We start from the raw sequence: 69,690 nt of genomic DNA, 5'->3' as shown, positions 1-69,690 counted from the left end.
AGGACACGGGGCTAGATGGACCATCGGTCTCAGCCAGTCTGGCTGTTCTTTTGTGGAATGTTTGCTTGAGTTACCTCTGTTACCGCAACGGTCTAGGCCTCAGGCCACGGCATAGACACGTGCCGTGAAGTCACGTGACTGTAATACCTAAAGTCCAAATGGTTCTTGTCAACTGCTGGAAATGGCCCACCTTGATTATCATGACAAAAGGTTCCCCTCCCGCCCCCGGCTCTTCTGCTGGTAACAGCTCACCTTAAGTGATCACTCTGGTTACAGTGTGTATGGTAAAAAGAACAGGAGGCCTTGTGGCACCTTAGAGACTAACCAATTTATTTGAGCATAAGCTTTCGTGAGCTACAGCTCACTTCATCGGATGCATACTGTGGAAAATACAGAAGATGTTTTTATACACACAGACCATGAAAAAATGGGTGTTTATCACGACAATAGGTTTTCTCTCCCCCCACCCCACTCTCCCGCTGGTAATAGCTTATCTAAAGTGATCACTCTCCTTACAATGTGTATGATAATCAAGGTGGCCCATTTCCAGCACAAATTTAACAAGAACGTCTGAGGAACAGTGGGGGGCAGGAAGGAATAAACAAGGGGAAATAGGTTACTTTTTATAATGAATCAACCATTCCCAGTCTCTATTCAAGCCCAAGTTAATTGTATCCAATTTGCAAATTAATTCCAATTCAGCAGTCTCTCGTTGGAGTCTGTTTTCAAAGTTTTTTTGTTGAAGGATCGTCACTTTGAGATCAGAAATCGAGTGACCAGAGAGATTGAAGTGTTCTCCGACTGGTTTATGAATGTTATAATTCTTGACATCTGATTTGTGTCCATTTATTCCTTTATGTAGAGACTGTCCAGTTTGCCCAATGTACATGGCAGAGGGGCATTGCTGGCACATGATGGCATATATCACATTGGTGGATGTGCAGGTGAACGAGCCTCTGGTAGTGTGGCTGATGTTATTAGGCCCTGTGATGGTGTCCCCTGAATAGATAGGTGGGCACAGTTGGCAACGGGCTTTGTTGCAAGGATAGGTTCCTGGGTTAGTGGTTCTGTTGTGTGGTATGTGGTTGCTGGTGAGTATTTGCTTCAGGCTGGGGGGCTGTCTGTAGGCAAGGACTGGCCTGTCTCCCAAGATTTGTGAGAGTGTTGGGTCATCCTTCAGGATAGGTTGTAGATCCTTGATAATGCGTTGGAGGGGTTTTAGTTGGGGGCTGAAGGTGACGGCTAGTGGCATTCTGTTATTTTCTTTGTTGGGCCTGTCCTGTAGTAGGTGACTTCTGGGAACTCTTCTGGCTCTATCAATCTGTTTCTTCACTTCCGCAGGTGGGTATTGTAGTTGTCAGAACGCTTGATAGAGATCTTGTAGGTGTTTGTCTCTGTCTGAGGGGTTGGAGGAAATGCGGTTGTATCGCAGAGCTTGGCTGTAGACGATGGATCGTGTGGTGTGGTCAGGGTGAAAGCTGGAGGCATGTAGGTAGGAATAGCGGTCAGTAGGTTTCCGGTATAGGATGATGTTTATGTGACCATCGTTTATGAGCACTGCAGTGTCCAGGAAGTGGATCTCTTGTGTGGACTGGTCCAGGCTGAGGTTGATGGTGGGATGGAAATTGTTGAAATCATGGTGGAATTCCTCAAGGGCTTCTTTTCCATGGGTCCAGATGATGAAGATGTCATCAATATAGCGCAAGTAGAGTAGGGGCTTTAGGGGACGAGAGCTGAGGAAGCGTTGTTCTAAGTCAGACATAAAAATGTTGGCATACTGTGGGGCCATGCGGGTACCCATAGCAGTGCCGCTGATCTGAAGGTATACATTGTCCCCAAATGTAAAATAGTTATGGGTAAGGACAAAGTCACAAAGTTCAGCCACCAGGTTAGCCGTGACATTATCGGGGATACTGTTCCTGACGGCTTGTAGTCCATCTTTGTGTGGAATGTTGGTGTAGAGGGCTTCTGCATCCATAGTGGCCAGGATGGTGTTATCAGGAAGATCACCGATGGATTGTAGTTTCCTCAGGAAGTCAGTGGTGTCTCGAAGGTAGCTGGGACTGCTGGTAGCGTAGGGCCTGAGGAGGGAGTCTACATAGCCAGACAATCCTGCTGTCAGGGTGACAATGCCTGAGATGATGGGGCGCCCAGGATTTCCAGGTTTATGGATCTTGGGTAGTAGATAGAATATCCCAGGTCGGGGTTCCAGGGGTGTGTCTGTGCGGCTTTGATCTTGTGCTTTTTCAGGGAGTTTCTTGAGCAAATGCTGTAGTTGCTTTTGGTAACTCTCAGTGGGATCATAGGGTAATGGCTTGTAGAAACTCATGTTGGAGAGCTGCCGAGCAGCCTCTTGTTCATATTCCGACCTATTCATGATGACAACAGCACCTCCTTTGTCAGTCTTTTTGACTATGATGTCAGAGTTGTTTCTGAGGCTGTGGATGGCATTGTGTGTAAGATAACACCCATTGTTTCATGTTCTCTGTGTATATAAATCTCCCCACTGCATTTTCCACTGAATGCATCCGATGACGTGAGCTGCCGCTCACGAAAGCTGATGCTCAAATAAATTGGTTAGTCTCTAAGGTGCCACAAGTCCTCCTGTTCTTTCTGCGGATGCAGACTAACACGGCTGCTCCTCTAAAAACAGGAAGGTGTCAGATGGTGAACGTCAGGGGTGACTGCACCTGGTGATAGTCTAACAAAAATAGCCTCAACCATGCTGGTAGCAGCTTCCATTGCTTCACATTGGCTCAGAGGATCTAGGCTTCAGAGTGACCCGTGCACAGAGCAACAGTCTTGGAATTGTGTAGCTAGATTAGGACTAAATACAGGAGGGGTTTTCCCAAGGCACCAAATGGAGTTGCCTTCAATGGAAGTTGGGTGTCTAACTCCCTCCTTTCTTACCGCCCCGGCTGAATTGTAGTTCAAGTTTGGGGCCCTGGATAATGATTTATTTGTTAATCTATTTGATTCTTTTAGATCTTCAGGGAGCTGGTGCGGGAGAGCTGCTCTGTTCTTTAGGGAGGGAGACGGAAGCTGTGAGAAGAGGAGGATGGAGGGGCCTTCCCCTGTCAGCAAATCTTGCTACCTGGAACCTCTGAGCGTAGAGAACCTGCTGCAAATGCGGAGCAAGCTGGAGTCCAAGGGGAAGATGACCAGGGAGCTGAGAGCCCACTTCAACGGTGTGCTGAAGATGGTCCAAGAACGCGAGTTTGTCCAGAACGACGCCAAGAAGGTGATCAAGTGCAATCAGGAAGACCTGAAATATCTCTACAGCGATGGAGAAGACAAGATCTTTGTCTTCTGCCACAATGGAGAACCCCCGTATATTGGAAAAGAAAGGGACAGTGATAGGTACCTGTGTCCGTCACCCCCCGAGACAGAACTGCTGAGTATCAGACACCTACTGAGTGCGATGAGCAGGCTGGAATCCCAGGAGCGCATGACCAGCGAGCTGAGAACCTGCTTTGAACATGCCCTGGAGAATTTTCGCCAAGAACCCAGCTTCATACAAGGGAACGCAAGGCTGGTGATCTGCTATGAGGAAAAGGAGTTTCATTTTGTATCAGGGAATGGGGAGAATGAATTCATGGTATACCTGGAGGATGGCAAACCCCGTTATGAGAGCCGAGTGCTGGGATGGGGGGCATACCTTTTTAAAATGCTTGCCAGTTTGTTTTAAAGCGGCAGGGTCAGCCAGATTTTAACTAGAAGAAGGCTGCAAAAAACAAACAAACAAACAAACAAAAACCTCCAGGGAATTAGAACTGGGAAAATAACTGATTGTTCAGGTCACTGGCAGTGACAAAAATTGATTTGAATCCAGTCCAATTGAAAATGTTGCTAAATTGCAAATAAATAAATAAATGTATTTTGGATTAAACGAACATTTGACCTGAAACAAGATGTTCCGAGCATTTTTAAAAGGCTAGATTCACAAGACACCTGGAAAAGGAGCTATCCTTCTTTTATCTTTTAGCACAGGGGTTAGGGCACTCCCCTGGGATGTGAGACCTGAGACCTCCCTAAGTTCAAATCCCTCCTCCACATTCAAGCAGAAGGGGGAAATTGAACCTGGGTCTGTCATATCCAAGGTGAATACTCTAACCACCAGCATCAAAGTGATAAGGAGACCGCCTCCATTCTGTGAATGGCATCCAAGTCCTGACAAAGAATTTTTTGGCAAAAACTGGTCAGCAAATTTGCGTCGACGTCGTGACTAGTTCAACTGAAGCTGCATTTTTCACTGAATAAACTTTTCATATAGTTCATCCTGCCTGTCACTCAGGCCCATAATTTGGGTGTCATATTGGACTTGGACTCTCTCTAGGTCTCCACATCCAGGATATGCCTAAATCTGGCTGATTCTTTCTGCAGAATATCTCTAAGATCCAGGCTTCCCTGTCCATCCACCATGGACAGAACTCTCATCCAGGCTCTCCTCATCTCGTGTGTGGACTGTACGAGGAGATTTTGGCAAACCAGTAAAGTGTCTGAAACCACTATGGCTTATTGCTAAAAGCAGCCAAGTCAGCAGGCTGTAAATTGGCCATTCAGCAGTCTCAGCTTGACCAAGGCAGGAGGGGAGGGGGTTTTGGGTGCCACAGAAAGGGCAGCTTGACCCTGCGTCCTTCCCGATAAGAATTGTGCTGAAGTTGCTGATACATGCATTTTAGAAGAGCAGGATGTATGTCTATTGGGGCCGTGTCATAAATATCAAGGGAAGGGTAAACACCTTTAAAATCCCTCCTGGCCAGAGGAAAAAACCCTTTCACCTGTAAAGGGTTAAGAAGCTAGGATAACCTCACTGGCACCTGACCAAAATGATCAATGAGGAGACAAGATACTTTCAAAGCTGGAGGGGGGAGAATCAAAGGGTCTGTCTGGGTGATGCTTTTTCCGGGGACAGAACAGGAATGGCGTCTTAGAATTTAGTAAGTAATCTAGCTAGAGATGCGTTAGATTCTGATTTCTTTAAATGGCTGAGGAATTAAGCTGTGCTGAAAGGAATGTCTTTGTGTCTTTTTGTAACTTAAGGTTTTGCCAAGAGGGATTCTCTAAGTTTTGAATCTAATTACCCATCCTGATTTTACTAACCTGTTGTGGATGTTTGTAAGTGCTTGAGACTAAATAAAGTTTAGCTTTAAGTGAAAGAAGTCTTGTGTTGTCCTGTTTGTGCCAGCCATCTATCGGTCGGACGGCCGTGTCTCCCCGATTGATTTCCTGACACCACCTCACACAGAGTAAAAGTTACCAAGAGCTTTGGGTTGAAAGAACCCCGGGTAACATGGACTGCAGCAACATCCTTCTCCCTGGCCTTGACAAATGCAACCTCGCCCTGCTCATATCCATTCAGAGAGCTGCTGCAAAGATCCTTCTCTTAGCCCGTCACGTGGACCAGGTCACCCCCCTCTTTGAATCCCTCCCCTTTCCCTATCGCGTCAAACACCAGCGGCTTGCCTTCACTTCCAAGGCCCGTCCCAGCTGATTCCCACCCAACTTATCATCGCTCATTCATGCCGCTGGTTGGCACGTGATAGCACGTGATTGCCCGCTTGTTACTTGTGCTGTGCTTCTGGGGGACACCCCAGACAGTTTGTCATCAGCACCACCTAGCCTGCCTGATGGTCCATTGAGGACCATCAGCGACACAACTGACCCACTGAGAGAAGGCAGACACGCCTGGGGACTCAGCAAGGCCTGCAGGGACATGGCCTATGGACAGAACTCTAAAATTTTGTCATGCCATGTGCTTTGGGATCGGGAGAACCTTTGTTCTTTTGCTGGGGTGTTGGTTTTCATAACCATTCATCCCCATAATGAGGGGCACTGGTGGTGAGACTGGGAAACTGGAGGGTCTGAGGGAATTGCTTGTATGACTTGTGGTCAGCCAGTGGGGTAAACCGAAGTCCTCTCTGACTGGCTGGTTTGGGTTTGCCTTAGAGGTGGAGAAACCCCAGCCTTGGGCTGTGACTGCCCTGCTCTAAGCAATTTGTCCTGAATTGATACTCTCAGAAGTGTCCCACCAAAGCCAGCATCGTTACACAAGCCCCTTCCAGCATCTCCCAGGCTACCTCTCATGCTCGGGAAGAACTCCCTGGAAACATCCAAAATGGTACTTCAGTAGCCACCTTCAAATCCCTCCTCCTCAGGACTCTATTTGTGCAACGCCTAGGCCAGGGTCTGACTCGGGCTCTGAGGCACCAGAATAAGACAGTAAAATAACGCTTCCCGGACCTGTGGCCATTCAAAAGGCAAGGCAGAGGCTGTTCATCTCTCTTGTAGCGCAGGGACGAGATGACTCAGGGAAAGAGTTAACAGACGTCGCTCAGTAAATAGCAACCCTGGAGGAATCCAAGTATCGCTCCGATGACTGGGAAGCAGAGCTCGGGTTGCCAGACATCACATAGCTAAGAATCAGCTATGCACCATGTTAACCCACTGATCCAGCCCCTCTCGCCCATTGCCAGCTTCTGGCAAACAGAGGCTAGAGACGCCATCCCTGCCCATCCTGGCCGTTCTTATGTTGGCTACCTCCCAGTACCAAAAGGAAGGGGAAGGGTTGACGGGAAACCAGGCCCTTAATCTAGTCCCCAGGAGCAATGGGGAGAGGCCAATGCTCCAGGTCAGCCTGATGGACAGGGCAGGCAGGCTAATGGGGGAATCAGGAGGCCGGGGGGTCCCCCGTGTGAGCCGGAATCACCTGGGCCAGAGTGGGGCCGAGCTGAGGAGCGAGGGGGCCCAAGCTAAGCTGGGGCACAGAGCTGTGCAAGCCAGAGAGAACCAGAGAAGCAGCCCCGAGATCAGACCTGCTTCTGAGGAAGGAGGCCTGGGACATGTGAGGGACAGACTGTGAACTGCCCTTACCCTCCAGAGACGCTGGCTGTGACGTCCCCGGGCCACAGAGCGGGGCGACGGGTTTTCCTTTCACCTTTCCCGGCTTTTCTTTATTTTTTATAAAACTGTTTGCTGTTTAACAAATCGTATGTGCTTTGAACTGTGTGTGATGATCAGTGGGTCAGGGAAGCGTCCAGTGCGGAGCGGGCACCTGGAGCGGGGACACCCTAGCCCCTGCCCTAGGTGACCACGACGAGGATGGGGGGTCAAGCCCCCCAGGAATCCTGGGCCCAGGCTTGTTGGGGTTAGGAGGACTCTCCTGTGGGGCAGAGTCCTCCTAACCCGACAAGGGGAAGCCCTCGTGGTCAGGCAGGGCTCTGGGTAACGGGAGTGGGAGCGAGGACTTGGATCCTTTCGCCAGCCCGCTTCACCGGCGTCATGTACAAGCCGGGAAAGTTCCCCCGCCCCGCTTACACTTACTTTAGCAGAAGCAGGGGAGACCTTTGTGCCCCTCCTGGGCAGCGTTCCTGAGCACACGTGTTGGTTCGTGCATCGGGGGGGGGGGGCGAGACAAAAATCACCACCTCGCAGGATAGGGAGCGGGCCTGGGCGTGCATGAGAGACCGTCCCTCTCGCTTGCCATCGCGGTGCACCTGGCGAGGAGCGGCAGGGCCCTGGGGTGTTTTGGGGACGGATGCGGGGCAGGCCCAGCCCTTGGGCTGTGGCAAGGTCGCCGGGTGCAGCCGTGTCCCGGGGGGGAGCTGCAGGTCCCTCACCTCTGTGTAGCCAGTGGCCCGTGCTCCTCCTTGCCGTGCTGGGCAATAGCATGGAGGCTCCTTCTAATCGAGGACTCTGGGACTCAGCTGGGCAGCTGCCTTCAACCACTTGGGGTCTCAAGTATTATTCATGGGCTTTTGAATTTAGTCACTTCATTTATTAGAGGAAAGAAGAAGGAAGCGTGAACCGACTACGCTGAGGGGAAAGGGTCCGGGTTTGCTATGCTGACGTTCAGTCTTAAATAGATCTGCTGGTAACCTTGGGTTGTAGGTAGAGGGAAAATGGCTTGCAACGATGATTGAATCATAGAATACCAGGGTTGGAAGGGACCTCAGGAGATCATCTACTCTAACCCCCTGCTCAAAGCAGGGCCAATCCCCAATTTTTGCCCCAGATCCCAAATGGCCCCCTCAAGGATTGAACTCACAACCCTGGGTTTAGCAGACCAATGCTCAAACGACTGAGCTATCCCTCCCCTTTCAGGGCCTTACCAGTACCTTTGTAAAATGGTCATGAAAATTAGCCTGCCTCGATAGCCCAGCTAGTTGCCTTTTACCAGGCCCGTTCATAATGAAAAATATTTTACTTACCTCTTAAAAAAGACTTTGAGGGCAAATAACATGTTAGTTATTGGTTCTAACTTTGATCTTTTCCCACTGTACTTTGCTTGAGAACGAGTGGCAAACAATGTCTGATTTGCCCGTGTGAAAGTGCCGAATAATTTAAAATGACAGTCGAGGTATTTTGCTGTTTGGTCTTCTTGGAATGGAATTTAAATGAAAATCCAGACTCGTAACTGAAATGCAGGGTGGTGGGTACCAAGCTCGACTCCGTGGGTGCTCCGGGACTGGGGCGGGGCCTCGTGCAAGGGGTGGAGTGGGGGCAGGGCCAGGGGCAGAAGCGGGGGTCAAGCACCCACAGGGGAAAGGGGAAGTTGGTAAGGGGAGTCCTGGGGGGCAGTCAAGGGACAGGGAGCGGGGGGTTGGATGGGTCAGGAGTTCTGGGGGTCCTGTCAGGGGGTGGGGAGCGGTTGGATGGGGCATGGGAGTCCTGGGGGTCTGTCTGGGGGCAGGGGTGTGGATAAGGGTTGGGGCAGTCAGGAGACAGGTAGGGGGTAGGGTCCTAGGGGGGCAGTTAGGGTGGGGGGGTCCCGGGAGGGGGCAGTCAGGGGACAAGGAACGGGGAGGCATAGGTAGGGGGTGGGGTCCTGGGGGGCAGTTAGGGTGTGGGGGTCCCAGGAGGGGGCAGTCAGGGGACAAGGAGCTGGGGGGGGTTGTGGGTTCTGAGGCGGGCAGTCAGGGGGCGGGAAGTGGGAGGGAGTGGATGGGGACCGGGTGGGGGCAGGGCTAGGGTGGGTTTAGGGCGGGGCTCCCCCCCCCCATGTCCTCTGTTTTGATTGTTGAAATATGGTAACCCGAAATAAATGTTCTCTTTAATGGGCCATCAACTTGAACTGTCCATTCAAAGTGGCTGGTAGCCTGGGTGTAAACTGGGTCATAACTGGGTGTAAACTGGGTGTAACTGCCCTGCGGGTGTTGCTCAGGAATACAGCACGCGGGTAGGATGCCAGTAGAGAGTCAATATTTATCACTTCGGGGACAAGGATGATACAGGTCTATGAACAGGAGAATCACACTTGATAGTAAATTTCCCTTGATTCCTTACATGATGCACTTCTTACAGGCTTTGGTGCAATGGTTCAACAGTGTTAGCAGCAAAGACATACGGTCCGATTTCAATCATGCGGCGTCTCAGGGGGTTCGTGCTCTGGCTCTGGTAGGGTGTGTAACCGAGCCAGGTTTATGTGCCCTGGGAGCTCCCCAACCTCGTACTGGGCTCTCCCGTGCCTATATCGCAGAGAGATCTCACACTGCCCCTCTCCTGACAGGAACTCCAGTCTATTCCTGTCCCAGCAGATCCCCATCCTGGCGTTCCCTTGCACCCACGGGGGCTCCCGGCTGAACCGGGAAATGGCCTCCCCAAAGCAGACACTCAGCTCCTTGCCCAGCCGCCCCCAGCGCCCCAGTCTGTCCCGCACCCTCGCTAGGTCTGCGACGCTCAGCGGCTCTGGGCTGGCGTGTGACCAAGTCACTGGCCTGTCCCCTCCCAGCTCTGTGATGCGATACTGGGGTTCCCCATCGGCGAGGAGCACGGAGATCTCACACTGCCCCTGGCCAGACACTAACTCCAGTTCCTCCCCACCCCACCGGATCAGCAGCCTGGCGTTCTCCTGCACGCACCAGGGCTCCTGAACGAATTGGTCCAAGGCGTGGGAAATACAGGCTCTTAGGATACCGGTGTCTTCCTGACAGGACCCCAATTTTCTCAACACTCTCTGCAGGCCGTCAGCACTCAGTGGTTCTGGGCGGGCAAATAACCGAGCCAGGTACATGTGCACGGAGAGCTCCCCAACCTTGTACTGGGGTCTCCCGTCCCTACAGCACACGGAGATCTCACACTGCCCCTCCCCTGACAGGAGCTCCAGGGTCCCTCCATCAGACCTGATCCTCATCCTGGCGTTCCCCTGCACACAGCGGGGCTCCTGGCTGAACTGGGAAATGGCCTCCCCAAAGCAGCTGCTCAGCTCCTCACCCAGCGCCCCCCAGCGCCCCAGTCTGTCCCGCACCCTCACTAGGTCTGCAACGCTCAGCGGCTCAGGGCTGGCGTGTGACCAAGTCACTGGCCTGTCCCTTCCCAGCTCTGTGATGTGATACTGGGGTTCCCCATCGGCGAGGAGCACCGAGATCTCACACTGCCCCTGGCCGGAGACAAACTCCAGCTTCTCCCTGCCCCACCGGATCAGCAGCCTGGCGTTCTCCTGCACGCACCGGGGCTCCCGTCTGAACTGCACAATGGCCTCCCCAAAGCAGCTGCTCAGCTCCTTGCCCAGCGCCCCCCAGCGCCCCAGTCTGTCCCGCACCCTCGCCAGGTTTGCGACGCTCAGCGGCTCTGGGCTGGCGTGTGACCAAGTCACTGGCTTGTTCCCTCCCAGCTCTGTGACGTGATACTGGGGTTCCCCATCGGCGAGGAGCACGGAGATCTCACACTGCCCCTGGCCGGAGATGAACACGAGCTCCTCCCTTCCCCACCGGATCAGCAGCCTGGCGTTGTCCTGCACGCACCGGGGCTCCCGTCTGAAGCCCTCCCAGGCTCTGTGAAAGCAGACCCTCAGCGCAGCAGTGTCCCCCTGAGAGAAACGCAGCCCTGTGAACAACGCCAGCAGACTGTTAGAACTGAGCCGTTCCTTGCGGGAACGTAACCAGGCCACATACAAGTGCCCGGGGAGATCCTTAATATGGAGATAATAATAGGGATTTCCTTTATGATAGAAAACAGAGATTGTGTAACCTCCATCCCCCGACAGGAACTCCAGGCTCCCCCCGGCCCAACTCAACGTCATCCTGGCGTTCCCCTGCACGCACGGGGGCTCCCGGCAGAACCTCTCCAGGGCGAGGTCCAGGCAGCTGCCCAGCTCCTTGCCCAGCTCCCCGCTTCGCTCCAGTCCGTCCCGCGCTCCCTGCAGGGTCTCCATGCTCAGCGCCTGGGGGCGGGCGCATAACCTGGCCAGATACACGTCCCCCATGGGCTCAGCGACGTTGCCCCGGGGCTCCCCATCGGTGTCACACACACGCATCTCACACTCCTCCTCCCCTGAGGTGAGCGTCAGCTCTGCCCCCTCGCTGCGGTCGGCCATCCTGGGGCTGCCCCCACACACGAGGGCTCCCTGCTGGACTCAGTGGAAGCAGCTTCTCCGGGATTTGGATGCTTCCTGCTGGAGAGTCACTCTGCGCTGTGATGTGCAACTTATCCCACTCACAGACTTTGGGTTGGACCCGGCTGAAGGCCGATCCACGGCCCCATTGGTGAGTTGCCCGTTCCTCCCGTCTTCTCCCCTCTCTGTCCATGGAGACGCACCCGCACCACGGGCCCGAGCTCCGGGTCACAGTTTGGTTTTGTGTTGCCCTGAGTGGGGCTCTAGGTCGGACTCCTGCAGAGCGGGGCTGAAACGGGTTCTCAGCTCATCCGTTGCATCCCCCTGGGATTGCAGCTTCCACCAAGTTCCCAGGGCGGAGCAGAGGCAGGTCGCATGGATTCAGTTCGGTCCTTCTGGGGCGTCCTCCTCCCAAGGGCTCCGCTCAGCTTCTCTCCTGCCCTGCTCCAGCAGGTCCTGAGAAGAAAACAGGAGAACATTAGGGCTGGTTAGGGGGGTGAGTCTGGAGTCTCCCCGAGCTGTAGATTTCAGGTCACAGCCCCAGGCAATGGCTCATGGAGCAGACACAGGAGAGAAGTATTTCTGTCCTTAATGGCACCAGGCAGGGTGTCCAACATGCAGCCCGGGGCTGATCCAGCCTTCGCTCTGCGTGTAGGTGGCTGCAGGACATATTCAGCTTGTGCAGGGTTTGGGAGCGGAGGCACCAAAGGAACGAGGCGCCGTGACGCTGAGTGTCATCACGCCTGACTTTCCGGTGTCTGGCAGATCCCTGCCATTCACCGCACCTGAGTTCGGCGCCTGGGCTCCTATACAATGAACGGGGAGAGCCAGATCCCCGAGACTTTGATTCACAACAGGGCCATCCCTAGGCATACGCAGCACACGCGGCTGCATGGGGCACCTGAAAATTTGGGGCACCTTTTCCCCTCGCTGGCTGTGGCTGATGTGACAGGGTCGGGCCAGATGGCTACAGGAGGGTAATCCTATTGGGATCCGGGAAGTGGGCGGGCGAAGCCTGTCCACTACTAAAGGATCCCCCCCCCAGCCTAAGAGGGGGATCCACAGGACCTGGATACCAAATAAATCCGGGGGACAACTAATGAAATAACAGGGACATGAGTGTGGTCAAAGGGTCAAGCGACAGGAGAGTAATAGAAGGCAGATATATTAGCCCCAGACTAAGTAGGTCCCTTTTCCCTTGGCAAGGTAACAGGGAAGGTTCCAGAACAACCAGGAACCTTCTGGAGACAATTAAGACAGACAGGCTGATTAGAACACCTGCAGCCAATCAAGAAGCTGCTAGAATCGATTAAGGCAGGCTAATCGGGGCACCTGGGTTTAAAAAGGAGCTCACTTCAGTTTGTGGTGCGCGTGTGAGGAGCTGGGAGCAAGAGGCACAAGAGGAGCTGAGAGTGAAAACGCAGACTGTTGGAGGACTGAGGAGTACAAGCATTATCAGACACCAGGAGGAAGGTCCTGTGGTGAGGATAAAGAAGGGGTTGGGAGGAGGCCATGGGGAAGTAGCCCAGGGAGCTGTAGCTGTCACACAGCTGTTCCAGGAGGCACTCTAGACAGCTGCATCCCACAGGGCCCTGGGCTGGGACCCGGAGTAGAGGGCGGGCCCGGGTTCCCTCCAAATCCTCCCAACTCCTGGTCAGACACAGGAGGAGTCGACCTGGACTGTGGGTTCAGAAGAACGGCCAAGCTGAGGGCGGCCGTGAAGCTCCAAGGCCAGCAAATCCGCCAATAAGCGCAAGACCCACCAAGGTAGCGCAGGAACTTTGTCACAACTGGTCTCCTCTCTTCTCTGGCCCCTCCCCTGCGCTGGGCAGGGGGGCTTCTCCCCAACCCCATCCCAGCCCCCTCCCTCCCTCGCTCCTCAGCCGGCCGGCTCTGCGGCCCCAGCCCCGGGGAGCCCAGAACGGCGCGGCCGGCCACTGGCAGCGCGGCGGCCCGGAGCAGAATCCCTCCCTGGACCCTGCCTGGAGGAGCGAAACTTCCACGCGAGTCAGTGGGGGGGGACTTAAAGTGCTCACTGTCTCTCACACTTCCCTAACACACACACACACACACACTGTCTCTCTCACACGCAGACCGGCACCAGTTTAATAATACTGCGTAGGGCCCCGTAAATCCTAAGGATGATCCTGATTCACAGAAGCCAGCAGGTTGGGTAGGGGACCACCAGCCCGTCAAAATCTATTACCTAAAGGCCACGTCCTGCCATTGAGTGGGAGTGGGAGCCCCGCTGTGCGTTGTGGGGGGGGTGTGGTCCAGAATTTACACCCCAGCCCATGGATCACAGCCCGAGAGGGAACCCGGCCCTGTGCTCTGAAGGAGTCTGACACCCCTGCCACAAGCGTGGTCACTTGTTTGAGAACATCACATCCCACTGTGTCTCCTTCTGTTCTTCGCCTTCTGTCCTCCTCCCATGTGGTCTGAAACTTTCTATATCCCCGTACGTGCGTCTCTGCTGCCTGAACCCCTCTCCGCCCCACCACCTACACGCGTTTCCCTGCTAGCTATGTCACCTGCATTCCCTCCTCAGCTTCCTCAACACCTGCCGTTTAGCAAAGGGGCCTAAATACACACATCCCCCGTGGATGGGTCTCTGAAAGGCTGGGCCACTAGTGGTGGTGGAGGGCTGCAGCTTTAAAGCCAGCAGCAGTGGGTTTAAGGGGGTGAGGGGTCTCTAAAGCAGGTGGGTTTGGGGAAGGGAGTCGCTGTCCTGTCCTCCTTGAGCAGAGCAGGTGGAAGAAAGGTTGCGAAATGCGGAGTTCTCTTGTGATCAGTGGGCCTGAAATTAACCCTCACTGTGAGCTCAACTGTAATTCGTATGCGAAAGTCCATAAGATGTTACTATAATAAGAAATGCTGAAAGGAAAAGGTACGAAGGAGAGACAGAAAGACAGGCGTTAGTCCAAACAAAAAGGAACCCTGATATAATTCAAGGATGCTGTTAAAATACTGCTTGGTAAATGAGAAAACATGGGTCCGGAAATTAATGAACCAAAATTGGTGGGTCGGATATTAGGCCTAATGGGTGGACAAAATAATGAGGGGATGGGCTACTCCTCCCATCACTCCCTTTTTGGGTCCTCGAAGAGAGAGACTTCAGGGGAAAATACAGAAGAACAGATGAAGGCTGTCATCATCATGGCTACCGATCCCCACCCTTTCCTTGGACCCTGGGCCTTCATCATCCTGATCCTGAGAAATGTTCTTACTAGATAGGGCCAGAGAGTCTGATCCACATGATACTACCGGCTCCACCTCAATCCCAAACACGTAACAGCAACCCCTATCAGGCTTGACAAACTCACCCGAACAACCTTAACTCTGCCCTTTGTGTCACCCTGCTTAGAACAACTGAAAACAGCAAATAATCCTACCCTTACAGAAACAAACATTGGAAAGTTTGCAAACACACAATGCAAGACACCAACACAACCTTAACTCTGCCCTCTAGTCGTTATTGTTGATCGGTTAATTGTGCCTGAAATAACTAACCTCCCGCCCCAAACGAGAGTCCTCCTCCTTCACATCATCTTCTATCTCAGAGATTCTCAAACTTTTTTTCCAGGGACCCGCTTTGAAAATATTCCAGGCTGTGACAACACCCCCCTCAAAAAGTGACGACCCCCCCCCCATACCATGTTACCCTTACTTCTGCGCTGCTGCTGGCCGCGGCGCTGCCTTCAGAGCTGGGCACCCAATTTTCAGCCACTGCTCTTGCGACCCCCCTACAATCGTCATGCAACTGCCTTTTGGGCTGGGACCCCCAGTGTGAGAAACGCGGCTCTGTCTGTTCTTCCTTGAGGCTCACGATTTGGGAAGTGGAGACAGCTCATTCCATACCTGGTGTCGGACGCAGCAGAGGGGCCTCCCACAAGCTCCCACAGGGAACAAGAAACAACTCAGCCGTGGGGGCAGTTGGTGGGGTTGGGGGATCATGGGTGGCTGATAAAGGGTCACCACTGGCTCAGAGACTCACCCCAAACCCCGAGGGGGCCCATTTAATATGGAAAATAAGCAACATTTCCCTGAACAACCCCCCTGCCCAATTCCCATCTCCTAAAGCCAGCGCCTCGGCCCGCTCTGTGAAGACCTTGGGTGAAATCCTGGGCATTTTTCCACTGACTTCACTGGGCCCTGGACTTCATCCTTTTCCATGTAGGAGAGGGAACGAGAGGCAGGAACAGAGAGAGAGACCCTGAGACAAGGTCACCTGCTTACCGGGTTTGGGGGATCCACAGAAGGACCCTAAAATCTCCCCGATTCCTTCCTCTCTTCTAGGGCTCGGCCGACGGGCTCTGCTCTGGCCCCAAATCTGCCATTATCCTCATGACACGTCTTGGTTTCTAAATGGTGCCGGAGCCTTTTCCTGCTCAGCACAGACTTTGAGCTGAGCCTATGCCCGCAGCTGGGCTGGGCGTGGTGAGACACACAGTGGAGGACTAAGGGCCTTTTGCCTGCCCTGATACACTTACCCGGTGGACTTTGATTCCAGGTGGAGGGGAAAGAGATAAACAAGTGACTGGAAGAAGAGACACACCCCATAGGAGCCCGGCCCAGCAGTCCTGGATTTCCCATGCTGATGTGTCCCATTTCAGACGCCGGCTCCAGCCCCTGCCACTCAGCTGGGATTAGCTGTTGTTAATTATCGGCCTGTCATGTATCCCTTGCACCAACCATCATGCTGCCCGCACAGCTCGTTAACTTAGAATTAAAGCTGATAAATGCCATTCACAGCCACGCTAAACCCTCCCACCCCTCCCCAACACCCAGACATCTCTGCTGCTGTGGAGAGCCCCCAGGGGCCGCTCCCTGCCCAGCTCACCCTCCAGACGGAGATCCCCGTGCAGAACGGGGTTTTATAGTAATGCTGCTCTTCCAGCTTGTGGCCAGCCTGGGCGGCTGTGCTCCCGCAGCTGGCCCCATCACCTGCTTCTTGCAATGCACAGCGGCCTGCCCACCCCACCCTGAGCGTCCCTGAAGAGCTGGGAGGAGGGGAAACTGGGATCCATGGCCGGGATTCTCTAAGGAACGGGGGAGAAACAGACTCAGATGGGCCCGGGGTGCTGGGAGAGGGGTGCAGAAGAACTAGGCCGGGGTAGTCAGTTATTGTTGTCAAGGTCCAAATTTTCAGGTACAGTCAAGGTCCAGACTCCACAGAAACGTTTTCCATGCCGCCATAACAAGAATGATACTCATAAGTAAATAAACAGATTTCATGGTCCGTTCAAAAGTGTCTGGTGGTCCGGATTTGGCCCATGGTCTGCCTATTGGCAGCCCCGAACGAGGCGGTGTGAGGAAGAGTTGTGGGATGACAGAGAAGGGGCCACGTAATCTACTGGCTCAGTGTATTCCAGGCGCCACGGAAACCAAACTAGGTCACAGGTTAACCCATCTAGGAAGGACCCTTGATGAGGGTCTGCAGCCTCCTGACTGAGGATACTTGTCCCCATCCCTTTTCCTTTCACAGGGCTCTGACATTCGAGCCCCTGGCTTAACGATGTTCTTTCAACTGCGGGTGGCCTCTCATTTGGGACAGGTTAAGCACAGTCCTGCTTTCCTGTATTCCTACAATAATTACAACCTTGGTAACCATATTTCACTACCCTGCATTCAGTACTAAGGTGATTTGTACCCAACACCAGCCAAAGTTGATCACTTTAACACCGCTGTATCTGCTGAATATGTAATCAGAGCAGGAGCAAACTGTATTTACATAAACACACACTCTTCTCTTCTCCTCCCAGCTAGCTGTCAGGGCAGCATTCAGTCAGACCCCGCTCACAGAAGTGTAAACCCATTTGTAGACACTAACGGCAGGTCAACACTAGAGCCCAGATCCACGCTCTGAGATCGACCAGCTGGCGGTCAATTTAGCGAGTCTAGTAAAGACCCGCCAAATCTAGTAAAGACCCGCCAAATCGACTGTAGATCGCTCTGCAGTCGACCCCTGTTCTCTACCCTGGATAAGAAGAGTAAGGTAAGTCGATGGGAGATTTTCTCCCATCGACCCCCCATGGTGTAGACCCCGCAGTAACTCGACCTAAAATACATTGACTCCAGCTAGGTTATTCATGTAGCTGGAATTGCATAGCGTAGGTCGACTTACAGCGATAGTGTAGACATTACATTGGTTTACACATGGCTTACATCGATTTTGGGACTTGGTCCAAGTGTTTTATATCATTATAACTTAATTTGGTAAGGGATCCATTTAATTTAAATCAAGATAAGCCTAAATTAGTCTTGCTTAAGGTGTGACTGGAGGATCAAAGTGATGTCGGGCTGGAAGGGATCTCGAGAGGTCCTCTAGTCTTTCCCCCTGCACTGAGAGAGGACCAAGTAAACCTCGAACATCCCTGAGAGGTGTTGGTCCAACCTGATCTTAAAAACCTCCAATAATTGGGATTCCACAACCTCCCTAGGTAACCAGTTTGATGCTTAACTAGCCTTAGAGTTAGAAAGTTTCTCCTAAGGTCTAACCCCAATCTCGCTTGCTGCACACTGAGCCCATCACTTCTTGTCCTACCCTGGCTGGACGTGGGTAACAATTGATCACTGTCCTCTCTGCAGCAGCCTTAAGCATATTTGCAGACCATCATGTCCCCACTCAGCCTTTTCTTCTCTAGACTAAACATGCCCAGTTTTTCAACCTTTCCTCACAGGTCTTGTGTGCTCAGCCTCCCACCATTTGTGCTGCTCTTGTCTGGACTCTCTCCAATTTGTTCACATCTTTCTTAAAGTGTGGTGCCCAGAATTGGATACAGTACTCCAGACGAGGCCTCCCTAGTGCCATATAGGGTGGAAAAATCATCTCCTGCATCCTACACCCAACACTCCCGTTAGTACATCCAAGAATGGAATTTGCCTTTTTCGCAACAGCATCACAGTGTTGACTCATATGTCATTTGTGATCCTCCATAAGCCCCGGATCCTTTTCTGCAGTTCTGCTGCCTAGCTAGTGATTCCTCATTTTGTGTTTGTGCATTTGATTTTTCCCTCCTAAATATAACGTTTTGCACTTGTCTTCATTGAATTTCATCTTGTTGATTTCAGACCAATTCTCCAATTTGTAAACGTTGTTTTGAATTCTAATCTTGTCCTCCCAAGTGCTTGCCACCTATCCCATCTTGGTGTCATCTTCTCATTTTATAATCATCTTCTCCTCTCCAAGGTCCCTCTCCATTATCCAAGTCATTAATGAAAATATGGAATAGTACCAGACCTAGGACAGAGCCCTATGGGACCCCACTCAATATGTCCTCCCATTTGACAGCAAACCATTGATAACTTCTCTTTGAGAACAGTTTTTCACACAGTTGTTCACCCACCTTATGGTAATGTCACGTCAACCATATTTCCTTTGCTTATGAGACTGTCATGTGGAACTGTGTCAAAAGCTTTAATAAAGTCTAGATATAACACACCTGGTGCTTTCTGCCATCCACTGGGCTGGTTATGCTGTCAAAGAAGTAAATCAGATTGTTTGGCATGATCTGTTCATGACAAACCCACGCTGTCTGTTTCTTATAACCCTATTATCTTCTAGGTTTGAACAAACTGAGCATGTAATAATTTGTTCCAGTATCTTTCTGCGAATTGAAATTAGGCTGGCTGCTCTCTAATTCCCTTGATCTTCCTTTTTTCAGATAGGTAAACATAGTGCCTTTCTCCAGTCCTCTGGGACCTAACCAATCCTCCATACATTCTTGAGGATACTTCTTAAGGGTTCCAAGATGGCTTCAGCTGGTTCCTAGGGTGAAAATTCTTCAGGACCCACAAACGTAGATGTATTTGACTTATCTAAATATTCTATAATCTGTTCATTCGCTGTTTTTGTTTGAGATCCTTTCCCCGTGTTAATATTAAGCATCTGGTCACAATTAACCGTTCTGGTAAAGACCTGAAGCAGAATACGTATCCCACACTTCAGCCTTCAGGGGCAGTAGTACTGGTTAGAATTCTTTCATGGGAAACTGGCTTCTCCAGGGAAACGAAGATTGTGGAGGGAAATTTTTCATCCCTTTGATTTTTCAGTTTTTTTATTAAACTAAAGGACAAATGGTTTAAGTTTTTGAATCAAAACATGCTTTTGTGAGTCTTGGCTTCTGAAAAAGTGAAACAACCTTGGCATTGTGCGGAAGTCTGCTCACTTTTCCTTCTCTCCTCTCCCCCCTACCCATTTCCCAGTGGAAGGGAGAGAAAAGGCAGAGCGAAAAGTGTGGGTGGGGGGGAGGAATATAACAACCATTGAACTGAAACGTTTTGTTAAGTTTGGTTTAATTTTTTTCAACTAAGGAAAAATTCCACACAAATTGTCCAACAAAACAGCACTTTTAAAATTTCCTTCCATTTAAATATTTTTAAAATTAATTCGGCAGAGACAATATTTTTCTCAAAAAGAAAAGGAGTACTTGTGGCACCTTAGAGACTAACCAATTTATTTGAGCATGAGCTTTCTGTAGCTCACGAAAGCTCATGCTCAAATAAATTGGTTAGTCTCTAAGGTGCCACAAGTCCTCCTTTTCTTTTTGCGAATACAGACTAACACGGCTGTTACTCTGAAACCTAATATTTTTCTCCTAGCTCTAAGAAGCAGCACCTGCCCTGCGGCCCTCAGGAAACGCTGACTCGTACAACAGTCGTTTAATCATAAAGAAAGTGAAATTTGTACCGTAACTGACAACGGTTAGCCCAACAGTGAAACTTTATAACACAATCTGCCAGTATTAGCTTTGCCATAAACACTGGCTATGGGAACAGTCACTTCAACCTCTCAATTCTTTCACGCGTGCTGGCAAAGGGACGATTCCTCGGTCGAGCTTCGGGATTCCACAGGGTATTGAGCTGTTTGTTCTGAGGAGAGAGCTCACGGCACCAGATATTGAAAGGCTCAATCCCTCTGAAACATCTGGCCCACAGACCAGTGTCCGATCCCTCCCTTGCCTCTGTGTCAGGAACCGCAGATCTCACACGCTGGCCCACAGGGCGCTTAGGAGCTCGTCAGTCCGAATCCGCCACCCCATGTCCTGCTCACGCCTGCTAGAACAGCAGCCGAAGGGTAGCAGAGGACTCCAGTCCTGGGCTCTGATTGGTGGACCCCTGGGGGGCCCGACTGGTCCCCAGCCTCTCTGTCCCCCAAGCCAAGGGGCAGAACCTCGTCTGGGCAGCTGGGTCCTCCCTGCTCAGCTCTGCTTCCCCGGCAACACCTGCTCCTGATCTCCTGGGAACCTCTCCCCGCCTGACGCCCGGTTTGCCCTCTGGTCTGTCCTCCCCCCGCCCGCCCCCACCCAGCCTCTTCAGCCGGCCTCCCCCCTGCTCTCCCCACGCCCCAGTTGAGGGGTCTCTCCCTGGCCTTCGACTGCGCCCCTCTCCCACGGGGGGGTCCCTCCTTCCTTGGTGGGACCCCCCCCACTCCACACAGAGTCGGCCTCCAAGGAGCACAGAGACCCAGCCTAGAGCGCCGCCTCACACAGACCTCCACAGCCATAGAGCTACGGGGAGAGCGTCCCCCCCTTCAGCCCCATCTGTGCGGGGGGGAGGACTGGCAGAGTCCTCCAGGCCATAGAGATCAGGGGGGTGGGGGCTAGAGGAGCCGCACGCTAACACCAACCCAGAAGAGCGGGCGGATTCTCTCCCCGGCGAAAGCGGCCGGCGGGAAAGTGACGATCGGGTCCCCGCGACCAGCATCGAAAAACGCCACCCGCCCCCCATCTTAGTCCAGATAAACCTGGATCCTGCGGGGTGCCTGGCTCGGGGACAAGGGGGTGCTCTGCCCAGGGGACGTGAGAGCCCGGGACTGATCCTCACTGCACAGCACAGCCCAGATCCCCTCCTCAGGGTTAGGGCGGATCCGTCCCTTCCACCCCCCCAGCACAGACTCCCATCGCCTCCACCCCCACCTCCACCTCCCAGTAATGTCGGCCCGAGGTGAATCCCTCACAGCCCAGCACGCAGGGCACAGTGTCACATCTCTCAGGGTTGTCAGGCAGATCCTGCCGTGTGTCTCCCCATCTCACACGTCTCCGATCCGCAGACACGGTGAGGTCGGGATGGGCCGTGTCTGGATCCAGAGTCATGCTGGCTGCAGAGAGAGAATCAGAGCATGAGGGGCAGAGCTCAGCCCTGGGGCAGAGTCTGTAGAGGCCCTCTGCCAACTTCACACGGACGGGGTGGGGGACCTCCCTTGCACCGGAGCTATATTCTGGGGACTGTTTCCATGCACATTAAGGCCCCTTTGCTCTGACAGAGCAGCATAAAAGGGCCTGACAATCAGGCCCATGGAATCTTTCCCCACCTGCACCCACCTCTCCCCACAGATGTGATTAGGGACCCTGGCATCATAGGAGGCTCCCAGCAGATTACAGGGAATCCAAAGTCCCCCTGTCCAAAGATGCGACTCTTCACACCCCGTCTCCTTGCAGAGCCCCCCCCTCCTAAAGATCAGCCAGCTGAGCAACAGAAAAACTGCTTTTATAGAGACCCCACTGGCCCCCCATGACTCTGTAGCTGCGGTGTGGGGAGGACACCGCACGCTTCCTGAATGGCCGCTCGTCTTGTGCTGGTCTATCGGGGACTTTCCAAACTCCACACCGCTGGCCCCAAAGCTATGCAATGGCTAATACAGAATTGCCAACTTCAAGAGATCAAATCTCATGAGACTGGCCCAAAAATCATGACACGTTTGAAAAGGATTCTGTTGTGGTTTCCAGGTCAGTCTCTTGATGTTTGAACTCCCCTGGCCCCTCCCCAGGGTGTGAGCAAGTGACAATTAGTGTTGCCCACTCTCCCCCATGGACGGGGGATGATTTAACTGGGAATTGGTCCTGCTTCGAGCAGGGGGTTGGACTAGATGACCTTCTGGGGTCCCTTCCAACCCTTATATTCTATGATTCTATGATTCTATGACGGGAGAAGGTGATTCTGGGTCCTGCTGCAGGAGTTCTCACCCCCGCATCTGTCCATCTCCTGCCCAGCAATTAATCCTGTACCCCAGCCCCCCATCCGTTCTGTCCCCATCCAACCCCCCCAATTCAGTCCCTCAGCCCCCATCATCACTGCCCCATCAGTTCAGCACCCCTACCCCACTGCCCTCCCAGCACTCACCCTATCTGCTCAGAACCCACCATCAATACAGCCTCCCCCAGCCCATCAGCCCCCCACTCACTTCAGGTCCCCTGCAGCCCCCAGGCCATAATAAAGCCCTCCCAGCCTCACCTCTGCTCCTCCTAGGGTTTGTCACCCTCCCTAGGCCTGGGGGCTACCATGGGGTCCCCTCTCCCACTTCCCAGGCTGGCTGGGGAGCAGCCGCACTGGGTGGCTGACCACAGGGAGGGAGCGGCAAACGACTTAATGAACTTGCACTGCCCAGGGAGCCTTGAGCAGCGTGAGTTGGTGCAGTTCTGGGGGGCAGGGCTGGAGCTGGGGGGAACTGGCTGGCGCCTTCTATTGCTGGTTCATCAATGGCCGGGAGCGGAGTCGTGTAACACAGCTGGGCGTGTCCCTGCCCGTGGGCGTCTGTCTCAGCGCAGGGCCGGCCAGGCTTGTAGCTGGACATCAGCATCACAGGGCGAGAGGCAGCCCAGGCTGGGGATTAGGAGGGCTCAGCAGTCCCACCGTCCAGGCTGCACCCCGGGAACCCCGTCCCACTCATGTAAATCTCCCTTGTTGCAAATTAAAGCGATAACTTCTTGTTCTACCCGCACTGGACTTGAAGAACAGCTGATCACCGCTCTTTGTAGAACAGCCTCAGACATATCTGAAGACTGTTATCAGGCCCTCCCTGAGTCTTCTCTTCTCGAGACTAAACACACCCATTTATTGCAACCTTTCCTCACAGCTCATCCACTCTAAACCTCTGATCATTTCTGTTGCTCTCCTCTGAACTCTCTCCAATTTTTCCACATCCTTCTGAAAGTGCGGTGCCCAAAACTGGACATGATATTCCAGCTGAGGCCTCACCGTGGCAAGAAGGGTGGAACAACGTCCTCTTGTGTCTTACATACGACACTCCTGTTAATACTGTGGCAGATACTTAAGAATAACATTTTAGTAATGAGACCAGACTAATAAAACATTGGTATTAACCTGAGCTTGCCCAGAACCTCTTTTTTAACTCCAAAAAGGACCCACAACACACAATTCTGAAGTGGCTCATGGGACCAAAATGATACGCATAATACAACTAACTGAGAATAATGCTATCCCACAGAAAACCTTTTCTGAACCCACCTTCAAGGGCCAGTTACAGGCAAAAAATAGCTTTATTTTCTGTGGTGGCACAAGGGACCAAAATGATTCACATACAGGGGATGCCATCTGTAAATGCAAGTCTGCATTGCGTGCCCGACCGCCTGTGCATTGTCTAACTGGTGGCCTGCAGGCTGGATCCAACACACGGGACGATTCTGTCTGGCCCCGATATAGGACAAAATGGTGTCCTTCACACAGCAGGACCTCACACACAGTGCATGCGAGATCATGTGTACACCGCATGGAGGACGCCATTTTGGACTGCCTACGGCGTGCAAATGAGTTGTTGCATGCCTTACTAAAACAGTCACGGCCTGCGTAATACAACTAATTGGTACACGTAATACAACTAACTGGGAACAACACGACAGAAAACCTTTGCGGAAGACACCCTTAGGTGCCCGTTCCAAGCTCCAACTAGCCTTATCAATAAAACTGCCCAGAACACTGGGTTCCAAAGAGACACAGGGAACAAAAATATGCCAGAAACACATCTCGATAAATAAAACTGTTGAAAAACCAGTGGATACTGCTACAGACACTTCAGAACAATGTTTTATTAATGAGCACTGACTCATTACACACGGTTATTAACCCTTTCTAACTCAGAACCTTTTATCTGAACACAAAAAAGGACCTGAAACACATGGTTCCAAAAGTGCTCGGGGGACCAAAGTGATACACATAATACAACTCACTGAGAATAATGCAGTAATACAGACAACTTCCTCCAAACCCACCTGCAAGTGATTGTTCCAGGCAGTAAATGGCTGTATCAGTAAATCCGCCCAGAACACTCAGTTCCGAGGCAGCCCAGGGGACAAAAACGACACGCATGATACAACTGAGAATAATGCCATATGACAGAAAACCGCTGACAAACCCACCTCTTCAACCAACAGCTTTATTATACAGACAGTACATTCAGGTGAGACTATAATGCTAATGAGAAACTTGTCCAAACCGACCTTTAACCCAGGTTGTCGGGTGATAATTAGCTTTATTACTAAAACCATCCAGAACACCTGGTTCCAAAGTGGCACGGGGACAAAAATGATGCATATAATACAAGGGAGAGCAGCATGGTACTACGGAAAACACCGGCCAAACCAGCCTTTAACTGCCTGCTCTGTGCAATGAAGGGATTAATTATTAATAGAACACTCTGTTCCAAAGTGGCCCAGAGGATGGAAGTGAGTTGTTTGCCTCCTGCTGCCTGGCTCTGGTTAAAAAGTCTGCAAAAAGAAAAGGAGAACTTGTGGCACCTTAGGCCTTGTCTATACTGGGGGGGGGGGGATATCGATCTAAGATACACAACTTCAGCAACGAGAATAGCGTATCTTAGATCGACTTAGAATCACTTACTTTGCATCCTCGCGGCGTGGGATCGACGGCCGCCACCCCCCCCCCCCCGTCAACTCCGCTTCCGCCTCTCACCGTGGTGGAGTTCTGGAGTCGACGGCAGAGCGAGCGGGGATTGATTTATCGCGTCTACACTAGACGTGTAGATGTGGCCTTAACAGACTAACAAATTTATTTGAGCATAAGCTTTCGTGAGCTACAGCTCACTTCATCGGCATGCAACCATTGCAGCTTTTACACCGTCCCGTGATTTCTTACCTTTTAATCCTCAGCAGCTTCTCTATGGGAACTGCAGTGTGTTCTCTGTGATCTCTGGACAGATGGCAAGCCAAACAAATGGGCATTTGATCCTCTTGACAGAAGACATCTAAAGCCCTCTGGTGTTTTTCGCGCACTGTCTCAACTTCTGGTTCTTTTGCTGACTCCAGCGTAAGCATTCTGGACGCTTCTACAATATTCCTCAGCTGTCTGTTTGGTTTGAAGTTTCTCTGGGAGAAGGTTTCTCTGCACTCAGGACAGTGGGAGTTCGTACTCAACGCCTCCCAGCACTGAGCGATGCAGGCCTGCCAGAAATGGTGCCCACAATCTAGAGACACTGGACCTTTAAAATAATCTAGGCACACCGAACAAGTCAGTTCAGCTAGGAGCAGTTGTGGGGGATTCGCGGCAGCCCTGGCTGCTTCTGCAGAGAAGAGAGGAATTTAGTTTCTTTTTATTGTTCTCAGAAATGGGCCGATTCTGAACCTTGCACACCAAACAGGCGTTTCCTACGTATATGTTGCCTCATGTTACTCTTGGGAGGCTGGAAACTCCCTTTGGTCGGAGTTAGCACCTGGAGGAAGCTCCATGACAGACTGTGGAGTGGCTGCACCTGACGCTGTGGATCCCTGCCATGGTGTAGCAGGGCCACTCCACAGAGCAGCTGATTGAAAACCAGCGCTTGCCACATCCACACCCAGCTCTCCATAGCATTTCTTCCCGCCATCGCTGGGTCGCTGCGTTGTGGGACTCCAGAGGTACCTACAGCTTGGCATTGTCTGCAAACTTTGTAAGTGCACTCTGTACCATTATCCAAATCTATTATGAAGATATTGAGCAGACCCAGGACTCAGGACAGATCCCTCCCTGCAGGACCCCACTCAATATGCCCTTCCAGCTTGACTGTGAACTATTGGTAATTATTCTCAGAGTTCGGTTTCCCAGGCAGTCGTAAACCCACCTTATAGTAAGTTTGTCTAAGTTATATTTACCTAGCTTGCTTATGAGAAGGTCATGTGAGACAGTATCAAAAACCTTACTAAAGTTGAGATATGCCTATCTGCTGCTTCCCTCCATCCACAAGACTTGTTACCCTGTCAAAAAAGGATATTTGGCTAATTTGACATTATTTGTTCTTGACAAATCCATGTTGACTGTTGCTTATCACCTTATTATCTTCTAGGTGTTTACCAACCGATTGTTTGATTATTTGCTCCGTTATCTTTCTGGGTACTGAAGTTAAACTGGCTGGCCTATAATTCCTTGGGTTGTCCTTATTCCCCTTTTTATAGATAAGGACTATATTTGCCCTTTTCCAGTCCTCTGGGAACTCCCCTGTCCTCCATGAGTTCTCAAAGATCATTGCTAATGGCTCAGAGAACTCTTCAGCCAGTTCCTTAAGTATTCGAGGATGTATTTCCTCAGGCCCTGCCAATCTGAAGACAGCTAACTTGTTTAAGGGCTTGTCTACACTTACAATGCTACAGCAGCAGACCGGTACTTCAGTGTAGACACTCCCCAGGGTGACGGGAGGAATTGTCCCGTTGGCATAGGAGGTAATCCACCTCCCTGTGAGGCGGCAGGTAGGTCAATGGAAGAATTCCTCTGTCGACCTAGCGCTGTCTACACTGGGGGTTAGGTCAGTATGGCTACATCTCTCCGGGGTGTCCAGAGCGACATAGCTCTATGACAGTAAAGTCTAGTGTAGACCAGGCCTAAGTGAACACACGGCAGTGCTTTCACTGTGCTCTCCGAGGGTGGGTTTAACCCAAAGCCCTCTGCATCTGCAAGTGTAGCCAGGCTCTATGTTAGTCGTCTGATCACAGCTAACCTCTTTTGTGAAAATGGAAACAAAAAAGGCATTGAACATGTCAGTCATTGCTGCATTGCCTGTTATTGTCTTTCCTGCATCCTTGTGTAATGGGCCTGCTCTGTCCTTGGTCTTCCTCTTGCTTTTAATGTATTTGTAAAATGTCTTCTTGTTCCCCTTCATGTCCCGAGCTAGTTTAATCTTGTTTTGGGCCTTGGCCTTCCTAATTTTATCCCTACATGCTTGTGTTGTTTTTTTATATTCATCCTTCATAATTTGACCTACTTTCCACTTTTTGTACGACTCTTTTTTGGGTTTCAGGTCAAAAAGGTTGAAATGTTCCTTTTGACCTTCCAGAATGGATTGCTTCACGTTTTGGTGTCAAAACATCTTTTCATTTTGAAATTTTATCTTCTTTTTTAAGTCAGAAGCAGAATGAAACATTTTCATTTCATCAAAATGAAATGTGTTGATTCATAGAATCATAGAATATCAGGGTTGGAAGGGACCTCAGGAAGTCATCTAGTCCCAACCCCTGCTCAAAGCAGGACCAAATAATTCCCAACTAAATCATCCCAGCCAGGGCTTTGTCAAGCCGGGCCTTAAAAACTTCAAAGGAAGGAAATTGACCCCAAATGATTTTTTTTTTCAACATTTTCATTTAATGGAAAATTTTAATGTTTTAAATTCTGATTCAGAATCCAAATAAATTTTGAAATGTCAGAACTTCCCATGGAACAGAAATTCTGTTTCAACCAGCTCTACTGAAAACACGACACAAATGTGATCTAACGGCTCAGCAACCAGAAGGCAAATAAAAAATATATATATATTTTTTTAAATCTTTCTTTTCTTTTCTTTTCTTTTCTTTTCTTTTCTTTTCTTTTCTTTTCTTTTCTTTTCTTTTTTTTAGGGCTTATTCATGATCTTTGAATGCATGGCGTTGGTAATACTGAATGTAGCTGAATGTTTCAAATACACTAAAAAGCTGATTTAACATGGCACTCTGTAGTTCTGGATTTTTAATTTAATTGTTTAGATAACTCGTAGGAAGTTTTTAAATGTTGCAACACACAGTAATAATCAAATTACATCTGTCATTTGGATCAGAAATGGATCCGATTAGCTCGAGAACACCAGAACTTTGGCAAAGTTCCAGTCCCAATCAAACGAAGACGGCAACTCGGATCTATTTCTAGTTCACATCAGATCCTTGTTTTGGAATTTCTAACTATGATGGTTGAAGGAAAATATAATGGCATATATTGGGCATAATTCTGCCAATACTATTGGCCCCTATAATGTTTTTGTGGGCCCAGCATGAGGGATTTTATGATCGGCTCTTTTATTTAGAAAATGCTTGGATCTCTTCAATAAAGAGTCCAGTGGCACCTTAAAGACTAACAGATTTATTTGGGCATAAGCTTTTGTGGGTAAAAAACCCCACATTTCTTTAGAAAGCTTATGCCCAAATAAATCTGTTAGACTTTAAGGTGCCACCAGACTCTTTGTTGTTTTTGTGGATATCGACTAACACGGCTACCCCCTGGTACTTGTATCTCTTCAGTGACTTGACTTACTTAACTCTGTTTGGTTTCAGAGTAGCAGCTGTGTTAGTCGGTATTCGCAAAAAGAAAAGGAGGACTTGTGGCACCTTAGAGACTAACCAATTTATCTGAGCATAAGCTTTTGTGAGCTACAGCTCACTTCATCGGATGCATTCAGTGGAAAATACAGTGGGGAGATTTATATACACAGAGAACATGAAACAATGGGTGTTACCATACGCACTGTAACCAGAGTGATCACTTAAGATGAGCTATTACCAGCAGGAGAGCGGGGGAAGAAAACCTTTTGTCGTGATAATCAAGGTGGGCCATTTCCAGCAGCTGCCAAGAACGTCTGAGGAACAGTGGGGGGGAATAAACATGGGGAAATAGTTTTACTTCGTGTAATGACCCATCCACTCCCAGTCTCTATTCAAGCCTAAGTTAATTGTATCCAGTTTGCAAATTAATTCCAATTCAGCAGTCTCTTGTTGGAGTCTGTTTCTGAAGTCTTTTTGTTATAATATTGCGACTAGGTCTTTTAACTCTGTTTACGACTGCATGGGAAAATATTTGTTTAAAGTCTAATCTGTACAGATGTAGGAGTTCAATATAATCATTATCTTATATACCTCTCTCCTATCTCCTTATATTTTCTCCTTTCCAGACCTGAAGGATCCCAGGCCCCAGCGAACACAGTCACAGCAGACCAGCAAGGAGGCAGAGGGCAGGCGGCTGCAGGAAGGGCGGAGGCCAGCTCCAGCCGGGGATAGACACATTGCTGGGCAAGTGAACGTTACAGTACGTTCCTCTCTCTTCCAGGTGCCATGGCCTCCACAAGCCGGGTCAAAGAGCTCCAAGAGGCTGTTCTCTGTTCCATTTGCCTGGCTTATTTTAACGATCCGGTGATTCTCAAGTGTGGACACAATTTCTTCCGAGCCTGCATCACTCAGTACTGCAAGGGGTCCAAAACCTCGCCCCACTATCCCTGCCCCCAGTGCAGGGACCCCTTCCAGGAAGGGGAACTCCAGCCTAACCGGCAGCTGAGGGCCATAGTTGAAATAGCCCAAACCATCCCGGACCTCTGAGGGAAGGAAGCGTGTGAAAAACACGAGGAGCTTTTGAAACTCTTCTGTGAAGTGGATCAAACCCTCATCTGTGTGGTGTGCAGAGAGTCCCGCCATCACAAAGACCACCCCGTGCTTCCTCTCGAGGAGGCTGCTCTGGATTACCAGGTAATTTTTGCCTTGGGAAGGCATCCCAGCCCAGGCAGCCTCGAGCAATCAGAACAGAGCCATCTGAGAAATATAAAACCAGCAAGGTAATAAAACTAGCTTCCTACAATCACAAGGTAGAAAAGCAGAAGGGATTTTATACAAGAAGAACGTTGTGGAGACGTGTTTTTCAGGCCTCCTCTGCATACAGGTTTTGTACTGGTCTGTGCTGGTGACGGGTGGGATTTTTTTTTTTTTAAACAAAATAGTTATATCAGCAAAAGCCCCCGGGTGTGAATACAAGTTGGACTGGTGTAAAGGTGCCTGATGCCAGGAATGCTTGTTTCCATTTCCATGCAGGAATAGGCTATACACTTTTATACAGGTGTAACGACACCCACGCTCGCAGGGCTATATGGCTTTAATAGCACCAGGATATGTAAAGCACGGTATGATTTGCGTGCCCGAGAGCAAGGGCATCCCCTGTGCAGGGAGAAATCCACGTGGGGGCAGGAAACTCTACAAGTTCCAGCTCACACAGGTTCCTTTTAACCCTTGCAGGGTGGGGGGAGCAGGGTTTGCTTCTCATAGGATCATAGAATATCAGGGTTGGAAGGGACCTCAGGAGGTCATCTAGTCCAACCCCCTGCTCAAAGCAGGTCCAATCCCTAATTTTTGCCCTGGATCCCTAAATGCCCCCCTCAAGGATTGAACTCACAACCGTGGGTTTAGCAGGCCAATGCTCAAACCACTGAGCTACCCCCACCCCAAACAGAATGGACAATGGTTGTGGGGCTGGCCCATTCCAGCAGATTTCTTGAAATCTGCAGAGGCCGGGGTAGGGTGACCATATTTTCAAAATGAAGATCCAAGGTCCTGTTATCCAGGGGGGAGGAGGGGGAGGATCAGGGAGGAGTACACGCACCCATTTTATTATGTATTTGATGTTCTTGAAAATATAAATAAAATGGGGGAAAACCCTCCAAAAGCAACCAAAACTAATCCAGTTTTTCTTTTGTTAGGAAAAAATTCAGAGCCGTTTGGAGAGTTTGAAAAAAGAGAGAGACGAGATTCTGTCAGATAAATCAAGTGGGGAAAATACAAGCCAGGAACTACTGGTAGGTGCCGTTCTTACTCAGAGACAAATGTGCACAGGGACATTGTTGATGCTCTGCTTAGTCTAACAGAAGAAGTATAGTGAGAAACATTTTCCCTTCCATGAAAGTTTATTACTTATTTATTCTCATTGTAAAGAAAAACTGTTCTGATTTAATTGAGTATAAACAGGAAAATGGATCATTAAGGAAAGAATTTTAATAATCCAAATATTTCCATTGATAATGTGAGTGTAATTTGTTTAGCTAACGGTAGTTTCTCCTTTATTCTTTCAACTAGAGCTGGTCGAAATTTACCAACTACAAAAATGTCCTTTAGCAAAATGGGATTTAGTAGGAAACAATTTTTTTCCATGGGAAACTGTCTTTTGCAAATAAATAAATAAATAAAAATCAGTTTTTTGACAGGAAATTTCAGAATGAACAAAATGTTTCTTTTCATTTCAAATGGAAGTTTTCATTTTGGTTTTAAAAAGCTGAATTTTTTTCAAAATTTCAAATGTTTTTTATCCCTTTGTTTCCCCTTTTGCTCCTTTTTGCCACTGAGTACAATAACATGAATAATTTCCAGGTTTTTTCTCCTAGTGTTTCCTTTTTCTTTTTGCCAATTTTTCTAAAATGGGAGAACTTTTGAAGAGGTGGTGGAAATGGACATTATTTTATTACATTCTAGAAAAAAGGGGAAACAGAAATGTGAATTTTTTTCAAGTTATTTCATATTTTTCACACAAATTAAAAGTTGTCCCATTTTGAACACTGAAAAATGGAAACAACTTTGAAACTTCAAAATGTTTTGCAAATTCCTCTCCCATTTTTTGGCTTTACTTTCAACAGCCATAATTGTTAGCATATAAACCTGTTTGTTAACCTGAGATAGAATTTTGGGTTTGACTTTTAATACTCTTACATCCTTACTAATGTGTGTGAAGAACAAAGGACAAAGACACTGTGTGTGGCTTCTGCCTGGCCAGATGGGTTTGTTAGTCTAATGGGAACAGATAAGAACAGATAAACTATTACAGGGTATGGTGGGTGTGTAATATACGAGTACACACCGGAAGGCTGCCTGGTTCCTCTCTCAAGCCAAGGTCAAGCGACCAGTTAGGAGGGGCAAAGGGGAATGGCAGGAGGCACAAGAAACACTAAAAACCAAAGAAAAGCCTGGCCTTGGCCAGTACACAACCTTAGGCCTTATCCCTCCCATGGGATACAGAAGAGGTGGGATGAAGACCCCAGACTCACAACCCTCCAAAAAATGACCATAAGTTGTAAGGGGTGTGACTAGGGGCGCGCACTGCAGGTTTATTTGGACCTGCTAAGAAGGAGGAATGGGGAATGGGGAAGGGGGACACAGGCAAGGCTCTGCGGTGTCAGAGCTGGGAAGGGGGACACGGGGTAAAGGCTCTGAGGTGTCAGAGCTGGGAAGGGGGACACGGGGTGAAGGCTCTGCGGCATTGGGGCTGGGAAGGGGAACGCGGGGTAAAGGCTCTGCTGGTGTGTACAGCTATGGATATGCTTGCTTGGAACTAACCCCAATAAACCTCGCATTGCCTGCACTTTAGACTTTTGGTCTTCTGCTTTCTGTCTGCGTGAAAAGAACCAGGGGCAGGGGTTAAGGGAAAGCCCTCTAACAATAACCACAACAGAAGAGTGTGGGCAGCCACTAGACAAATCTACTGCCCCAGAGAAGGATGGTCACTTAACTCCTAACCAAATCCTACTGAAGTCATTGGAAAGACCCCTATTGATTTTGGTGAGCTCTGGAACAGGCCTTAGTGATATCGCTGCTAGACATTGCCATGAAGAAGATTTGGGTTCTAAATATGATGTAAGTTTCTGGCTCCTAGGGTATCAGGAGCTAGAGTGCTCCAGAAAGAGCATGAATTGGTGGGCTTCTGTCCCGTTCACATGTGCACGTTTCTAAGTGCCCTGCAAACACAGATTTGAACATGCAAATAGGTGTCTTGCCAGCCACCCACTTTGTGCTCAGAATCCCTCTGTGGATTAAAATTGGAGATTTATGATGTGACAAAATGTTTGTATCCTAAACTGCGCATTCAAAACTCATCAGAGCAATTGTTGACGCTCTAATTTTAAAGCCTGTTTTAGAAACATGGCCTTATTCATCTAGGTGAATTTTGTGGAGACCATCTGTTCCCCAGTTCAAGTCTAGCGTTTCTGAGTTTGGGTTCTACTGTTTGCTCCCCAGAAGTAATCCTTGCCTGTCCAGTCCTGGATCCCGCACCTGCTGTACTTTCTGTTATCTGAAGGATCTAGTTTTCTAGACGGCACTGATAACAGAATATCCTAATAATGCAAGACACACTCATATTTTATAGGTTTCAGAGGAACAGCCGTGTTAGTCTGTATTCGCAAAAAGAAAAGGAGTACTTGTGGCACCTTAGAGACTAACCAATTTATTTGAGCATGAGCTTTCGTGAGCTACAGCTCACTTCATCAGATGCATGCATCTGATGAAGTGAGCTGTAGCTCACGAAAGCTCATGCTCAAATAAATTGGTTAGTCTCTAAGGTGCCACAAGTACTCCTTTTCTTTTTACTCATATTTTAAACACCAGTTAGGATTCTTCAAAATCCACTGGAAAACCACCTGTCTACTGAGCATAGAGCATGTTCTCCATAAAATGTCAGGAGTTAAATGCTACGGGGTTGCAATGACATGCTCCCATGTGCACACATAAGGCTTTATAAAATGTCCCATGACTCACTCCGTGTTCCTGTCCTTGACCTGCGCTTTCCCTGTTGGTATCTCTTCATTTCAGGAACAGCTGGAAACTGAGAGGCAGAAGATTGTGTCTGAATTTCAGCGACTGCGTCAGTTTCTGGACGAACAAGAGCGACTCCTGCTGGCCCAGTTGGAAGAGCTGAATAAGGAAATTGAAAAGAGGAGGGATGAGTATGTTGGCAAACTATCTGAGGAAATATCTTCTTTCAGTTCCCTGATCAGTGAGATGGAGCAGAAGTGCCAGCTGCCAGCGAGTGAATTCCTGCAGGTGAGACGGTGTTAGAAACAGCCCAGAACCTTTCACGGGGCAAGAAAGTCCCATAACCCTTCACTTTTGGAGTGTAGGAGTGTGTGACGTTCCCCTGGTGTTATCTGGACCAGTGATCTGCTAGGTCACTCCAATCCTCGACTCTGGGAGCCAGCCTTGCCCTGCTCAGCTGTGAGAACCCCCACTCCTGGGCTGTTCACGCACAGTCTCTATGGCACGTAAGCTGCTCTTTGGATTGTGCAACCGAATGACACTAGCCAACATCTCCGGTCCCAGACACAACCCTAGGAACCTCCGTCTTGCAGTGTCCAGTTATGCCCGCTGGACGCTGCAAGCTTATATGAGTTTGTCAATTTAACAAAGAAATTGATATGTACCAGGCTTGTTATCCCAAGGGGAGTCTCTGACACGCTTCAGACTAAATGCACTGCTTCAGGTAGAATAAACAAACAGATTTATTAACTACAAAAGATAGATTTTAAGTGATTATAAGTCAAAGCATAACAGGTCGGATTTGGTCAAATGAAACAAAAGCAAAATGCATTCTAAGCTGATCTTAACACTTTCAGTGCCCTCAAAAACTTAGATGCTTCTCACCACAGGCTGGCTGGTTGCCCCTCAGCCAGGCTCTCCCCTTTCATCATCACTTCAGTCTCTTGGTGGTGATGTCTGTAGATGTAGGTGGAAGAGAGACAGCATGGCAAACGTCTCTCCCTTTTACCATGTTCTTTATTCCCTCCTGGCTTTGCCCCCCGCCCCTTCAGAGTCAAGTGAACATTACATCATCGTAGTCCCAAATTGACCAAAGGAAGGGGGGTGACTCACTTGAGAGTCCAACGGATCCTTTGTTGCTGCCTAGGCCAGTGTCCTTTGTTCCTGTGAGGCTGGTCTGGGTTTGTCCCATACATGCCCTGAAGAGGTGTGAACTGCCCCTCTGCTCCTGGAGAGTTTTGCCTAGGCTTGTTTTAAGCCATGAGGACACATTTTCAGCCTCATAACTATATACATGAAATTACAACCTATAACATCACTATAACAACAATGCTCAGCACATCATGAGCCTTCTGAAGACACCCGACATGACAAACTTTGCACTGGATACCACACAATCATATTATAAGGATGAACATGGGCGTGGAGGGTGTTTCCCGACGTACAGAGCGTCACAGAGTGAAAGGTCAGAACATACAGTATTGCTAAAATATACATTATTTTTCTTTAAGGGCTTGAGAAAATGCCCATTAAAGTCAATTGAAATATACTTCTGGGGTACAATGGGCATAGGATCAAGTCCTAAATGAAAAAAATTCTTCATTTGAATTCTAGTTAGAGAAGGCTCCTCCAAAAATGGCAAACTCCGAATTCTGTTCTCCCTGTCTCATAATGCAAGAACAATGGAACATTCAATAAAATTAGAAGGTGACTAATTCAAAACGGATCCAATGATGTTTTTTCACACACCACATAATTAGACTGTGGAACTGATTGCCACCGGATGTTGTTGAGACCAAGCATTTAGCAAAGCTCAAAAAGTGACCAGATATTTATATGGATAACAAGAATACCCAGAGTGATGTTAAACCTCATGCTTCATTGCTTCAGCCAGCCGCTAACTGTTAGAGAGCAGGATGAGAATGTGGGAGACAGATTATCTTACACCTTCCTCTGAAGCATCTGGCACTTTCCACCTTTGAAGACAGAATACTGACCAGATGGACCTCAGGTCTGAGCCAGTCTGGCATTTCCTGTGTTCCAAACACTGACTCCAAAAGATTAAAGATGGAACCAGTCTTTAATTATGGAAATAGTTAAGATTGAAGCTGAGTTTCCGTTTAAAGCCTGATTTTGCCACTTTTCCTACATATCACAAAAAGGGAAAATATTGGCCTTAAAACTGATACATGAGGTCTGAGGCTGTGTTGATTTTTCTCTGCCAGAACTGAAGTTAGCGAGGGAAGCTGTTCATTACTTATGGCAGCCTGAAAGTGTAAGTAGTCGTTAGAATTCCAAAAGCCTTCTGATGATTTTAATTTTCAAAAAATGCCTCTAAGTAGCAAATAAGAAAAAAGGTGAGAAATCAAACGTAGCGTCTTGGACTTCTCCAGCTGATATGTAAGGTCAAATTCTCTGTTGCGACCAGTATCTGCTGTGGGCAGCTTTCTTCACTCCTCAGGTTTCCTGCATTGAACCTGGGGTGTAGGATAGTGAATGGCCCTGTGTTACTCTGTACCCCACACCCATTGTTCTCACCCAGCCCCACCTTTCTGTGGATGTCAAGAAGCCCACAGGACAGGACTTCAGAATGTTTGTGGGTGAATGGGGAGAGAGTTTATAGCAAGGGTTCAGCACAGCATGGGGGCATCCCTCCCTCTGGACCCACTGGAGTCTGCAGTTGGGGGATCTTCCCCAAACCCGTGAGTGTTCGGAAGATCCTTGTTCAGCAGGAGAGTGAGTTTGTGTGTGTGGTTTTTGGGAGGGGGGTGAGGGGGTGAGAGAACCTGGATTTGTGCAGGAAATGGCCCAACTTGATTATCATGCACATTGTGTAAAGAGTTGTCACTTTGGATGGGCTATCACCAGCAGGAGAGTGAATTTGTGTGGGGGGGTGGAGGGTGAGAAAACCTGGATTTGTGCTGGAAATGGCCCAACCTGATGATCACTTTAGATAAGCTATTACCAGCAGGACAGTGGGGTGGGAGGAGGTATTGTTTCATATTCTCTGTGTGTATATAAAGTCTGCTGCAGTTTCCACGGTATGCATCCGATGAAGTGAGCTGTAGCTCACGAAAGCTCATGCTCAAATAAATTGGTTAGTCTCTAAGGTGCCACAAGTACTCCTTTTCTTTTTGCGAATACAGACTAACACGGCTGTTACTCTGAAACCTGTCTATAAAAGCAGTTTTTCTGTTGCTCAGCTGGCTGATCTTTAGGAGGGAGGGGGCTCTGCAAGGAGACGGGGTGTGAAGAGTCGCATCTTTGGACAGGGGGACTTTGGATTCCCTGTAATCTGCTGGGAGCCTCCTCTGGTGCCAGGGTCTCTAATCACATCTGTGGGGAGAGGTGGGTGCAGGTGGGGAAAGATTCCATGGGCCTGATCGTCTGGCCCTTTTATGCTGCTCTATCAGAGCAAAGGGGCCTCAATTTGTATGGCAACTGTCCCCAGAAAATAGCTCCGGTGCAAGGGAGCGCCCGCCCCCGTCCCTGTCCCGCCCCGTCCCGTCCATGTGAAGTTGACAGAGGGGCTCTTCAGCACTCTGCCCCCAGCTCTTATTGTAGGAGTGGGTTTGGGGCATGCTGGGGGCCAGGGCCGGCTCTAGGGGGTCCAGGGCGGAAGTGACAGATTCGTCTCTTCTGGGACCGACCGCGCCAGCCAATCGCACAGGCTCCCCAAAGCGGTTGCCCGGATTCGCCCTCCCCAAGGGATGGCTCTGCTGGGGGCATAGACAGGAGGCATCACACTATGGCCGATCTCTGCTTTGCAGCCCTGAGGCCCCTGTAACTAGGGGCCAGGGAGACTAAAGGAAGGACAAAGGTGGCTTAAAACCACCTCCCTCTAACCCCCTTGTCTTTACCCCAAGCACAAGGATGGAATCACTGAGAATTGGACTCTGGGTCTGGGGGCCTGGCTGAGCTGAGCTGATCCCTTCACTCTGTCACTGAACTGGCTCTGTCAGGGGTGTGAATCCCCCCTGCACATGGCTGAGATCTCAGCGCTGCTCCCCATGCAGAGCTGGGTAAATCCTGGACGGGGGAGGTTGCCTGGTTCACTCCCCAGCTGGGGCAGGTTCTGTAGAAGGTTCACTTCCTTCTGCATAAGTAGTGTTTGGGCTTCACCTGCCACAGCTAACACGGCAGCCCTTAAAACTCCTCCCTATGGAGAAAACACTTCAGTCCACAGGGGACTCCCGTGGGTGCTGACCCCAGGTCATCCCCGAAGGGGTCCAGCCGTGGAGAGGAGAGGAGAACAGCAGCCTCCCCCGGGAAAGGCTGGTAAAAGAGCAGCTGGCCAGGCAGTGGGGCTCCCCAGAGCGGCCCCCTCGGTGGGAGACACCTGCAGCCCCAGCACCGACACGGGACCCCCTGCTGTGAGCTCTGCTCTGCGGCACCCTCCCCAGGGAGAGGCCAGGGGCGTCTGCAGCCCCCTAAGGAGAGGGGACAATGACCGTACCATCTCTAAAAGAGCAGCACAGAGAAAGCCTTTGGTACCAGGTGCAACAAAACTCCCATGGAGGACATGTTCTGCACCTTCCCGCGCGTCACAGACACTCCCCTGTGGGACCCCGCGAGCCCACCGCGGGGACACACGCGCTCTGGGACTCTGGAGACCTGTGGTCTCAGTACCCAGAGAGAGACAGTTACCGTCCCGTCTCTAAAATAGTGGCACCAAGAAACTTTCTGTGCTGGGCACAACACAACTCTCATTTAGGGAGTGCTCTGCCCAACTATCGGTACTGACAACGTGCCACGGACACTCCTCTGTGGTACCAAATGAAGCCATGGTACTGCATGAGCTCTGGTACCCTGGAGACCTGATGACTGGGGAAGAACCACAATCCCCATTACTCGGTACCAGGACCCCGGTAGCGAGAATCGCTCTTGGCACTGGGCTGTATACTGCCAATACCCCAGTCAGCGGCACCCTTACTCACTGACGAATCTGACAGTGGCCAGGAGGAGATCATTCCCTGGCCCCTCATCGTGGCCCACCGTCACACTACAAGGGTCCTCCCCAATTCCATCAAGCCAACCTACAATGGTGGTACGGGCCCACTGAGGTAAGCCCACCGCCCATGCCTGCCTTCCTCCCTCTCCACCCCAAGGCCATATTGTTCCTCTTGGGCAATGTACACACACATCGCAACCATCCCTGGTGTCTCTCAGGGAGAGTCCACCAGCTGGTTTGCTGCAGCCTGGCTGTCCAGAGCACCCAAGTCAGGGCAGGAGGAAGCTTTTTCAGAACAGGGAAAAAGGACCCAAAGAGGAAGCTCCCCCTCCTGCACACTTCTCCTCATCGCTCCCAGACGAGGCTGTGCTGCCCACCCCTCATCACACGGGGAAGATTTTAAGAACTTTCTGGATCTTACCAAGAGGGTGGCAGACGAGCTGCAGATTCCCCTACAGGAGGTGGCAGATACACGTCACAAGTTGGTGGGAATTCTGCACACCACCTTCTCATCTAGAACTGACCTCCCAATTAATGAGGCGATTCTAGATCCTCCCAAAGTCATCTGGCAGACACCAGCCCCCATCGCACCATCCAGCAACAGAGTTTAAACAAACAAACGAACCAAAACAAACAAACAAAAACACACCAAAACCCCTACGTCTCTACCCAAAGAGGCAGACTTTGTTTTCAACATCCGCAACCCAACTCCATCATAGTGGATGTGGTTAATGCATAAAGTAAGCAACATGATGCCAAGTCAACTCCATACAATCAGGCTTGGCAAGATGGCGTATTCATTGACAGCATTACTGTTTAGAGTCATAAATTACCAAACTGTCATGGCCAAATACAATTTTATTAATTATGGGAAACCCAGTGTGTTTCTGGAACATTACTGGAAACACAAAAAGAACAGATTCAGACCATTCTTAGAGGAGATGGTCAGTTAATAGCCAGACTGGTCCTAGAGACAGCACTGGATGTAGCTGTTACAGCTGCCCACCCAGTCTCCATGACAGTGGTAGTGAGGCGGGAATCGCTCTTGGCACTGGGCTGTTTGTTTTGTTGTTTTGTTGTTTTGTTTTGTTTTTGGCTACACCCCTCTAGATTGTCCAAAGAGCTACAGACTTCCAGTTTGAAGGGCCAAACTCTTTGCGGAGAAGACAGATTTTCTCTCCAGATCCTAAAGGATTCTCGGGCCACATTACACTCCTTAGGAATCTACACTGTGGGACAGAAGAGAAGATGAACCTCTCAACCACAGCACAGATCACAATCTTCTCAATACCCACCATCTCAGTGCTGCTGTGAGCCACAGTGTAAGAGGCCCAGGGCTCAAAAGTGGGAACAGTCTGCACCCCAGTCCGTGACCTCTCAAACTGCCTCTTATAAGCACTTTTGATGAGCTGGTCGAGGGCCTGAACAATGATACCTTACAGCATCAGCTGCCATCTATACACCTGTCACGCCACTCAGAAGTCACCTTGCCCTACTTCACAGCAGTTAGGACCAGCTCTAGAGCAAGGGGATTGATTTCTAGCCCTGAACTTATGGGGTGCCTACTTCCATATCTCAATACAAGCATCGTACAGGAGATTTCCTACTGCTTACCTTTGGGGCAGGATCAATTTCAGCACAGACTGCTCCACACAGGGTATTCTCCAAGGTTCTCTTCGTTGTAGTGGCATACTAACCCCGGTACAGTGACTAGACTTTATCAGGACCAACCTTGATGCAGTACATGCGAGAGCATTTCTCTCGCTATCCACATTCACCACCCTGGGACACACGTCTCCCTAATACGCTGGGGAGATTACCTACACAACCACAAGGTTCAAGACAAATGGCCTTCCACAGAAATGACCTTCCATATCACTCTTTTGGGGCTAAGGGCTGTCAGGAGTCCCTGTGCACACTTTCTGCCTTTCATCAAAAGCAACACACAAAGGTAATGACGGACTTAATGTGACCTGTATGTTTTGTGTAAACTGCCAAGGAGCTGCCAGATCTCCCTCCCTCTACAAGACAGCACTCAAACTTTGGAACTGATGCACACATCACAATGTGCTCCTCTCAGCTGTCTATCTACCAGGGATACAGAACGTCACAGCCAACAGTCTCAGTTGCAATTTTCTCACAACAGTGAGTGTGTACTGAATTCAGAGGTGCTCCAAGATATATCCGCCCTTTGGGGAACCCTGCCTATGGATCTCCTCATTACTTAACGGAAAAAGAAAGGTCCTTGTTACTGCTCCAGGACCGGCCTGGGGAAGCATTCACTGGCAGTTGCCCTCATCTTCCCATGGGACAGGGCCCACTTGTATGTCTTTTCCCAGTTTCCTACTCTATCCAAGATTCTGTTGAAAATTCAACGAGACAAAGCGAGAGTTATTCTGATTGCCCCTCTTGACCATGACAAGTCTGGCTCCCTTACCTGACACAGACTCCCTTACCTGACACAGATGGCGATATGCCCTCCTGTTTCTTTTCAGCTCATCCCTCACCCGATCTCTCAAAACAATGGGCTGACCCTCCATCCCAACCCACGGGTCCTCCGCCTCCAGGCTTGGCTCCTTCTTAGTTCCAAGGCTGAGGCAGAATGCTCTGACAAGCTGAAAGATGTGTTGCAACACAACCAAAAGTTGACCACTCGACATACTTATCTACAGAATGGAAACGACTCCAAGTTTGTGTCATTTCAAACACACAGGCCCAACCTCATCTTTCCTCCCTCTGATTTTGCACTACATTTTAAACTCTCACTCAGCTCCCTTAAGGTTCATCTCGTGGCGAAATCGGCTTCCCACTTGGTGTTTGCTCACCCACTAATGCGTAGATTCTTTAAGGGCAATGGGAATCTCTTCCCGCTTGTCATACCACCCGCTCCAGCCTGGGACTTTAACCTTGTTCTCAGGGCTTTGACTCAACCTCCCTCCAAGTCCAGGGCAACTTGTTCTCTCTTACACCTGTCCATGAAGACAGCATTTCTAATTGCCATCACCTTAGCTAGGCACATAGGAGAAATAGCAGCCCTGATGGCACATCCATCGTTCATGGCCTTTTTTTTTTTTTAAAGACAGAGTAACTCTAAGGCCATATCCCAAGTTTCTTCCTACTTTCTCTGCACTTTCCATATGAATCAACAGATCCATCTCCCTGTTTTTTCCCAAAGCCACATTGTGACAACTGGGAGATAATTGTGCATATGCTAGATATTAAAAGGATATGAGCATGCTCCTTGGACAGGACTAAGAACTTCAGGAAATCCCCTAAACTCTTCCTTTTGTCCACAGAAAGATCCAAAAGCTCCATGCAGTGCTAAATAGCCTCGAGGCAGACCACGAGGGAGGAAGGGCGCATGCGCTGGCTCAACGGGACCCTGCGACCAAAAATCTCCAATTAGAGGCACAAGGGCACACAGACACCTACAGTGGAGCACCCATAGGGACACATGTCTCGAAGAACCATCGTTACTGTACAAGGTGAGTAACTTCCTCTTCTTTTTAGTTACCTTCTTCTTTCTGTGCCTTTCGGATACACTTAGTACATGTTTTCAAGCTTTTCTGCGGAACTACAAGGGCTAGAAACGTTTAGTGAAAAAATAAGTTAGCGGAGATATTTTTTTAGAATCACAGGACTCCAGGAGCTGGGGATTCAAATCATCAAACATCATGAGACCCGCAATAACATAATGATAGATGGCAACACTAAGTCACTGCAGCTGTGTCCCTTAATATCCCTTTCTGGTGCCGGCATTTCAGAGACATCGTCCCAGCCAGGACCAGACTCTGCCTCAACAGCATTGGGGAGCGGGTCAGGTGTTTGCTGAAATCACAGTCAGATTTGCTCTGGTTTTTCCATAGACTCGGCCCGTCTAGGGAGCGAGTCACAGTGCCTTATCCCATATTTCAACCTGGGCGCAGGGGGTAGCCAAGTGCTGGCAGAGAGGCCCAGCATCTCCCTCCGGCACCTGAAATCCAGCATTGCGTCTCCAGCAGCTCACTTTGCAAAGTGCCACAGACTGGCAACGCAGGCAGGCGCACAGGGTCGCAAGACCACTCAAATTCGGCCCGGTGGCACCAAATTCGGCCCTCCAAAAGCTGCCCCCTTCCCACTGAAATCTGAAGTGAGGCCCCATTGCTTCCTGCAGCAGGGAAGGTCCTCAGTCCATAGTCAATCTGCTCCTTTTAGTGTAAGGTCAGAGATCAGAGCAGGAAAGAGGCAAACTGGAGATGATTCCAGGGTCTCTTAAACCTTCTCCCATGTGGAGGGGATGCTCTCCGCCTTAGTTTATGGAAAATTGGAGGCACAAGATGGAGTCCAGGGTCACATGAGCAAAGCTTTCTCCAGCTGCTACCTTCCTCCGGTCTGCACCCCTTCTTTCAGCCCCTACCCCCGGCCGTGCCCAGCTCTGCAGCGGGCAGAGACCAGCAACCTCAGCCCCTGGCTCGGCACCCACGCAGAACCTGAAAAGGAGCCCCAGCGGTTGCCCAGCCAGCGCCAGAGACCCTGGGGTGGCTGCAGCACCCAGAGCTGGAGAGAGAGACCCCTAGGAAGGATAGAGGAGAAGGGGGGAGTGGCCCCCCAAGGGCCTCAAGTCAAGACACGGGACAGCTGAGCTCTGTCCTGTATTTTTGGTAACCCTCTCCTGGTGTCTGCCCCCTGCAGCTGGCGTCTGCCCCAACCCCAGCACGCAGCCGGCTAGCCGCCCGCCCTGGGCATCGCTGCGGAGTTGGGCAGGGAGAAAGGGCCGGAAAAATGCACCCATCAACCCACTGCCCTGAGCAGCATCCTCTCGGTGCTGACTTTCCTGGTGGCCCAGGGTCCGTGAGGTTTGGTTTCCCTGTGGCCCGGTTCGCCTGGGGCCTGGTTTCTCTGAGGCCTGGTTTCCCTGGCACATAGTTTGTCTAAAGCCTGGTTTCCATGACACCTGGTTTCTCTGAGGCCTGGCTTCCTTGACACCTGGTTTCTCTGTGGCCTGGTTTCCATGGCTCTGGGTTTCTCTCAGGCCTCGTTTCCCTCACACCTAATTTGTCTAAGGCCTGGTTTCCATGACACCTGGTTTCTCTGAGGACTGGTTTCCATGGCGCTGGGTTTCTCTGAGGCCTGGTTTCCATGGCGCTGGGTTTCTCTGAGGCCTGGTTTCCATGGCGCTGGGTTTCTCTCAGGCCTTGTGTCCCTCGCACCTAATTTGTCTAAGGCTGCGTTTCCATGACACCTGGTTTCTCTGAGGCCTGGTTTCCATGGCACTGGGTTTCTCTGAGGCCTGGTTTCCATGGCACTGGGTTTCTCTGAGGCCTGGTTTCCATGGCACCTAATTTGTCTAAGGCTGCATTTCCATGACACTTGGTTTCTCTGAGTCCTGGTTTCCATGGCGCTGGGTTTCTCTCAGGCCTTGTGTCCTTCGCACCTAATTTGTCTAAGGCCTGGTTTCCATGACACCTGGTTTCTCTGAGTCCTGGTTTCCAGGGCACCTGTTTTCTCTGAGGCCTGGTTTCCAGGGCACCTAATTTGTCTAAGGCTGCGTTTCCATGACACCTGGTTTCTCTGAGGCCTGGTTTCCAGGGCACCTGTTTTCTCTGAGGCCTGGTTTCCAGGGCACTGGGTATCTCTGAGGCCTGGTTTCCATGGCACCTAGTTTGCCTGAGGCCACAGAGAGGAAGGCCTTGGGCAGGATGGAGTTTACAGTGGTGCCGGGGCCACACTCAGAACGGGCCCCACTGCCCCCCCTGAGGCCCCACTCCCTCCCACTCCTCTTCTGACTGGCGAACAAGAAGTCAGAACTGCAGCCTCCTTCGGCATTCCAGGCCTGGCTTCAACACCCAGACACTGGACTCTATGGTGAGTGGTTACCGAAAACCAACTTCATCACAGGTAGGGTCCGCTAATCCCGAGAGATCAGCCAGACAGCCGGGTCAGTATAGCACTCAGATCTTACCCAATAACCGGACTGCTGCCAATCGTTTAGTAGCTAATAGCTGAAGGTTTATTTACAAGCAAAAAGAAAGAGGAAAGAATTAAAATGGTCAAAGAAATCATGTACATATCATCATGGCAACGTTCTTGGATCAGGTTTGTAGCAGTGATGTTATGGACTGTTGGCTTGTACAGTCTCTGGTAACTTCCTACAGATTGGAAGGTCCTCAGTCCATAGTCAATCTGCTCCTTTTAGTGTAAGGTCAGAGATCAGAGCAGGAAAGAGGCAAAATGGAGATGCTTCCAGGGTCTTTTAAACCTTCTCCCATGTGGAGGGGATGCTCTCCGCCTTAGTTTATGCAAAATTGCAGGCACAAGATGGAGTTCAAGGTCACATGAGCAAGTCACAGGCCCTTCGATGAGTCACAGAAGCAGCCATTATCCATATTCTGGCTAAAGCGTCCACTGGAAGGCTCATGGGACCGGGACAAGCTTCTTCTGTGGCCCATGGAGAGAGTTAAGTGTTCTTTAACGGGCCATCAACTTGAACAGTCCATTCAAAGTGGCTGGTAACCTGGGTGTAACTGCCCTGTGGGTGTTGCTCAGGAATACAGCACGCGGGTAGGATGCCAGTAGAGAGTCAATATTTATCACTTCGGGGACAAGGATGATACAGGTCTATGAACAGGAGAATCACACTTGATAGTAAATTTCCCTTGATTCCTTACATGATGCACTTCTTACAGGCTTTGGTGCAATGGTTCAACAGTGTTAGCAGCAAAGACATACGGTCCGATTTCAATCATGCGGCGTCTCAGGGGGTTCGTGCTCTGGCTCTGGTGGAGTGTGTAACTGAGCCAGGTTTATGTGCCCTGGGAGCTCCCCAACCTCGTACTGGGCTCTCCCGTGCCTATATCGCAGAGAGATCTCACACTGCCCCTCTCCTGACAGGAACTCCAGTCTATTCCTGTCCCAGCAGATCCCCATCCTGGCGTTCCCTTGCACCCACGGGGGCTCCCGGCTGAACCGGGAAATGGCCTCCCGAAAGCAGACACTCAGCTCCTTGCCCAGCCCCCCCCAGCGCCCCAGTCTGTCCCACACCCTCGCTAGGTCTGCGACGCTCAGCGGCTCTGGGCTGGCGTGTGACCAAGTCACTGGCCTGTCCCCTCCCAGCTCTGTGATGTGATACTGGGGTTCCCCATCGGCGAGGAGCATGGAGATCTCACACTGCCCCTGGCCAGACACTAACTCCAGTTCCTCCCCACCCCACCGGATCAGCAGCCTGGCGTTCTCCTGCACGCACCGGGGCTCCTGAACGAATTGGTCCAAGGCGTGGGAAATACAGGCTCTTAGGATACCGGTGTCTTCCTGACAGGACCCCAATTTTCTCAACACTCTCTGTAGGATGTCGGCGCTTAGTGGTTCTGCGCGGGCGCATAACCGAGCCAGGTACATGTGCACGGAGAGCTCCCCAACCTCGTACTGGGGTCTCCCGTCCCTACAGCACACGGAGATCTCACACTGCCCCTCCCCTGACAGGAGCTCCAGGGTCCCTCCATCAGACCTGATCCTCATCCTGGCGTTCCCCTGCACACAGCGGGGCTCCTGGCTGAACTGGGAAATGGCCTCCCCAAAGCAGCTGCTCAGCTCCTTGCCCAGCGCCCACCAGCGCCCCAGTCTGTCCCGCACCCTCTCTAGGTCTGCAACGCTCAGCAGCTCTGGGCTGGCGTGTGACCAAGTCACTGGCCTGTCCCTTCCCAGCTCTGTGATGTGATACTGGGGTTCCCCATCGGCGAGGAGCACCGAGATCTCACACTGCCCCTGGCCGGAGACAAACTCCAGCTCTCCCGTGCCCCACTGGATCAGCAGCCTGGCATTGTCCTGCACGCACCGGGGCTCCTGGCTGAACTGGGAAATGGCCTCCCCAAAGCAGCTGCTCAGCTCCTCGCCCAGCCCCCGCCAGCACCCCAGTCTGTCCCGCACCCTCGCTAGGTCTGCGATGCTCAGCGGCTCTGGGATGGAGTGTAACCAAGTCACTGGCCTGTCGCCTCCCAGCTCTGTGATGTGATACTGGGGCCTCCCATCGGCGAGGAGCACGGAGATCTCACACTGCCCCTGGCCGGAGACGAACCCCAGCTCCTCCCTGCCCCACTGGATCAGCAGCCTGGCGTTCTCCTGCACGCACCGGGGCTCCTGGCGGAAACCCTCCCAGGCTCGGTAAAAACAGGCGGTCAGAGCACCAGTGTCTCCATGACAGGCCCCCAGTTCACTCAACACTCTCCTTAGGGTGTCTACGCTCAGTGACTGTCTGGGGGTGCGTAGCTGAGCCACGTACACATGCACTGGGATCTTCCTAACATGGTACTGGGGTTTCCCGTCCCCACTGCTCACGGAGATCTCACATTCCCCGTTCCCCGAGGTGAACGTGAGCTGCCTCCTGCCCCACTGGACCAGCAGCCTGGCGTTCTCCTGCATGCACCGGGGCTCCTGGCTGAACCCCTCCCAGGCTTTGTGCAATCGGGCCCTCAGCGCAGCAGTGTCCCCCCGACAGAGACCCAGCTCAGTGTAAAATTTGAACAGGCTGTCAGCACTGAGCGGGTCATTGCGGAAACGTAACCTGGCCACATACAAGTGCCCTGGGAGAGTCTCAACATGAAAATGATAACGGGGATTTCCTTCCTCATAGGATACAGAGAAAATGTACTGCCCCTCCCCTGACAGGAACTCCAGTCTCCCCCTGTCCCAACACAACCACGTCCTGGCATTCTCCTGCACACACCGGGGCTCCCGGCTGAACTGGGCAATGGCCTCCCCAAAGCAGCCACTCAGCTCCTTGCCCAGCGCCCCCCAGCACCGCAGTCTGTCCTGCACCCTCTCCAGGTTACTGATGCTCAGCGGCTCTGGGTGCGAGTGCGTCCAAGCCACAAACACGTCCCAGGTTTTCTCTGTGATGTGGTACTGGGGCTCCCCGGCGCTGCAGGACACACTGATCTCACACTGCCCCTGCCCAGAGACGAACTCCAGCTCCCCCTCATCCCAGCGGACCAGCAGCCTGGCGTTCTCCTGTACGCACCGGGGCTCCTGGCTGTAACCCACCCAAGCTCTGTGCAATCGGGCCCTCAGCGCAGCAGTGTCCCCCCGACAGAGACCCAGCTCAGTGTGAAATTTCAACAGGCTGTCAGCACTGAGCGGGTCCTTGCAGGAATGTAACCGGGCCACATACAAGTGCCCTGGGAGAGTCTCAACATGAAAATGATAACGGGGATTTCCTTCCTGATAGGAAACAGAGAAAATGTACTGCCCCTCCCCTGACAGGAACTCCAAGCTCCCCCTGTCCCAACACAACCTCATCCTGGCATTCTCCTGCACGCACGGGGGCTCCCGGCTGAACCGGGCAATGGCCTCCCCAAAGCAGTCGCTCAGCCCCTTGCCCAGCGCCCCCCAGCACCGCAGTCTGTTTCGAACTCTTTTCAGGTTACTGATGCTCAGCGGCTCTGGGTGCGAGTGTGTCCAAGCCACAAACACGTCCCAGGTTTTCTCTGTGATGTGGTACTGGGGCTCCCCGGCGCTGCAGGACACGCTGATCTCACACTGCCCCTGCCCAGAGACGAACTCCAGCTCCCCCCCGTCCCAGCGGATCAGCAGCCTGGCGTTCTCCTGTACGCACCGGGGCTCCTGGCTGTAACCCACCCAAGCTTTGTGCAATCGGGCCCTCAGCGCAGCAGTGTCCCCCCGACAGAGACCCAGCTCAGTGTGAAATTTCAACAGGCTGTCAGCACTGAGCGGGTCCTTGCGGGAATGTAACCGGGCCACATACAAGTGCACTGGGAGAATCTCAACAAGAAAATGATAACGGGGATTTCCTTCCTGATAGGAAACAGAGAAAACGTACTGCCCCTCCCCTGACAGGAACTCCAAGCTCCCCCTGTCCGAACACAACCTCATCCTGGTGTTCTCCTGCACACACGGGGGCTCCCGGCTGAACCAGGAAATGGCCTCCCCAAAGCAGCTGCTCAGCTCCTCATCCAGTGCCCCCCAGTCCTCCAGTCTGTCCCGCACCCTCGCTAGGTCTGCGACGCTCAGCGGCTCTGGGCTGGCGTGTGACCAAGTCACTGGCCTGTCCCCTTCCAGCTCTGTGATGCGATACTGGGGTTCCCCATCGGCGAGGAGCACGGAGATCTCACACTGCCCCTGGCCAGACACTAACTCCAGTTCCTCCCCACCCCACCGGATCAGCAGCCTGGCGTTCTCCTGCACGCACCGGGGCTCCTGAACGAATTGGTCCAAGGCGTGGGAAATACAGGCTCTTAGGATACCGGTGTCTTCCTGACAGGACCCCAATTTTCTCAACACTCTCTGCAGGCCGTCAGCACTCAGTGGTTCTGGGCGGGCACATAACCGAGCCAGGTACATGTGCACGGGGAGCTCCCCAACCTTGTACTGGGGTCTCCCATCCGTACAGCACACGGAGATCTCACACTGCCCCTCCCCTGACAGGAGCTCCAGGGTCCCTCCATCAGACCTGATCCTCATCCTGGCGTTCCCCTCCACACAGCGGGGCTCCTGGCTGAACTGGGAAATGGCCTCCCCAAAGCAGCTGCTCAGCTCCTTGCCCAGCGCCCGCCAGCGCCCCAGTCTGTCCCACACCCTCACTAGGTCTGCGACGCTCAGCGGCTCTGGGCTGGCGTGTGACCAAGTCACTGGCCTGTCCCTTCCCAGCTCTGTGATGCGATACTGGGGTTCCCCATCGGCGAGGAGCACGGAGATCTCACACTGCCCCTGGCCGGAGACAAACTCCAGCTCCCCCCCGTCCCACAGGATCAGCAGCCTGGCGTTCTCCTGCACACACCGGGGCTCCTGGCGGAAACCCTCCCAGGCTCGGTAAAAACAGGCGGTCAGAGCACCAGTGTCTCCGTGACAGGCCCCCAGTTCACTCAACACTCTCTGTAGGGTGTCTACGCTCAGTGACTGTCCGGGGACACGTAGCTGAGCCACGTACACATGCACTGGGATCTTCCTAACATGGTACTGGGGTTTCCCGTCCCCATTGCGCACGGAGATCTCACATTCCCCGTTCCCCGAGGTGAACGTGAGCTGCCTCCTGCCCCACTGGACCAGCAGCCTGGCGTTCTCCTGCACGCACCGGGGCTCCTGGCTGAACCCCTCCCAGGCTTTGTGCAATCGGGCCCTCAGCGCAGCAGTGTCCCCCCGACAGAGACCCAGCTCAGTGTGAAATTTCAACAGGCTGTCAGCACTGAGCGGGTCATTGCGGGAACGTAACCGGGCCACATACAAGTGCACTGGGAGAGTCTCAACATGAAAATGATAACGGGGATTTCCTTCCTGACAGGATACAGAGATCTCACACTGCCCCTTCCCCGACAGGAACTCCAGGCTCCTCCTGTCCCAATCCAATCTCATCCTGGCATTCCCCTGCACGCACGGGGGCTCCCGGCTGAACTGGGCAATGGCCTCCCCAAAGCAGCCACTCAGCTCCTTGCCCAGCGCCCCCCAGCACCGCAGTCTGTCCCGCACCCTCTCCAGGTTACTGATGCTCAGCGACTCTGGGTGCGAGTGTGTCCAAGCCACAAACACGTCCCGGGTTGTCTCTGTGATGTGGTAATGGGGCTCCCCGGCGCTGCAGGACACGCTGATCTCACACTGCCCCTGCCCGGAGACGAACTCCAACTCCCCCCCATCCCAGCAGATCAACAGCCTGGCGTTCTCCTGCACGCACAGGGGCTCCCAGCCAAATCCCCTCCAGGCTGTGTACAAGCAGGCCCTCAGCGCAGCAGTGTCTCCCCGACAGAGACCCAGGTCAGTGTAAAATTTGAACAGGCTGTCAGCACTGAGCGGGTCCTTGTGGGACCGTAACCGGGCCACATACAAGTCCCCTGGGAGAGTCTCAACATGAAAATGATAACGGGGATTTCCTTCCTGATAGGAAACAGAGAAAATGTACTGCCCCTCCCCTGACAGGAACTCCAGGCTCCCCCTGTTCCAAGACAACCTCATCCTGGCGTTCTCCTGCACGGACGGGGGCTCCCGGCTGAACCGGGCAATGGCCTCCCCAAAGCAGCTGCTCAGCTCCTCGCCCAACCCCCCCCAGCACCCCAATCTGTCCCGCATGCTCGCTAGGTCTGCGACACTCAGGGATTCAGGGCTGGCGTGTGACCATGTCACTGGCCTGTCCCCTCCCAGCTCTGTGATGTGATACTGGGGTTCCCCATCGGCGAGGAGCACGCTGATCTCACACTGCCCCTGCCCAGAGACGAACTCCAGCTCCCCCCCGTCCCAGCGGATCAGCAGCCTGGCGTTCTCCTGCACGCACCGGGGCTCCTGACTGTAACCCACCCAAGCTCTGTGCAATCGGGCCCTCAGCGCAGCAGTGTCTCCCCGACAGAGACCCAGCTCAGTGTGAAATTTCAACAGGCTGTCAGCACTGAGCGGGTCCTTGCGGGAACGTAACCGGGCCACATACAAGTGCACTGGGAGAGTCTCAACATGGAGACAATAACAGGGATTTCCTTCCTGATAGGAAACAGAGAAAATGTACTGCCCCTCCCCTGACAGGAACTCCAGGCTCTGTCCGCTCCAACACAACCTCACCCTGGCGTTCCCCTGCACGCACCGGGGCTCCCGGCTGAACTGGGAAATGGCCTCCCCAAAGCAGCTGCTCAGCTCCTTGCCCAGAGCCCTCCAGCGCCCCAGTCTGTCCCGCACCCTCGCTAGGTCTGCGACGCTCAGCGGCTCTGGGCTGGCGTGTGACCAAGTCACTGGCCTGTCCCTTCCCAGCTCTGTGATGCGATACTGGGGTTCCCCAGTGGTGAGGAGCACCGAGATCTCACACTGCCCCTGGCCGGAGACGAACTTCAGCTCTCCCCTGCCCCACTGGATCTGCAGCCTGGCGTTGTCCTGCACGCACCGGGGCTCCTGGCGGAAACCCTGCCAGACTTGGTCAAAACAGGCCCTCAGGGCACCAGTGTCTCCATGACAGGACCCCAGTTCACGCAACACTCTCCGCAGGGTGTCAGTGCTCAGTGACAGGCGGCGGCCACGTAGCTGAGCCACGTACACGTGCTCTGGGATCTTCACCACACGGTACTGGGGTTTCCCGTCCTCATAGCTCACTGTGATCTCACATTCCCCCTTCCCCGAGGTGAACCTGACCTGCCTCCTGCCCCACCGGATCAGCAGCCTGGCGTTGTCCTGCACACACCGGGGCTCCTGGCGGAAACCCTCCCAGGCTATGTCAAAACAGGCTCTAAGATCATCAGTGTCCCCCTTACAGGACCCCAGTTTGTCCCGCACACTCCACAGAGTGTCGGTGCTCAGTGGTTCTGGGTGGGCTTGTAACCGATCTAGGTACATGGGCACGGGGAGCTCCCCAATATCGTACTGGGGTCTCCCATCCCTGTAGCACACTGAGATCTCACACTCCCCCTCCCCTGACAGAAACTCCAGGCTCCCCCTTTCCCACCGGATCCCCATCCTGGCGTTCTCCTGCACGCACCGGGGCTCCCGGGAGAACCTCTCCAGGGCAAGGTCCAGGCAGCAGCCCAGCTCCTCGCCCAGCTCCCCGCGTCGCTCCAGTCCGTCCCGCGCTCCCTGCAGGGTCTCCATGCTCAGCGCCTGGGGGCGGGCGCGTAACCTGGCCATATACACGTCCCCCGTGGGCTCTGCGACGTGGCCCCGGGGCTCCCCATCGGTGTCACACACACGCATCTCACACTCCTCCCCTGAGGTGAGCGTCAGCTCTGCCCCCTCGCTGCGGTCTGCCATCCTGGGGCTGCCCCCACACACGAGGGCTCCCTGCTGGACTGAGTCGAAGCAGCTTCTCCGGGATTTGGGTGCTTCCTGCTGGTGAGTCACTCTCTGCACTGTGATCTGCAACTTATCCCACTCACAGATTTTGGGTTGGATCCTGATGAAGGCCGATCCACAGCCCTATTGGTCACTTGCCCGTTCCACTCGCCTTCTCTCCTCTGACGCACCCGTGCCACGGGCCAAGATCCGGTTTTGTGTTGCCCTGAGTGGGGCTCTAGGTCGGAGTCCTGCAGAGTGGGGCTGAAACAGGCTCTCAGCTCATCCGTCGCATTCGCAGGGCAGAGCAGACGCAGGTCACAGGGATTCAGTTCGGTCCTTCTGGGGCATCCTCCTCCCAAGGGCTCTGCTCAGCTTCTCTCCTGCCCTGCTCCAGCAGGTCCTGAGAAGGAAACGAGAGACGCCCATTTCAACTGGAGAACATTAGGGCTGGTCAGGGGCACAGGTGCCGACTCTGTGGGTGCTCTGGGTCTGGAGCAGCCAAGGGGGGGGAATGGTGGGTGCGCTGAGTACCCACTAGCAGCCCCCCTATCAGCTTCCCCCCCAACTCCCCCAATGCCTCCCGCCCGCTGGTGGGCCCCGCAGATCAGCGCCTCCCCCTCCCTCCCTGCACCTCCCGCCCGCCACCATCAGCTGTTTTGCAGTGTGCTGGGGGCTCTGGGGGGGAAGGAGGAGGAACGAGGACACGGTGCGCTTGGGGGAGAGGAGGGGCAGGAGTGGGAAGAAGCAGGTAGGGGTGGGGCTCTGGAGGAGGCGGTGGACTGAGAGCAGGATCTGCGTTTACGTGGCTGCAGGACATGTTCAGCTTGTGCAGGGTTTGGGAGCAGAGGCACCAAAGGAACGAAGGGCGGTGACACTGCGTGTCACCACGCCCGACTTTCTGGTATCTGGCAGATCCCTGCCATTTACCGCTCCTGAGTTTGGCACCTGGTCTCCTATACAACGCCTGGGGAGAGCCGGGCACAGAGACAGCGATTCACAAAAGCCAGCAGGTTGGGCAGGGGGCCACCTAAACCAGCCAATGGGAGGGGTGCACGGTGGATAAATAATTGAAGAGTCATTGGAGCAGGGGGACTGGATCCTGCTTTAAGGAGCTTTAGAGTTTGGCTTATACCATGAGCTGTCAGCAGTGATGGGCTGTTATCTGCTATATGGACCAGCTGCTAGAGGGGGACACACTTTGCCAGGGTACCAGCAGTACCCTGTGACCAGCCAGCTCTGTTGCTCACAAGCAGGTGCCCGGTGGGTCACTGGCTGGGACTGCTGATCTGGGCTGGGGAGGGAGCTGTCTGCAGTTTGTGCTTTGTGCAAAGGAAGGGAAAGACCAGAGAAAACCTGGACGTTGCAAGTTATGGTTACGCTCGAGGAGATAAACACCAGAAATGCCAGATAAGTTCACCCAAACAACTATGTGTCACCCTCCTTAGAACAACTGAAAACAGGAGAGAGCCCGGTCCTCAAGGAAAGAAACAAACCGTGGTATGTTTGGAAATACACAGCTGAGGCCACCCAAGCAACCTTATCTCTGCCCTTTGTGTCACTCCTAGGAACACCTGAACTCCATGGTCCATCGCTGAGATAAGTCCCCACTTCTGTCTAAACTATGAAGTAGCAGAGGGGTGACCCACAAGTCTCTGCAGGCAGCAAGAGCCTCTTTGATGGTGGAAATGGGCATGGCTGGAGGAAGAAGGGCCTCATGGGACGCCACAACTTCAGAGAATTGCCCCAAATCAGGGTTAAAAACAATCTACAGGATGAGCTCAGATGTCCCCACATGGTGGGTGCTGTACTCTCACCTGTCCAATTCTGGCTGCACCTCTCTCCGTGAGAAGAGAGGGGAACATGAGATGTAGGGTTGCCAGTTTTGGATGGACATATTCCTGGAGGTTTCATCACATGACATAATCTTTAACTAAAGATTAAGCTTTAATTTCTGGAGACCCCAGGACAATCCTGGAGACTTGGCAACCCCACTAGATGGTGACAAAGAGAGAGTAACCCCAAGACATGTGATCTGCTTACAGGTGGGCTCCAGGGAGCCCTGAAATCTCCCCAATTTCTGTCCTCTCCCCCAGCCTGGGAACGGCCAACGCCTTTATCCTCATTAAACTTTCAGTTTCCAAATGACACCAGACACCACCTGAGAGAGGCTGCTCAGAACTGGAGCTGGGCTTTTTCTGATCAACATGGACTTTGAAATCAAATGAGACCTGCAAAGCTGGATTATCCACTTTCAACTACTGCTGTGTCACTTATTGCAGACACAGAGTTAGGGAAAGGAGGGTCAGTTCTGGTCTGTGCCTGCCACTTGTGTTGGGAGGGGAAAGACACAGCTCTGGGTGTAAGGCCCTTCACCCGGCCCGAGTTGCCTGATATTCCCGTCCAAGGTCTTTGGTTCTGAAAGGAAGGGACAGTGACATACAGAGGACATGGAAATCCCCTCTGGGAGCCTGGGCCAGGCACTGTAACATCAGCTGTTTTGGATACAGGGAGCCTCCTCCCCACTCCCAGCTGCGCTCCCTCTGAGGGCAATTCCGGCCGCCTGACTGGGATTAGTTATTATTAGTTATTCTCCCACGCAAATAACTTCCGTCACTTAAAGTTAAGTTTGCTGAATGCCTTTCAGAACCAGCCAAAACAATCCCACCCTGGCTAAAAGCACCCAAACACTGCCCACTAAGGTAACTGCAAGATAAGGTGACGTAACAAACAATTTTGACATCAACCTAACCAGTCAGATCAGATCCTCAACTGGTGTCAATCACCACAGGTCAGCTGATGTCAATGATCCACACCCAAACATCCTCAATTCTGACCCTAAAACAAAAACATTCCCAATAACTAGAAGATTTAAACTCATCTTGTCCATTTGTCATAGATGTTAAATCCAGAAGGGACCACAGTGATAATCTAGCCTGACTTCCTGTATCACACAGGCCAGAGAATGTTATCCTGTGACTCCTGAATCAAGCTTAATAACTTACGGTGGAACTAGAGCATATCTCTTAGAAAGACCAATCCAATCTTAACTTAAAAGTTCCCATCATGGAGATCCCACCACACCACATGATAACCTGTTGCAATGGTTAATTACCCTTAATCGTCAAACATCTGTGCCTTATTTCCTGATTGAATTTTTCTAGTTTCAACTTCCAGTCCTCAGATTTTGTTCAGCCTTTGTCTGCTTGATTAAAGTGCCCTCTACTATCAGAGATTTACTCCTTGTGTAGGATCGTATATAAACAGATTGAGCTTCTTAAATCTCTCTAAGCCAGATGGAAACTAGGGATCTCACTACCTTTGTGGATTGATCTTTCTATATATTTTTACTTCTGTTTTTATTTTCATATGTCTTCTCTGTCCTTTTAAAAATGTGGACCTGAGAACAGGCCATAGTGTCCAGTATTGGCCTCACCAGTGCCATAGACGGAGAGGTAATATCCTCTGTCCACTCCTCTTTTGATACATCCATGGATCACATTAGCTCTCTTTAGTCAAGTCTTTTTCAGAGTCCCTGCTTTTCAGGACAGTCCCCCACCCTGTAAGCTTATGCTCAAATAAATTTGTTAGTCTCTAAGGTGCCACAAGTACTCCTTTTCTTTTTGCGAATACAGATTAACACGGCTGCACCCTGTAAGTGTAGCCTACATTCTTTGTTCCGAGATCTTTGACCTTGTATTTGCTGATGTTAAAATGCAGGGTTTTTGTTTGCACCCAGATTATTGAATGATCCACATTGGTCTGTATCAGTGACCTGTCTTCACCAGTATACACCTCCCCATCAGTCTTTGTAACATCTGTACATTTTATCAGCAACAGTTTTATGTTTTCTTCCAGATCATTGATAAAGATTTTGAGTAGAACAAATCCCAGTGAGACCTCTCTAAAAACACCCCCACTAAGTGATGATTCCCCAGTAAGAATTACATTTGGGGATCAATTAGCCAGTTTTAATTCAATTTAATATGGACAATATTGTTTTGTGTCAAGCTAGTTTTTTTAATCAGAATGTCCTGCTGTCTACGGGTATGTCTACACTACAGAGACGATACCAGCTTAGGTATGTTGGTATCGCTATCCCGGCATAGCCCCATAGTGCAGACAGGGTCACACAGAAGGGTTTTTCTGTCAGTGCAGGAACACCACCTCTCTGAACAAAGCTAGTTATGTTGATGGAAGCCCTCTTCCGTCGACATAGCTGCATCTACACTGGGGTTTTGTTGGCATAGCTATGTTGGCCCAGGGTGTACACTTTTCACACTGCTGCGCGACGTAGCTGTGTTGACATAGCTTTAAAACCTAAGTCAAATGCCTTCCCGAAGGAGAGAGAGTAGGATTGAATGAAGGAGAGAAATTGTGAGGGATCTCAGAACAGAGAAAGAGGGGAAGCCCAGACCCCCTGGGGAGAGAAAGGTGAATTAAGCCCAAGTTGCTCACGCTTTGGCTTCAGCCCGGGTGGCAGAGCTTAGGGCCTCAGGCTTCTGCCCCATGCAGTGGGGCCTTGGCTTTCTGCCCTGGGCCCCAGTGAGTCTAATGCTGGCCCTGCTTTGAGGACCCCCTGAAACCTGCTCGCAGCCCCCCAGGGGCCCCGGACCCCTGGCTGTGAACCACGGTCCTATACAATCACCCGTTACTGGGCCCCACGTGGGGTTAACTACAGTGCCCGGCTCCTTGTTTGCTGTCAAATAGTAATAAAAACAGTCTCGCTGTCTGGCCGCTGACTCCATGAGCTGCTTTCCCTGGGGGCTGGTGTCTTGCTGGCCTTTTTGGGGCAATATTTTTCTCTGCTGCCCCCTTTCCCTGACACCTGGTTTCCATGGTACCCAATTTCCCTGAGGCCGGGTTTCTCCATGGCCCAGTGTTTCTGAAATCTGGTTGCCATAACACATGATTTCCCTGACCCCTGGCTGCCAAAGTACCCTGTTTCCCTGATGCCGGCTTTCTGTATCGCCCGGCTTCCCTATGGCTTGGTTTCCATGGCACCCAATTTCCCAGAGGCCTGTTGTCGTTGAAACCTGGTTTCTGAGGCCTGGTTTCTACACAGCCTGTTTTCCCAGAGGCCTCGTTTCCATGGCACCCAGCTTCTTTGTGGGCCTGTTTCCCTGAGGCTTGTTGTCCTTGTAGCCTGGTTTCTCAGGCCCAGTTTCTGTACAGCCTGGTTTCCATGGCACCTGGTTTCTCTGAGGCCTGGTTTTCGTGGCACCTGGTTTGTCTAAGGTCTGCTTTCTATGGCACCTGGTTTCTCTGAGGCCTGGTGTCCATGGCACTTGGTTTCTCGAAGGCTTAGTTTCCATGTGTCACGGAGTCCCTGGGCGATGCTCTGGAACTGCTCCCCATGAAGCCAGTCAGGACTCTGGGGCAGTCGCCTTTCTGTGAGCAGCCTGTCTTCAGGACACACAGCTCACACAGCTTCCACCTTCCTGGGTCTGACCTCGGAGCATTCAGCATCCTCTGCCTCTCCGTGCGCTTCCCACCGCGAGTCCGCCCAGGCGGGGTCCTGGGGAAGCCAGAGGCTCCTGCACCCCAACTCCGCAGTCAGACGTGACTCTCAGCCAGCCAGTAAAACAGAAGGTTTATTAGATGACAGGAACATGGTCTAAAACAGAGCTTGCAGGTGCAGAGAACGGGACCCCTCAGCTGGGTCCATTTTGGGGGGCAGTGAGCCAGACAACCACGTCTGCCCTTCACTCCATGTCCCAGCCAGCCCCAAACTGAAACCCCCTCCAGCCCCTCCTCCTCTGGGCTTTGTTCCTTTCCCGGGCCAGGTGGTCACCTGATTCCTTTGTTCTCCAACCCTTCAGCTCTCACCTTGCAGGGGGGGAAGGGCCCAGGCCATCAGTGGCCAGGAAACAGGGTGTCGGCCATTCTCTGTGTCCAGACTCCTGCACACACCTGCCCTCTAGGGCTCTGCAATGATCATACACCCTTACTCCACCCCCTAGATACTTAAGAACTGCATAGGGGAAACTGAGGCACCCCCACACTATTCAGAGGAAACATTAAGAACAGTCCCACTTCGTCACATCATGACACCTTGTTTCTTTGAGGCCTGGTTTCCATGACACTTAAGTTTGTCTAAGGCCTGGTTTCTATGGCACCTGGTTTCTCTGAGGCCTGGTTTTCGTGGCACCTAGTTTGTCTCAGGCCTGGTTTCTACGGAACCTGGTTTCTCTGAGGCCTGGTTTCCATGGCACCTGGTTTCTCTGAGGCCTGGTTTCCATGGCACCTGGTTTTTCTGAGGCCTGGTTTTCGTGGCACCTAGTTTGTCTAAGGCCTGGTTTCTATGGCACCTGGTTTCCATGGCACCCAGATTCCCTGAGGCCTGGTTTCCATGGCACTGGGTTTCTCTAAGGCCTGGTTTCCAGGTGTAACAAAGTGGGAATGTTCTTAATATTTTCTCTGAATACTGTGTGGGTGCCTCAGTTTCCCCATGCATTTCTGAAGTATCTACGTGTGGGATAAGGGTGTGTGCTTGTTGCAGAGCCTTAGAGGGCAGGGGTCTGCACAGAGAATGGCTGAAACCCTGTCTCCTGGCAACTGATGGCCTGGGCCCCTCCCCTGCAAGGTGCCAACTGAAGGGGTTGGAGAACAAAGAGATCAGGTGGCCTCCTGGCCCGGGAAAGAGACAAAGGCCAGAGGAGGGGCTTGTCATAACCATAGAGGGAGCCTAAATTCCTCCTTAACTGTAAGGAGTTAAGAAGCTCAAGTAACCTGGTTGGCACCTGACCAAAGGAAGCAATGGGGACAAAAGATACTTTCAAATCTGGTGGCGGGGGGGGGGAGGTTTTGTTTTGGGTTCTTTGTTTGTGTGGCCATTCGCTCTTGGGACTAAGAGGGACCGGACATCAATCCATGTTCTCCAAATCTTCCTGAACAAGTCTCTCTTATTTCAAACTTGTAAGTAACAGCCAGGCAAGGTGTTTTCATTTACCTTTGTTTTCTCAACTTGTGAATTTTCCCTTTGCTAGAGGAAGGTTTATCCCTGTTTTGTTGTCACTTTGAAACTAAGGCTAGAGGGGGTTCCTCTGGGCTCTTTGAATTTTCTGCTACTCTGTAGGGTTAACTACCAGCCTAAGTTTACAGAGGTGATTCTTTTACCTTTTTCTCTTTAAATAAAATCCTTCTTTTGAAGAACCTGACTGATTTTCCCATTGTTCTAAGACCCAGGAGTTTGGGTCTGTCGTCCCTTTGTAACCAATTGGTGAGGATATGTGGTCAAGCCTTCCCCAGGAAAGGGGGTGTAGGCATGGGGGAATATCTGGGGGGAATAGGACTCCAAGTGGTCCCTTCCCTGATTGTTTGTTTGTTAAATCACTTGGTGGTGGCAGCGATCCCAAGGCAAGAAAGGAATCTGTGCCTTGGGGAAGTTTTAACCTAAACTGGTAAGAATAAGCTTAAGGGGTCTTTCATGCGGATCCCCACATCTCTCCCCTCGAGTTCAGAGTGGGGAAGGAACCCTGACAGGGCTGGAGGGGGTTTCAGTTTGCAGCTGGCTGGGGAAATGGAGGTGACGCAGCTACCAAGAGGGATTTTACAGTTAACTGGCTGGCTGGGTGTCCATGAAAGGGAGGTATCGCCCCACTTTATTTGTCACAGGGGCTGACCCCTCTCTGGCAGCTTACCTCAGCAGCCGCGGTGCTACTGGCAGGGGTTCAAAGGAGCCGCCCTTTCTCCCGAGTCAGCGTTGCCTATTGGCACGAGTTGGGCAGGGTAGGGGAACCCGGGCCCACCCTATCCTCCGGGTTCCAACCCAGGACCCTATGAAACCCGTTACCCGGGGTCAGGTCTCCGCATACTCAAAGACATCTGCTGGGCCACTTCCTACCCTTAGTCCTGTCTCGGGCGTCTCTCCCACCGGTCGCAGCTCGACGTCCCCTTCGGGGCCCGCGACTGACAGGGCTCCCGCGCCGCAGTCTGGGGGTTCGGCTTTGGCGGTCTGGAATCCCGGCGGCTTCTCGGCAGGGGCTCGCGGCGCACGTCCACTCTCCTCTCCAGCCAGTGCAGACTGAGCCGAGCTGCTCCCTTTTATACGCTCCCTCCGCCACCGGGCACATGCCCAGCAAGGGTGAGGGGGTGTGGACTCTTGGCCCCAAGGCACTTGCATCATCAGAGTGGGAGGGTTGATACAACCTCTCGCAGGGAGAGTGGGGTCTGGTGGGTTAGAGCAGGCAGGGACTGGGAGGCAGGACTCCTGGGTTCCCTCCCTCCCGGCTCTGGGAGGAGAGTGGGGTCTGGTGGGTTAGAGCAGGCGGGGACTGGGAGGCAGGACTCCTGGGTCCTGTTACAACTTGGCTACACTGAAGCCTAATTTGGATGAGGGCCAGGTGCATATGTGAACTTCCTTCACGCTCTGTGACTCCATCCAGACCCGTTCTCATCGCAGAATCACTCCACGTTTCAACAGGCCCTTTTCTCCACCCCTTCCCGGTGAGAGGCAGAAACCTGGAGGAGTCTGAATTACCCTTGACAGGGAAATCGAAAGTTAAGGTCTTCTGGGAAGGGTGTGTCTGTGTGTGAGTGTTCTGGGGACATCTTGAGGGGTTCACAAACAGCAACTTGTGGCCAGAGACGCAGGGAGGCAGGGGCCCCGGGTTAGTGTCTGTCTGTCCCGTTACCAGCCGCCTGCACTGGGTGGGGAGTTGGGCCCAAGGGGGCAGGGCTCTGGGGGGTAGGAGCTGCTGGGGGGGGATGAGGACAGGGTACTGCAGGGAGGCAGAGGGTTTGCGGGAGCTGGGTGCAGGCGGTTAGGTTCAGGGCGCTGGGATGCAGCTGGGAGACTCTGGGGGACGGGGGGAAATCGGTCGTGGGCTCTCAGCTCCCCTTTGAGGCACAGCAGGGATGAGTTTGTGGAGGACTCAGCCCCACTGGGAAAACGAAACGTTGGGGCAGAGTTTTTCTTTACTTATGTTGAAGTGAATCAGTCGGCCTCCGGGTTCACACTGGGGTCACAGAGATTGGAATCTGGCCCTGATCTCCATCCCTAGGATGCCTGGGTTCCATCCTGGCTCTGGGAGGGGAGGGGGGTGTGGTGTTGTAAGCAGGGTGGACTGAGAGCCTGGAGACAGGACTCCTGGGTTCTCTCCTCAGCAAACGGGTCTGACACGGAAAGACTGGAGGAAAATGTTCAGAGAAAGTTGTATTGACCCGAGCTGGGATCTGGCCCCATTGACTCCAACCCAGGAGTCCGAGGGGACTCTATATCCCTCCCCCACCCCAGAGAGAGGGAGGGTGTCTGGGAAGAGCCCTCATACCCCCCCACATCCCGCCCTGCAGTCCCTGCTCCAACAGCCTACACATACCCAGCCCCCAAACCTTGTGACTAGCCCTCTGTCCTCCCATCCTTCAGCCCCCCATGTCCTGTACCCAACCTCCCCCCCCCGTCCCCTGGACCTAACTGTTACGAATTACACCTGGTAGGACACGCACACAAGTGCTACGAATTACACCTGGTAGGACACGCACACCAGTGCTGCGAATTATACCTGATAGGTCACGCACAGTTCGAATCTAGGCTGAGGCACAGAAACAAAGTCCACAACTGCAGAGTTCCCAAAAGACACTAAGTTTATTACGCTCGAGTGTGGTGCCCCCCTGCTAGCCAGGAGGGGACCCTGAATGCAAATTATACAAAGGTTATATACCTTTTAGCAAAGCATGTTGCCATCATGCATCGGAAACCTTAGCCAATAAACAAACCCTTGTCTTATCTACCACCTATCCCTGCTTGGTGCATTCCTCGTGCTCTACCAGTATATTAATTACGCAGCATGGTCCTAAAGCCATGCATCAGTAACTTTTATTATCAGGATGGGAGGCCTCACATCAAGGCCAAGAGACAGGGAGTTAGAGACTGACAAAAACCAGATACTGGGAGTCAAGGCAGGCTGGAGACAAGGAGGAGGATTTTCACAGGGATTCAATATCTAAGGATCACTCCTCCTGGTGTATGATGTGCTGGCATTTAAACAATGGTGGGCCCCAAACCAAAATGGAGTCACATGTGCTAACTTTTCCTTAACATAACCCCCCCATCTTCTGTCCCCCCATAACTAGCCCTCCCACCCACCTCCACAACTTCTACCCAGTCCCCGCCCCCAGCCTGCATCTAACTTTCGATTTCCCCGTGGAGAGTGATTCACCTTCCTCCTGGGTTCAGTCCCACCCCCGGGGCGGGTGTCGATTTCACACCGCAGCAGCCAGGCTGGGCTGTTTCTCTGAGGGGAACCCGGGCATCCAGGCCCGCCCATTTGTGCTATGCTTTGTTGCCTTTTAATTGTCTTGTTCTTTACACGGGCACACGCAGTGCCAGCCTGGGGACACACACCAGGGGTGCCGGAAGAGGGGGTTCCCGTCTTCCTGGGGGTCAGTGAGGGATGATCAGACTCCCCCGAGTTTGGTGGCTGCTGGCGCTTCTTGCCTACGAGCACTGAGTTCAGAAAGCCACGGGTCCCGGCTCCCAGCCCCCTCCTGCTCTAACCACCGGACCCCCCGCCCCTGCTAGAAGCCAGGGCTCCGCTGGGGCCATGGGTTTCTTGCTGAAGGCGTTCCGGATGTAAACCCGGTACCGGATCTCCCCTCCGCTGCGGTAGATCGCCGTCTCGTTCCCCCCGGCCTCGGAGACGAACTCCAGCAGGGTGGACGGTGAGCCGGGCGTTGTCCTGGATGCCAGGCGGCTCCCAGGCCAGGGTCTCCAGGGCGTGCTCCAGACGCTCGCCCAGCTCCGGCGTCAGCCTCCAGCCGGCTCCGGGCTGCCCAGGCTGAGCTGTTCCATGCGGGGGCAGATAAGGGCCAGGGAGGTCGGCCAGCCGAGGCTCGTCTCCGCCAGCACGGCCCGGGCCCGCTCGGCCTCGTGCGACTCCAGCTCATGGGGCCCTTTGCGGGGCCGGACCCAGCAGCGTCAGCCCCGTGGCCAGCACCAGGGGCAACGCACAGAGGTGCCCCATCAGCCCCCGGCGTCCCCCAATATGGGGCCAGTCAGTGCCACGGAAAGGGTCCTACGGAGTCAGGGAGACACCTGAGCGTGTGAGCTCCTGGCGGGCAGGCAAGCGGGCGGGGGGCTCCATCTCTCCGTCCCTGCTGGCGGGGAGCGTCTGTCTGTCTGTCTGTCCATCCCGCGCTGCTGGCTGGGGCCGGTGAGAGAGCACATGCGTGTGCACGGGTGCGTGTCCGTACCATGGCTGCCCCTGTCCTGTGGAAATGCTCGCGCCCCTGGCCCCGGCTGGCGGGAGCTCTCCCAGAGCCATGAGCTGGCCTCAGCCGGCCGCAGGTTCTAACCCCAGCTCCCCGCCTTCGGCGCCTCCCTGAATCCCCTCGGGCTCCGGGCGGAGCATCCAGGGCCGGGCGAAGGAATCGGGGTCGGGCTCTTGGCCCATCGGACTCCAGCCTGAGGTGATTTACAAAACTCCTGCGGTTTGAGGCTCCCAAAGTGCAAAACTGCTTCAACGGATGGGCTGGGACCTGCCGCTGAAATGTTACATGTTCCAGGGGGCTGGGAAGTAGCAGGGGGCTGCGGGTCGGGAGTGAGAGGCAATGACAGAGCTGGGGGGGCAGGGCAGGGCTGGGCAGTAGCAGGGGGCTGCAGGTTGGGAGGGAGGGGCACCGGCAGAGTTTGGGGGGGAGCCCAAGGTTGGAGGGGCTCGGGGGTCAGACGCTGGGGAGGGACCCTCCCGGACTCATGGCTGCTCCTGTGTCCAGCGGGCTCCAAGCGGGGGGATCGGGGTCTCTGCGAGATGATTCTCCCGGAGCAGGGAGTGAACCCGGCACCCTGAGTCCATCCTGTTTCCTCCTCGCGAGGATACCTGGCACCTGGCCCTGGAACCTGCCCAGCTCTAACCACAGGTATTGGGCTGCCCCGTCCCACCCCGGGGTGTCCAGGCAAAGGCTCCCTTCCCTGGCCACATGCAGGACATTAACCCAGGATGAAAGCTGACCCTCAGCAGAACCCAAGCTCTGGATTCGTGTTACAGTGGGGGGATCTGCGCCCCAGAGGCAGCCGCATTTGCTCAGGGAGCCCCTGGAGAGGGCAGGGAGTGCCCTAGCGCAACCCAACAGGGATGCTGAGCCGGACGGGCCGGGAGCCAGGGCTCAGAGACCTTTCTGGAGAGGCCGTGTGGCTGGGGAGCTCCAGGTGCGCTGAGTCAATGCAACAAACCTGGGGGCCTGAGACAAGGGGAGAGGCTGGAGCCATTGTGATGCTTGTAAAGACTCACGGACTCTTTTTCAGGGGACAAGGCAACACGCCGCGTTTATTTAAAATGCTACACAAGTATTAAAATCAGTGTGTGCGTATATTTTATACACACACACACACACCAAAAAGGGTCTGCAGCTGGGGTTGTAGGTACCGGTCTGTATCGTTGCTCAAGTCAGCCCAACTTCAATCTAACTGGAGAACACTTCAATCTCTCTGGTCACTCGATTTCTGACGTAAAAGTGGCAAATCTTCAACAAAAAAACTTCAAAAACAGACTCCAATGAGAGACTGCTGAATTGGAATGAATTGGCAAACTGGATGCAATTAACTTAGGCTTGAAAAGAGACTGGGAGTGGATGGGTCATTACACAAAGTAAAACTATTTCCCCATGTTTATTCCCCCCCACTGTTCCTCAGATGTTCTTGTCAACTGCTGGAAATGGCCCACCTTGATTATCACGACAAAAGGTTCCTCCTCTGGCCCCCGCTCTCCTGCTGGTAACAGCTCACCTTAAGTGATCACTCAGGTTACAGTGTGTAAGGCAACACCCATTGTTTCATGTTCTCTGTGTATATAAATCTCCCCACTGTATTTTCCACTGAATGCATCCGACGAAGTGAGCTGTCGCTCACAAAAGCTGATGCTCAAATAAATTGGTTAGTCTCTAAGGTGCCACAAGTCCTCCCATTCTTCTACCCAGCAATTAGAGGAAACGGCACAGGGGCTGTTAAACAATTTTCTAATGAACACGCTTGTAACAGAACATCATAGAACCATAGAACTAGAAGGAACCTCGAGAGGTCATCAAGTCCGGTCCCCTGCACTCATGGCAGGACCAAGCACCATCTAGACCATCCCTGACAGGCGTTTGTCCAACCTGTCCTTAAAGATCTCCTATGATGGGGATTCCACAACCTCCTGTGACGAAGTGGGACTGTTCTTAATGTTTCCTCTGAATAGTGTGGGGGTGCCTCAGTTTCCCCCAGGCAGTTCTTAAGTATCTAGGGGGTGGGGTAAGGGTGTATGATCATTGCAGAGCCCTAGAGGGCAGGTGTGTGCAGGGGTCTGGACACAGAGAATGGCCAACACCCTGTTTCCTGGCAACTGATGGCCTGGGCCCTCCCCCGCAAGGTGAGAGCTGAAGGGTTGGAGAACAAAGGAATCAGGTGACCACCTGGCCCGGGAAAGGAACAAAGCCCAGAGGAGGAGGGGCTGGAGGGGGTTTTCAGTTTGGGGCTGGCTGGGACATGGAGTGAAGTGCAGACGTGGTTGTCTGGCTCACTACCCCCCAAAATGGACCCAGCTGAGGGGTCCCGTTCGCTGCACCTGCAAGCTCTGTTTTAGACCATGTTCCTGTCGTCTAATAAACCTTCTGTTTTACTGGCTGGCTGAGAGTCACGTCTGACTGCGAAGTTGGGGTGCAGGACCCTCTGGCTTCCCCAGGACCCCGCCTGAGCGGATTCGCTGTGGGAAGCGCACGGAGGGGCAGAGGATGCTGAATGCTCCGAGGTCAGACCCAGGAAGGTGGAAGCTGTGTGAGCTGCGTGTCCTGAAGACAGGCTGCTCACAGAAAGGCAACTGCCCCAGAGTCCTGACTGGCTTCATGGGGAGCAGTTCCAGAGCATCGCCCAGGGACTCCGTGACAACTGGTGGCAGCGGTGGGATGTACTGCACCCCGTGGATGGTGCTTCCTGCAGTAAGTGACTGGGGAGCAGTAACACGAAGGGGGATTGCTGAGGACTAGGCCTGCTGAAGGCTCAGAGAGGAGCGGTTTCGGGGGGCGGTTAACCCCTGGGAGTGTGTGACCAGCGAGAAGGACTGTGCAGTAGCAGGGTTCCCCTGGGGATTGCAGCGAGCAGTCCAAGGGGCGGAGGAGTCTGCAGCTCGACCCTGGCAAAGAGGTGGTGACCTCGAGAAGGGCTGGCACACTAGGGGTTCTCCCTGGAAACCGTGGGGAGCTGAGAACACACGGGCCTGTGAGTCCACGACAACTTGGGAGGAGCGGAGTGACGGCCTGTCACTGTCTCCTTAAGAAGGACATTGTAACCCTGTGCAAACAGAGAGGGTTGAGCGTTGGAAAGTTCACCAAAGCAGAGTTAATCGTGCAGCTGGAGGAGGATGACCGCTCTAAGGAACAGACTCCTGACCCCAACTGGGGCTATAGCAGGATCTGGGAGCAGCTGGAGTGGTAGCCAGGCATCGCCAAGACTCCTGTCCCCGACCAGACGGGGGTATTCACGATCGGGTTCCCCATCGGGGGATCGGAGACGGACGGGATTGGAGCTGAGTCCGAGAGAGCAAGAGGACCCTGGGAGACAGCGAGAGCCCGAGAAAGAGCTGCAGAAGCAGCAGCAGCATGAACTGGCGGTGGGGGAGCGGAGAGGCCTAGGGGACCTCCCCGGGGTGAGTGGGGATAGACCCCGGGGGGCCAGTTCCACAGGGAACCTCAAGACTAAATTGCTGCCCCTGGTTAAGGGGGGGGGTTTGGATGCCCACCTCACTGCCTTTGAGCAGGCTGGCGATTTGAACCAGGGGGACCCTGCGGAAAAGCCCCGGTGTCTAGCTCCCTTGCTGGGTCCCAAGGCCATAGACTCCGTCAGCCAGATGGTTGGGGATGTGGACAGGCTCCCACTCCTGACCCCAACCTATATGTCTGTGTGGAGTTTCCTGGGGCCAGGCCCCCCGGACCTCCAGTGGGAGCAGAAGGTGATGGTCAATGGGGAGACATTCTTGGGGTGGCCAAAGGGCATGGGCTGCATAAACCTTCCCACATGCGGCCTGCGAGTGCTATCGACCACCCCTGACCTAAGGGAGGGTGTGAAACTGGAAGGGCCTGGTGTAACTCCTACCAAGGAATGGGAGAGATGCTGGGGCATCCATGGGAACGTTGGTGGCTTCGAACTTCCCCAGGTCACCGGCTAAAGTGACCCCGCTCAGTTCGATCTCGAAGGGGGGAGAGATGTGACGAAGTGGGACTGTTCTTAATGTTTCCTCTGAATAGTGGGGGGGTGCCTCAGTTTCCCCCAGGCAGTTCTTAAGTATCTAGGGGGTGGAGTAAGGGTGTATGATCATTGCAGAGCCCTAGAGAGCATGTGTGTGCAGGAGTCTGGACACAGAGAATGGCCGACACCCTGTTTCCTGGCAACTGATGGCCTGGGCCCTCCCCCGCAAGGTGAGAGCTGAAGGGTTGGAGAACAAAGGAATCAGGTGACCACCTGGCCCGGGAAAGGGACAAAGCCCAGAGGAGGAGGGGCTGGAGGGGGTTTCAGTTTGGGGCTGGCTGGGACATGGAGTGAAGTGCAGACGTGGTTGTCTGGCTCACTACCCCCCAAAATGGACCCAGCTGAGGGGTCCCGTTCTCTGCACCTGCAAGCTCTGTGTTAGACCATGTTCCTGTCGTCTAATAAACCTTCTGTTTTACTGGCTGGCTGAGAGTCACGTCTGACTGCGAAGTTGGGGTGCAGGACCCTCTGGCTTCCCCAGGACCCCGCCTGAGCGGACTCGCTGGGGGAAGCGCACAGAGGGGCAGAGGATGCTGAATGCTCCGAGGTCAGACCCAGGAAGGTGGAAGCTGTGTGAGCTGCGTGTCCTGAAGACAGGCTGCTCACAGAAAGGCGACTGCCCCAGAGTCCTGACTGGCTTCATGGGGAGCAGTTCCAGAGCATCGCCCAGGGACTCCGTGACACCTCCCTAGGCAATTTATTCCAGTGCTTCACCACCCTGACAGTTAGGAAGTTTTTCCTAATGTCCAACCTCAACCTCCCTTGCTGCAGTTTGAGCCCATTGCTTCTTCTCCTATCATCAGAGGTTAAAGAGAATAATGTTTCTCCTTCCTCCTTGTTACAACTTTTCAGGTACTTGAAGACTCTTATCATGTCCCCTCTCAGTCTTCTCTTCTGCAGTTCTTTCAATCTTTCCTCAGACCTCATGTTTTCTAGACCTTTAATCATTTTTCTTGCTCTTCGCTGGACTTTCTCCAATTTGTCCACATCCTTCCTGAAATGTGGCGCCCGGAATGGACACAATACTCCAGCTGAGGCCTAATCAGCGCGGAGTAGAGCGGGAGAATTACCTCTCGCATCTTGCTGATAACACTGCTGCTAATACAGCCCAGAATGACCTTTGCTTTTTTTGCAACAGCGTTACACGGTTGACTCATATTTAGTTTGTGGCCCACTATGACCCCCAGATCCCTTTCCTTTTCTGGTGGGACCCAGCTGAGAGGGCCAATTCAGGACAAGTTGCTTAAAGCAGGGCAGTTACCGCCCAAGGCTGGGGTTTCTGTGCACACCAAACCAGCCAGACAGAGAGGACTTCTGTCTCACCCCACTGGCTAACCATAAGTCACACGACCAATTCCCTTAGACACCCCAGTTTCCCAGTATCACCACCGTGCCACTTGTTATGGGGATGAACGGTTCTGAAAACCAACACCCCAGTAACAGAAAAAACCAACACCCCAGTAACAGAAAAAAGGTTCCCTCGATCCCAAAGGACCAAGCCCCAGACCCAGGTCAATATACAGATCAGATCTTATCCACAAATCGCGCTGTGGCCCATCCTTTAGAATCTAAAATCATAAAAGGGAAAAGATACAGGTGGGAGCTAGAATTGGTGAAATGGAATCAATGACACACAGTCATGGCAGAGTTCTTGGTTCAGGCTTGCGGCAGGGATGGAATAAACGGCAGGTTCAAATCAAGTCTCTGGAGAACATCCCCAGCTGGGAGGGGTCATCAGTCCTTGGCTCAGAGCTTCCGCTTGTAGCAAAGTCCCTCCAGAGGTATGAAGCAGGATTGAAGACCAGATGGAGATGAGGCATCAGCCTTTTACAGTCTTTTCCAGGTGTAAGAACCCCTCTTTGTTCTTACTCTGGAAAATTAGAGCCAAATGGAGCTTGGAGTCACATGGGCAAGTTTATAAAACAAATTACTACTAACTGAATAAATCCAAAACAGCTAAATAGATCAAGGCAACTTTGTCCAGGCTTGGGTTCTTTGGCTAACACCCTCTCTGCCCCCTCTGCTGCAGAACAGGATCATGGCCCCCCAGGACACCCCTGGCCCATTGACCATCACTCCAGCTGGCTACAGAACCTCTCCCCCGGCAGCCTTCACCACCGGGGGCCCACGTTCAGGGTGTGGTGGGGCGAGTTGCCATTGAGGAACCGCG

General features: G+C 52.4%; 4 protein-coding genes, 1 long non-coding RNA gene and 1 pseudogene across 6 annotated transcripts in view; 2 read left to right on the top strand and 4 right to left on the bottom strand.

Moving 5' to 3' along the window:
* Positions 1–5,162, top strand: part of LOC125621278 (uncharacterized) — a 12,352-nt gene extending 7,190 nt beyond the window's left edge. Inside the window, exon 2 of the long non-coding RNA XR_012665003.1 lies at positions 2,986–5,162. This is a non-coding gene — a long non-coding RNA (uncharacterized LOC125621278). The remainder of the gene's footprint in view (positions 1–2,985) is intronic.
* Positions 5,163–9,184: 4,022 nt separating this feature from the next.
* LOC142069160 (uncharacterized) lies at positions 9,185–24,478 on the bottom strand. Of its 2 annotated transcripts, none has more exons than XM_075119599.1 (2): positions 24,340–24,478; positions 9,185–11,788 (listed from the first exon to the last, which is right to left on the bottom strand). In XM_075119599.1, exon 2 carries the CDS (start codon positions 11,312–11,314, stop codon positions 9,356–9,358), a length of 1,959 nt encoding a protein of 652 aa, XP_074975700.1. In that variant the 5' UTR covers positions 11,315–11,788; positions 24,340–24,478; the 3' UTR covers positions 9,185–9,355. The 2 variants fall into 2 exon arrangements, with proteins under 2 accessions (XP_074975700.1, XP_074975701.1); XM_075119600.1 differs by lacking the exon at positions 24,340–24,478 and adding an exon at positions 15,569–16,076.
* On the bottom strand, positions 20,694–25,415 carry LOC125621408 (zinc finger protein RFP-like; annotated as a pseudogene).
* A 1,672-nt stretch (positions 25,416–27,087) lies between these two features.
* On the top strand, positions 27,088–35,352 carry LOC125621275 (E3 ubiquitin-protein ligase TRIM15-like). Its single transcript, XM_075119115.1, has 4 exons — positions 27,088–27,136; positions 29,244–29,377; positions 30,813–30,908; positions 33,688–35,352. The coding sequence occupies exons 1-4, from the start codon at positions 27,088–27,090 to the stop codon at positions 33,931–33,933; spliced, it is 525 nt and encodes a 174-aa protein (XP_074975216.1). The 3' UTR covers positions 33,934–35,352.
* A 9,775-nt stretch (positions 35,353–45,127) lies between these two features.
* Positions 45,128–60,468, bottom strand: LOC142069154 (uncharacterized). Its single transcript, XM_075119584.1, has 2 exons — positions 60,150–60,468; positions 45,128–52,706 (listed from the first exon to the last, which is right to left on the bottom strand). The coding sequence occupies exon 2, from the start codon at positions 52,280–52,282 to the stop codon at positions 45,299–45,301; it is 6,984 nt and encodes a 2,327-aa protein (XP_074975685.1). The 5' UTR covers positions 52,283–52,706; positions 60,150–60,468; the 3' UTR covers positions 45,128–45,298.
* An 8,599-nt stretch (positions 60,469–69,067) lies between these two features.
* The window catches only part of LOC125621273 (uncharacterized), a 3,395-nt gene continuing 2,772 nt past the window's right edge, over positions 69,068–69,690 (bottom strand). The window contains exon 2 of the mRNA XM_048818001.2: positions 69,068–69,690. This exon is cut by the window's right edge and continues 977 nt beyond it. Within this exon, the coding sequence (XP_048673958.2) occupies positions 69,632–69,690 (59 nt within the window). The 3' untranslated portion in view covers positions 69,068–69,631.

The sequence above is a fragment of the Caretta caretta genome, chromosome 14, assembly GCF_965140235.1.
Source record: "Caretta caretta isolate rCarCar2 chromosome 14, rCarCar1.hap1, whole genome shotgun sequence".
NCBI lineage: Eukaryota > Metazoa > Chordata > Testudines > Cheloniidae > Caretta > Caretta caretta.
Note: the sequence above shows the minus strand (reverse complement) of the source record. Positions and strands in the feature narration are given on the sequence as shown.

Coding starts and splice junctions, on each gene's coding strand:
- LOC125621275 (XM_075119115.1), top strand. CDS start 27,088: ATGTCAGTCATTGCTGCATTGCCTGTTATTGTCTTTCCTGCATCCTTG. Junction 29,378..30,812: donor CTGGGCAAGTGAACGTTACA/GTACGTTCCTCT, acceptor TTCTTTTGTTAG/GAAAAAATTCAGAGCCGTTT. Junction 30,909..33,687: donor ATACAAGCCAGGAACTACTG/GTAGGTGCCGTT, acceptor TCTTCATTTCAG/GAACAGCTGGAAACTGAGAG.
- LOC142069160 (XM_075119599.1), bottom strand. CDS start 11,314: ATGGCCGACCGCAGCGAGGGGGCAGAGCTGACGCTCACCTCAGGGGAG.
- LOC142069154 (XM_075119584.1), bottom strand. CDS start 52,282: ATGGCAGACCGCAGCGAGGGGGCAGAGCTGACGCTCACCTCAGGGGAG.